We start from the raw sequence: 72,089 nt of genomic DNA, 5'->3' as shown, positions 1-72,089 counted from the left end.
ATGAAGAAGCAAAAGCAGTGAGTTATAAAACTCTCATTTTCTGGGGCAGTGGTTCTCAATTTTGGCAGCAGAGTATAATACTGTAATTTGACCAAGCACATTGTGAATGGTGACCCCTGGAACTGCAACTCGATGGTCCTGCCCAGTGCCCACTCCTAGAAATTTGAATTTAAATGGTCTGGGATGGAGCTGGGATGCAAATAAATGTGTTTACTATTAGGTGATTCTAATATGCAGCCAGAATTGAGAATTACTAGTTTTGCAGAAAAAAGTGTACCCATTGACATGGAAAGATAAACTTGTTCCCGAGCTCTAATTAAATTTGTCTTTGGCATTTTTATGTAAGAGGTATTGAGGTATGTAATGGATAATGATACAGACAGCAATTTCACAAGGGATACAGAAGACTTCCTTCTTTGCAGTTTATTATATGTACCTTAAGTGAAAACTGTTGTGATGTTAAAATTATAGTTGCATAAAATTAGCCCTCTAGAAGAAGACTGAGCGATGGAATCCAGCTATGTAGCTTTCTGGCAATTTGGCTTAGCACAGTATTAAGCTTAGGGAATCATGAAGAAGAAAGGGCTAATGTAATCCTTATGAACACCAATAGTTTCAGCAAGACTTTGTTAAGTTTGGCCAGCAAGTCACTCCGGAAGATTCCTTAGGGGGCTGAGCCTTTTGGCTGGCTCTTTCCCCCTTCACTGAGGCCTCCTTGTGGTTGGACAGGGAGTGTTTTGTGTTCTCCTTCCCTTTTCGTTTTTTCACTCTTATGCTTTCCCATGCCAAGCAGGTTTTTCCTTTGGGGGAAGACACTTAGGCAGAGAATGAAATTAAGAAATAATGTAATAATGATGGTGGCAATTCTTTGCACAGCCTAAGAGCAGTTGGCTGCTAATTGTAGAACAGTAATAAGGGGGGCCCTGGGCCATAAGGTTTGCATTTGGAACACCTGTAGTTTTCATTTAACATCATGGATCATTAAACAGCTGCTCAGAATGGCCTTATTAAAACAAACACGGTTGCACTGTTTTATGCATGTGTTATATTGCAGTGAGCAGATCAGATGCAAACAGAAGGATTCTGTAAAAAAAAAAAAAAAAAAAAAAGACACTTTAAGCATACTCTAAAGGTACTATCCCACAAAGACGAATGTAGTTGAGTATTTTTCTGCCTTTATGAAACTGAAAATGATTGAACTTGTTGGATTTTGCTTTAAGACTTCTTGCTGTGGCCGAGGGGCATGGAAAATGTGCAATGAGCATCTTCTATGGGGGAGGCGCTCATTGAAGTCACTGGCATGCTCTAAAATTGGCCTGACAGTTGTGTTCCTCTCACTGAAAAAAAAAGCAAAGTGTGCTGTCCACTGTAATGTGAATATGACCTTCTGGGATGGCGGAGAGCTTTCCAGGGATTTTTCATCACTGGGGATGTGTTTGTTCTATGTTATCCACACTGACACTGATATCCTCTTATAAGTTTTATTACACACTTGTAAGATGACTAATTAAAATTAGATACTGAGTTTGTGCCCAGGGTCAGGCTGCAAGCAAAAGTTGGGATGTAGAGTTTTCTTTTCTTTTTTAGTTTTTCTTTTCTTTTTTTTTTTAGAGACAGGGTCTCACTGTGTTGTCTAGGCTGTAGTACAGTGGCGTGATCATAGTTCACTGTAGCCTTGAGTTCCTGGATTGAAGCGATCCTCCTGCCTCTGCCTCGTGAGTAGCTAAGATTACAGGCATACGCCACCACTCTTAGCTAATATTTTTAATTTTTGTAGAGATTGGGTCTTACTGTGTTGTCCAGGCTGGTCTTGAGCTTCTGGGCTCAAAAAATCCTCCCACTTCAGCCTCCCAAAGCTCTGGGATTATAAGCATGAGCCACTGTGCCCAGCCCTAGAGTTTTTCTTGATTTTAAAATAATTGGCCTTTGGTGGAGATAATTTTCTAGTTATTTTTCAAAAGATGTTTTGGATGCTTCCAGATGCAAGATGCAGTTTGGATAGGCACATGGTGTTTTTAGGTATATTTTATGAGAATGACAGTGAGAAATGTATGGGGGGTGTGTGTGTGTGTGTGCATGTGCACACGTGAGAGAGACAGCAAGAGAGATATCCATCAACGTTACATTCCAAATATGGATTAATCCTAGAGAGAGTATGATCCATCAACATCAAGCTCCAAATGTGAATTAATCTCTTCTATAATGGCACAAATTTATGACCATAAGTGACACTTTACATCTTATAGTAATGCTATGCAGGAATCTTTTAATAGATATTATTTGTGGCCTTAATTTCATTAAAGGGCAAGCACCATACCTCATGTGCCTTCCTGCAGTCCCAAGTGGTCTTCAGACTAGAAAAGAGATCTTGGCAAGGGCAGTTTCTTGGTGGTCTGAATTACAGTTACTGTAAAGAAAATTAGGGGCAACGACCTAAATTTTGAGCAGATGAACTTGGCTTGCAGTATCCTCCAGGTGCTTTCCTGTCTTATCTCCCCTGTAGGTACCCCTTCCTTGCTCGGGTGCCTTGCCGCCCCAACCTATTTCCTGGCTCTGGACTCTATTGTCAAGTCAATCATTGGCAAAATTGTTAAAGCTAGCAGTTTGTTCTTGGTGTTTTTTACTCCCGCCAGCAGGCTTCATTCCTTTCTTTCCCTTGATGGGCCAGCCTTTCCTCCTTTTCCCACTCCCTTACATTCCCAGAGAGGTTCCCAAACCTCTTCAATTTTCTTCCATTCCACCCCTGTCAAATCTTGCTTTTGGAATGATGGGGAACTGCTGCAACATGAGGGGGAAATGACTGATGCACCTAACAGGTGCACTGCAGCAGGAAACCTGACTTTTAGCTAATGAGATGAAGTATTATCATCAGACATTGAGGCATATGCTAGTTGGAGGTGAGGTCAGGGGTAGAGGGGGGATGGAAGAGTTTAGTTCCTTCCTGTTATATTCTGAGATCAAATCACAATAAGTGAGTGGTTCTTTTCTGTGTTCTTCTCTTATTGGACTCAGCTTTGAACCTCCCAGGCAAGAGCCTAGACCAATGGTAGGCTCTCAATAAATATTTTTGAATGACTGAATGAAGGAATGGGCAGGAGGGTCTTTTGCAGATAACCTCACAGTGGTAGCTCTGTCTACGTTACAAGCTAGACCCTGAACATAAAGAGAAGCACCTCCAAGCAGAGAAATATTATGCTGCCCAGAGCATTGTCCAGGCTTCCAGCTCGCGGTCAGGGTTCACTAAAAGACACTTCTTTGCTGAGCATTATGGCCCTCAAGAAGCATCTGATTTCTATTCCATCATAGTTGAAGAAGAATGGGCAGAAGCAAGCTTTTCCTTCCATTTAGGAGAAGCAGCAGCTTCTTAAACCCACTTTCAGATTGCCTTAATCCAGCCTTGTTAATAAAGAATCTAATTTACCTGGCCTACTCCATTTTCAACAGACCTACTGGGATTCCAGAAATGATGGAAGGAAAAAATCATGTTAGTTTTTGTTCTGATTTTTATTTGCATGGAGACTAACTACTTTCAGGTTTTGCCTGTTTCTTTCAGGTCTTGAGTCTTTGGCTTCAAGCTAATTTGTATAAACGAAAATTCAAAGTACACACACACACACACACACACACGCACACACACATACCCCTACACCTTTCAGGCAAGCCAGGCCCAGGTCCGTGATTCTCCTCCGGGTTTCTAATCTGCAAGGCATGACTTGACCGCAAGGACAAATGTACAAAGACTCAAACCACTGGTGTTCCCTTCCCGGTATGTTTCTCATCACTTCTGCCTTAAAAGTTCTAGGGCATTTGGGAAATGCAAGATTGACCACTGAGAAAACTCCTGCTTCTGGGAGTTACTGATGAACTCCCAGAGAGACATGTAAATAAGATGTGTTTGTCCATAAGGAGATTCTTTGATTCTTAAAGTATTATAAGCAAGATTGTATTTAGATAATGTTCTATAAGGAAAATTAGCTATTAGCTTATTCATTTTTTTCACTCTTTTACTCACTCCTACCAGACTCTTAGTTGAGCACCTATGCTGCAACGGAGAACCTTGTAAACACGAGTTATACCCTCTGGCCTCTGGAAGTCCTCTTCATTATCTTCTGCCTTGGCAGAAAAGTTTGAAAAGCAATGCCATCAGATACATGAATTCCCTCTAAACAAGTGTGCTGGCTTCAAGTTGTTCCTTTAAGGAAATAAATGGCTGGGGGAGAAAAATTCAGATGTAATACCCCATTCTTATTTGGGATAATTAAAATAGAAGACAGTTGCCATTGGTGACAAGCCTGATTTAGTGTATAATTTTTAGAGAACTAAGTTTTATTTCTTCCAGGTGTATGTAATGAATTAACTGTTAAAAGAATATGGGCAGGTAGATGTCTTGGCATATCTGTGATTAATAGGTAATTATTTTATTAAGATATTTTTATAATTAAAAAAATAATGTATGCACTATATAGAAAGTATTGAAAATATGAAACAGTTTAAAGAAACGAAGTGTGGCTGGGCACAGTGTCTTATGCCTATAATCCCAGTGCTTTGGGAAGCCGAAGTAGGAAGATCACTTGAGCCCAGGAGTTCAAGACCAGCCTGGGCAACATAGTAAGACCCCATTTCTATAACAATAACAAAAAAAGAAATGAAGTGTATGATTCCAGCCCTCAGAAGCAACTGCTTTTAACATAGGTCCACATCCCTCATCTGGTCCTTGGAGCCAATTGTGTTTTGGAATTCAGATTTTTTCAGATTTTAGTAAGGTAATCCAATATGTGTACTGTAGATCTTATCTTCAGTGGAGCGTGGGGCAGTGCTTCATAATCAAACACGATAATATTTTTGCAGTAAAATGTATAAATGTTCATTCTAAGCCAGATAAATAAAGACCATAAATAACCTCACAATTTTTCATTATCAAATTTTGATACCAAATGAGTTATAAAAATCTTTCCATTTCAGATCCGTTTGTATTTTGGAATTGCATAGAAAGGATTGTGGACTTGTATTTTAGCATAACATTTAGACAATTTCTAAGCATTCATGCATGGTTGGGGCATCAGGGCCCTTGAGCAAGGGGTACCTACAGAGGAGAGGAGGCAAAGTACATGCAGGATACTGTAAGCCAACTTCATCTGCTCAGAATTTGCATTGATTGCTCCTACTTTTCTTTATTGTGACTGTGATTCAAACCACCAAGAAACTGTCCTTGTGAGGCATAAGAAGAGTTTAATGTACACAGAGATTTGTGTTTTTCATACTGATAGAAGTATATTTAAGGGATTGGGGTCCTGTGCCTTCAAAAGGTGCCTGATAACAAGGAAATGTTGCTCAAAAGGATTTGCCTGTATACACTCTTGTTATCAGGCCCTTGATAGCTTTGGCCTCAGTTTTGCCCATAGATGTTGACTCACACATTCGTCCACTTGGATCTGTCATCTCCTGCTGGGGGTGACCCTACATGTGATCCTACCTCTGCTCCCAATTATCTTTAGCTTGAAGGCCAGATTGTGACAGCCCGCCCGTGCTCTCCAAGCAAACAAATCCCATCCTATCTCTGGTTTTGTTTTTGCGAATCTATTTTGGCACTGACATTTCACAGCGACCCTGCCCTGCTCTACTTGGTCAAGTTAAGACAAGCATGACCTGAAAAATGGTTGAGAAAAAAATAGAGGTGAAGGTTAAGTGCATGCAGCATCCGTTCAAATCGAAGAGATGGCTTGAGAGGCAAGTGTCAGAAATTAAGCAAGTAAACAACAGAACACTGTGAGCCATTGGTTGGTAACGTGACAGCTGCCTGTCTGTGCCTCTTACTGTGTCTGTGCTCTAGATTTCAGCATTCTACCAGATAACGAACATTTTGCAGAAGCAAATGTCAGAACTCTTCTATGCAAGCAAAGACAGGAAATCTGGTGAAATGATAACTAATGGATGAAAAAGTATTGAAAACCTATAATTACCTGTGATAAACAATATGTGTTGCTTTCTTTTCTCTGTTCTAAATCTGCCACTGCAGTTTTTCTTGTCTAATGCAGTATTTCAGGCAGGCATTGCTTTTCAATTATATATCTCAAGCTAAAGTTCCTGCTGACGGGGAGAACGCAAGCACATTTTGGTTATTATGTTTTTCCTTCCCTTCCTCATAGACTCCAAGTGCCTATATGCTAATAGAAACCCAAATGACAGGAAGTCCAAATGGAAATGTTATTAGAAAGCTATGGGTATGTAGTTAATGAAATATGTATGATTGCAATAATGCAGGACATGTGTAATATTGATGGGAACTCAACTGATCTCAATGTTTAATAAAGGCTTAATTTAAAATATGGATATTTGGGGGAGTGGGTTGTTTTATCCTTTTTGCGAACATGGCATATGTTAATTTCTTGCTGAGAATTTGTCTGGTGGATTCAATTTCCTTCTGTAATTTCTCGTTTTGAATATTCCTTTTTTTTTTTTTGAAAGCACACTTCCGTATGCTGATCTAGACTGTTATTCCTGAATGTCCTTGGATGAGAGAAGGACTAATAATATGTTTTGAGGCAGACTGGAGCAGCTAAATGAACCACTAATGATTCCCTATGGTCTATTATAATTGGCATTTGAACCTACTCTTTGAAAATTTGGGCCAAGAATTAGCCTTAGACACTGTTCTTAAAGAAGCCTGAGGGTGTTGTTGTTGTTGTGGTGGTGGTGGTGGTGGTGGTGGTGGTGCTTTGAGACAGGGTCTGGCTCTGTGGCCCTGGCTGGGGTGCAGCGGTGCCATCTCGGCTCACTGCAAACCTCCACCTCCCAGGGTCAAGCCATTCTCCTACCTCAGCCTCCCCTGTAGCTGGGACTACAGGTATGCACCACTGTGCCCTGATAATTTTGTATTTTTTGTAGAGATGAGGTTTCGCCATGTTGCCCAGGCTGTCCTCCAACTCCCAAAGTGCTGGGATTACAGGCATGAACCACCTCGGCCAGCCAGAAGCCTGAGTTTCTAGTTTAGGCATTCGTTAAGGTGGTGGATCCTAGGAAATGAATTTATGCCGGCTGAAATTGCCTGTGTAGTTACTGGATAATGTACTTGCAGATTGGTTGAGCTCCAGTCTTTTTTGAATGCCAAGAAAATTATAAGCTATAGAGATTATTAATATTGAACAGCAAAGGGGGATAGATAGACAATTGGAAACTGTAATCCACCAAAACTACTGTCTTCTTGGATTTATGAAATTATTTTAGTGTCATGTCTTTTTCAACTCTTTGCCCTTCTGATAATTTACACAATTTAAACAAAATGTTAATATATTATTTTGCATCTTTTTTGCCCAACATTTTTACATACATGCTAATTTTTTTCTTACTAAGACCCCTGTGAAGAGAGATCTGTGTATCCATTTGAGAGCTCAGAAAACTGAGTCACAGAAAGGTGAAGTAACTTGCCCAAGGTCACCTATGAAGCTAGAAATGGTAGGGCTGGGATACTAAGTTAGTTCTGTCTGTATGAAACAGAAAATGGAAAATGATTAGATCCTCAGGTGTGCAATATAAAATGATATGAAGCAAGATAAATAGAAGAAACAATTTAAGAATTGGCTAAAATTTGTCTTCAAGACTTATTTACCCTTTATGGCCTACTTCTTTGTGAGACCGAGCCTTGGACTAGAGTAGAGAATGTGGATGACTTGGCAACAGCCATCTCTATGCTAAAGAACCAACTTAAAATGAATGTCCTACTAATACTCAGTCATGGGGATCATATCCAGCTGTGGGACATAGCACCTTTTTTTTACCTATGAGCCAGACTAAGTACCTTACACTGGTGCTGGAAGAATGATTATGCTGCCTATTCATTTGCTTAGGGTGAAGGAGCATGTACTTCCAATCAAACAATCTATTTATTTGCCCATTGAGAGAGTGGGATGGAAGGAAGAATGATTATGCTGCCCATTTGTTTGCTTAGGGTGAAGGAGCATGTATTTCCAATCAAACAATCTACTTATTTCCCTATTGAGATAGTGGGATGGAAAACAAGTTCATGAACAGATGCATTTTGTGTAGCCTATTTTCCGTGTTGTATAAGGATTACCTATCAGGGCATAGGCTATGGTGAAATACCACTCTGAGAGACTCTGGGGAGCAAGAGGTGGGATAGTAGCTTTAAGTGTGTATGAAAGCACTCAAAGTTAAGAGCTTTATCTTTGATGTCAGGTTTCCTGAATTGGAATACCAGCTTTACCATTCAATAGGTAAAATTCCTGACTGTAAATTTGCTCAATTACAAAATATGGATAAGAAGTACTTTCCTAATAGAGATTTGGGGAGGATTGAATATGTTATTACATGTAAATACTTAGAATGGTATCTGGCTCATAGTAAGCCCTTAATAAATGTTAAATGTTGGCCATTATTCCTTTTAGCTCCTGTATGCTGATCTGGACTCTGGTATTCCTGAAGTATGGCTCAAAGTGGAATGCAGTTGTCTCTTGATATCCTTGGGGGATTGGTTCCACAACCTCCTGTGAAGACCAAAATCTGTGGGTGCTTAAGTCTTTGACATAAAATGACATAGTATTTGCATATAACCTATGCACATCCTCCCATATGCTTTAAGTCATCGCTAGATCACTTATATTACCTAATAGAATATAAATGTTGTGCAAATAGTTGTTATAATGTATTGTCTGGGAAATAATGACAAGAAAGAAAAGTGTGTACATGTTTAGTACAGATGCAATTCTTTTTCTTGAATATTTTCCACCTGTAGTTGGTTGAATCCAGGGATGTGGAACCACAGATGTGGAAGGCTGACTGTATATGGGTCTTTAGAAAAAATGGCATTGATCTAATTACATCAAAAGCATTTTGGGGAGTGTTTTTCTGTCTCTAAGAACCCAGCCAATGAGATGACTGACATCTCCTATGACATCTAGTTGGGTTCTGTATTTATCCCATTTTTAATATTCCTTTTCCTTGGGTTTGTGCGTGGTTTTAGGACCCCTGTTGCAATGTGTCATTTCTGTCCTGGAATTGATAATGAACATGTTCACTAAATATGCCCAAGTGGAAGCAGATTTTCTAGAAGTGCAGTAACATGCATTGAGAAGGAAATTGATTAGCCAAAGACTTTAATTGACTTGTCTATGTGAGTTTGTCATTTTAATTATTAGGTTTTTAATACTAGCAAGTCAGTTAATAGTACCAAGAGAACAACTGCTATTGTCAGGGAGTAAAGAATGGTAGTATAGTCACTGTAGTGTGAAGGTTATTTTTGTATCATGTTTCACTGTGCTAGCCTGTCTGATTTATGGCTGTAACTAGCTGGCCCTGGCTCTGGCCCTATCTGCTCACGCAGTGATTTTAAGCATGTCTTTCTCAAAAAGACCCTGCCAAAGTATTTATGGGAGTCTCTAGGGGTTATCTTATATGAGCCATGAATTAGCCCGACCACCATCACTGCTGCTGCTACTATGCCCCAGACTCTCTGTGCTGCTGCCTTGCCAGCCTGTTGTGCCCTGCTGATTGTCCTGGATATTGATGCTCTCAATCCTTATGGAGCAATGAGACCTTGGTAGTCAACTGCAAGGTCAGAAGGGGCATCAGTTCCTCCTTCCTGCATTATGCTTCCTTAGGGAAGTGTCATAGCATGGCCATTTGGGTCCTGGGGTGTTACAAAGTTTAGTCAGCATATTTGCCTTTTACTCACAGTCTTTATATCCCAGAGCACACATTTGCCCAGTCAGAGGAGTTGGGCTGAGATGTCCGAGAGTTTTTTGAAGGACAATTTTGTTGAATACAGAATTCTAGATGGTGTTTTGTTTTTCTTTTAACACTTTAAATATTTCACTCCATGCTTTTCTTGCTTGCATGGTTTCTGATGAGAAGTCCAATGTAATTCCTATCTTTGTTCCTCTATAGATAGGTAAGTTGAGTTTTCTCCTCTGCTTTCTTTCAAAAAATTTCCCTTGTCTTTGGTTTTCTTCAGTTTGAATATGATATGCTAAGTTGTAAATTTTATATTTATCCTGCTTGATATTTTCTGAATTTCTTGGATCTGTAGTTTGGTGTCTGCCATTAATTTTGGAAGTCTCAGCCCCTATTATGTCAACTATTTCTTCTGCTCCTTTCTATTATAGTTGTCTAGATATTTACAATTACTTTGCTTTTCCTTTATTCCTGAGGTTCCAAGTTTCTTTTTGGTATTATTTACCTTTTTTTCTGAAGAAATTCCTTTAACAATTAACAGCAGGTCAGATGTTTATGAATGTATTTTCCCTTGAGATTCTTTTTTAAACTTTACCTTCATTCCTGAAGGATATTTTCACTGGACACAGAATCTGGGATGACAATTATTTTCTTTCAGCAATTTAAAAGTGCCATACCACTGGCTTCTAGTCTCCATCGTTTCTAATGAGAAATCTACAGTTCTTCATAACACTGTTCCCCTATAGGTAATGCATTGTTTTTCTGTTTTCAAGATTTTTTTTTCTTCGTATCTAGTTTTTAGAAGTTGAATATGTTGTCTCTAGGCATGCATTTCATTGGATTTATCCAAACTGGCTTTTCCTCCTTCTTGAATCTATAGGTTTATGTCTTTTGCCAAACTTGAGAAGTTTTCGCCCATTATTTCTTCAAAAATGTTTTTTATCACTCCACTATTTTTCTTGTTAAATCTTTCGTTGCTATCCCACAGGTCTCTGAAACTCTATTCATTTTAACAAGCCTTTCTTTAGTCTCTGCATTTCAGAGTAGGTATTTCTTTAGAACTATCTTCAAGTTCACAGAATCTTTCGTCTTTTTGAGTTTAGTGAAGCTTTACTTGTTATCGTATTTTTAGTTCTAAAGTTTCCATTTGGTTCTTTTTAAAATATCTTTTATTTCTTTGCAGGTATCTTTGTATTTTTTGTTTGTTTCAAGTATTCATAATGGTTCATTTGAGCTTATAATAGCTTCTTCAAAATCTGTATCAAATAATTTCAAAATCTGTGTCTTCCTCTCATTACTGACCTCTTGATTGTCTTTTCCCGTGGGTCAAGATTCATGTGGTCCTTCATATGCCTAGTAATTTTGAACTGTATCATGGACATTTTGAATATTACCTTATGAGACTCTGGGTCTTATTTAAATCCTATGAAGCATGCTGATATTTTTGTTTTATCAGGCAATTAATGTGGTTCAGTTCAAACCAAAGTTCCAACACATCTGTATGCTGAGGTTTCTATGTCAGTTTAATTTCAAAACTTTTGCCGTGCTATTTGAATCTGTCCTGCATGTGTGCTACCCACTGGCCAGACTGGCATCTGGGTAGTGGTATATCTGTTAGTTTAGTTCTCAAAGTCATTGGTATGCTCATTTGGATCAGAGCCACACATGCACAGTCTGGGGGTGAACCTGAGTGTTCATAAGCAACTTTTTAGGGTTGCTTTCCTGAGCTCCTCCTTCTCTTCAATCTCCTCAGTACTTTGTGGTTTCCTGGGGCTCTCTTTTTTTGTCTTCTGGCCAGAAAATATCTACTTTCATGATTGTGCTATTGCCAGAGCCAAGCAGCAAGAAGGCAGAGAGAGAATACAAAGTAATGGGACTTGGCCCTACTCTCTTGGAGCTGCAGCTTAACCAAATGGAGAGAAAGGTTCCCCTCTTTTAGAGTTTGGCCCCAGCAGTTTTCCAATACCTGCTGCTGCCACTGTCATTGCTACAGCTGCAGGATTGCCTAGAGGATGGGACACAATAAAAATAAGAAAGAAGGCTAGTTTTCTTCCACCTTATGAGTGTTAGGAGTTTCCTTTCCTGTTCTTGAGCCAGTATTAGAGAGCTGCTTCTGGGGCTATCTCTATCTGTACCACGATACTCACTTTTGGGTTTCTGGTTGGCTTGATTTCTGACCAGAGGATACATGAGGGGAAATGTGGTAAACTCACCACAGGGTTGGTGGTATATTAAATTCTAGTGTTCTTCCTTATGTTCCCTGCAGTTATTTACTTTTCAGAGTCCTTACGTAGATGTTTCATGCATTCCGTCCAGGTTTTATGGTTAATTTCAGTGAGAGAAAAAAGTCTAGCATGTGCTTATTCCAAATTACCTGGGTCCAAAACTAAATTCTGCTCTTTAGAGTAATTTTAATTGTCATAGGAAATGATTCATTTTTGTTTTGGAAGAAAGAAAAAAGTAAAAACTTAATTAACTGGAACTCTTCAGTCCATAAAATTGTTGTTTCTTCTTGGCTACAGCAAGTTTAAGATTTTTGGGGGGTGATGCCTTAGGTTCTGCAAACATTCTGCTTAATTTTGAGTATATCCTCACACATAATTCCCAAGTTTGGCACATAAAAGATGGTGATTGGGCATATAAAGCCAGTACACTTACTGGAAATACTGGGATATGAACTCAGATATGACTAATGTCATCGCCTAAGCTTTTTTACCACCATAGTATGCTGCCTTCTTAATTTAAATACATGCTGCCCCAAACACACATTTTTTTTTACTGACTGGTACATTATTATTCATTCCCTTGACCCTTCCCCTCCACCTCTGTGGGAGGAGTATACTTTCCTACCCCATTGATGATGGAGTTGGCCATGTGATTTGCTTTGACCTAGTGGTGGTGGAGTGTGGTCCCCCACTCTGGGCTTAACCATGTGACTAGGTGGAACTGGCAAAAGCAGAGGCTTGGAATATGCTTTTGTGGTTGGCCTTGCCTGCCCTCTTGCCCTTCGTCCATCACCATGAGAGAAACATGCCTATGGATCCTGCCATTTCAAAGAGGGTAAAAGAAATGTGTGACATATCTGGATCCAACCAACAGCTTGCAGCCAAGCCCAGCTGGAGCCAACCTAGATGAGTGACATGTGAGTAAAAAAAAAAAGTGATGTTTCAAGCTTCTGAGTTTAGAGGTGGTTTGCTATGCAGAATTATTGTGGCAACTGATAGACTAATTATGACCATGTAAGTATTTAATCGAGGACTTCTCATGTTTCCATATGAAATTTAAATGAACACAGGATTTTGACTTAAATCTCAATACCTAGGAATAGATACATTTCTGATCTCTTCTATTTTGACTTCTTATTCTATTTTCACCTAAAGAGAGCTCTTACTAAGGAATGAGCTCCCCCTTCCCTTCCCCCTCCCTTTAACTCCATCTCTGGTGGTTCTTCCAAATTCCACCAAGTTTATTTGGGGCTTCAGAACATAAGTAATGACTTAATGAATGAGAAACCACAGTTTATACTTCCTTAAACTGGGCTTGTTTCCCTCAGTCCCCTTTATAAATGCAGCATCAGCATCCCCATAGGTCTCTCTGCATGATTTATGCTGATAAGAAACTGCAGATCACAGGTCTGTGCACTGGTGGACTTCTCATGACTCTGTCTCTTCCCAAGTGGTGTAATGAAGTCTAGGATTTAGACAGACTTAGGCTTGAATATTACTTCTATGCTTTAATGTTTGCAGGACTGAGGGCAAGCTACATACCATCTTGAGTCTTAGATTCCTCAAATGTGAAATGGATGATAATCTCTGTCTAGCCTCCCTCATGGCATTGTTGTAAGTTCCAGGAGCTCACTATTAAGGAGATCTTACGATTTTTGTTATCTACCTTGGGTATGTTCAGCTATTAGCTCACAGCAGTCACCATGAGTGTTCCCTTATTTGTCTTCCTTAGGAAAGGGAGTTTTCAGCGAGCTGGAGCTTGGCAGTTCCATCTCACCACCTCTGGCTCTGACACAGCCTGGGCTAGGCAGTCTCACTCTCCATCTGCACCCTTCTTCTACTACCTGAGTAGGAGGATCCTAACCACACTCGCCTTATGCCTAGGATCCAGAGAATTCTGTTTCCTTGACAATAGGAATGCAGGTGTCAAAGCAAGCCAGCTTTGAAGAGCCACAACAGTAGCAGGGATGCTTCCCTTGTCTCTCCATTGCTTTTGGCTTCTTGTGTTTGTTCCCACTAGTTGTTCAAATGCACAGTGCGTATGTGACCAATCGACTAAAGAAAAAAACAAAAAACAAAAAACAAAACTATGTAGCCTAGCTGCTTTCTTCCAGTGGCAAAGGCCCTAATGTTGTTTTGCAAAAATAAAGTAGTTCTTCTACCTCACTCTTTTTAGAATCAGCCAACCTGTGGAGCCTGGTTATAACTACTATAATTATGATTGCATTTACCCTTTGGTTCACGGGCTTAATTGGTAGGGCTTTACAGTGGAAGGGAACTCTTTTGTTATTGAATATTTACCAAGTGTCAGGTGCTTTACATTCTTTATATCATTTATTCTTATTTAGTCCTTACGTCAGTCCTTTTATACCCATTTTACAGATCAGGAAACTTAGAGTTAATGATCAACACATTCAGAAGTTACACTTACATTTTTCTGAATCCAACATTTGTACTTTTCATGACATCACATGGTCACTATTTGCATATTGCTTGTTTTTGGTCATTCTAGGAGTATGGTAATATATGCTCTACCATCATTTTGATGAACAGTGGTCAGAGCCAGGATGTGGAACCAGACAGCCCTGGCTTTGTGTTTTGGCCCTATCATTTATTATCTGTGTGATCTTAGAAAACTCATTTCATCTCTCCAAGTCTCAATTTCCTTATGGGAATAATAGTTTTTTGGGGGCATTAAATGAGATGATACATGTGAAGGAACTTGTGTAGCACCTGCCATAGTGTCTGACCCATAGAAAACACTCAATACATATTGGCTAAAAAGTCATCTCTCTCAAAGCAGAAGTACCATTGGAGCAAAAAATCTCTTCTGTTTGTTTTTACAGGACATTAGCAGGTTCTTCAGAACTTAGTTACAGGAGTTTAGAACTAGAAGGGATCTAGGGTTGGTTAGTGTATACTTCTCGTTTTTCATGTAGTGAAACTGAGGTTCAGAGTATGAGAGTGACTTGGATTTGTGTTGTCCTCCACTACTTCCAATTGCAACACACAAGGTCTCATGATAAAGTCACTGACTTTGGGTAAAGAATTTCACCTTTCTTGGCTTTGCTTTATCCATTTGAAAACTGGCAATGATCTCTATCTTTCTACTTATCAGGCCTGGGATTTATAAGGAGAAAATGAGATTTTAGGTATTTGTGGTTAGAAAAACATACATTTCCTCTTGTCTTCTCCCTTCTCCCACACTCCGCATACCCTGGTGCTTCCCAGGCCAGGCCTGCAATTCAAGGAGAGTCTGCCTTCTCTGGAAATCTCCTTACCCTCTTTGCAATCATTACTGTCAAAACTTCCTTGCCCTCTGTTCTGTTCCTGTTGGGACCTGTTGTCTGTCAAACTCACTTGATAAAGTAAAATATAGACTGATGTCTATAAGGTGTTAATAGTCTAATGTAGTAGCTTTTCCCACATATCATATGCATATTAACAGAAGCCTTCCCTTATAGGAATGATATTCAGAGGGGTTTCATGCATAAAGATGTAGGCTTATAGAAGAGAGTAATTTGAGTAGGTGGACTCTCTTCTCACACCACCTGGATAAGTCACTTGGAAAATATCTATCTTTTGGAGCCCCCTTAGAAAAAAGTGGAATGCCTTCTTAGGGCTACAGTGAAGTTTGGCCTTGCCTTGGTAGCCTTTTGTAGCAGTGAGTGGCAGAAGTAGAATTTGTCTCAGGTCTTAGTGATGGGGCGTATCCTGCTTGGGTTCTGGGGCTGGAGGTTGGTATTTGAAACCTTTTAAAGAGTATTTAATGGGATGGGTATTGAGATGTGTCTCAATCTGGATAAAATCAGCAGGGGTAATCCTGTTAGTATCAAGGACAAGGGCATCTCCGGCCATTCCTTTGAAGGCAACAGAATCCAGTGGTCACAAAGTAGCTGGTGCTCATTTTCATCATTCCCTCCATTCTTATCAGTGGAGAAACCAGCATACTGCCTGATCACAGAGGGTGGGCCAGTCTTGGTAATTGGCATAGGAACCAATTCTTTTCAACCAGTATTTACAGTGAGGCATTGAGACAAGAACTCTTCCTGCCTTGTCATTGGTGCTGTGTTTTTTCCTAGTATTAGTCTCAGCATATAACAGCAAGTGTTTGTAGGTATCTTCTAGTTCACTACTGGTGGGGGTGACTTGCCCACAGTTGTAGAGTGAGTTCATGGCTTAATGAGGGCTGTAGCCCAGAGCTCCTGATGCCCTGCTTTGTGTTCTTTCTAGTGTACCACACTGTCTGTCTTGTATAGGTTAATACAGCATGGGTAGAAGGTATGGTTTCCAGAAGCCCCCTGTTTTATATGTATGTATATATGTATGTGGGTATACATGTACACACATGATGTGTGTGTGTATGTGTAGTGCTTAGGACAGTGGCTGGCACTCCTACTGTTGAGTTATCCCTCGAACATTTTAGCTATCATTATTATTATTGATAATATTTTCTATGCATACACAGCAAATATGAAGGCCTTGAGATTCTGTAGCCCACTCTTCTTAGTTCATTGATGAGAGTTTTTGGGATTCCCTCACATATCTTAAATCATCATAACAATCTCATGGAGTTAGCATTTGTATTGCTATTATTGTTGTTGTGGTTACTGTTATTATCTCCAATTGGTTCAGAAAAGTTGAATAGCTGGACCAACAGATACAGAAAATCAGTGATGGAGCTGAGTGATTATGCTCCTACACCAGAGCCTCCTTCCTAAGAGCTGTAGAGTGAACCTGGATAGCTCAGCTTCTAGGCCCTTTGACTTGTAATCTGAGGGCCGAGCTGTAGAATAGGTATCACAGCAGGCTGAAGTCCTGAACACAGAGCAGGTCAGCACTAGATATGCAAGAGCAGGTCCAGGGAGGAAGGGGAGCTGTTGTGTGTAAGGAGCAGATGCCTGAGAGTAGGAGCTGAGGGGCAGTGGCACCTAAGATAGACTTCACTTATCAACCAATTCTGTTAAGACCAGCCATACTCATGAGAGTACCTCTCCTCGTCTCAACTCCCCTTTACCTCTCCTCATCTCAACTTCCTTTTCCAAGTATTCTTAAGAAATGTCACCTAATTGGGATGCAGCTGACAAAAATAATGGACTAAGATCAATTTAAAAGGCCCAGCTCCACTATAAGAATATAACACAGCAATATATTTGAGAAACAGAAGGTGGAGGAAAAGAAAGAGAGAGAGAACACGAGAGAGGGAGGGATAGAGACATGAAAGCACTTCACAGGCAAAATCTAAACATATAAAATATAGAGGTAAAAAGCAAGGAGCTGTGTAAGAACAAAAGAATATTCTGCTGCTCCTTATGCTGCGTGCTGCCCAGACTCTTCAATTGCAGCTCCTTCTAAATAATAATATAGGCTCTCTCTTTGCTCCAGCTCAAAGAGAATAGTAAAGCAGCAAAACATTCAAAGTTACAGTAGGGCAACAGATAAAAGTTGATGACATGGATTCCCTCCTCCTACTCCCACTTTGGCAACACCTACTAGAGAAGCACAATGATAGAGAATATACTGAACAAAGAAGGAAAAGACGTTTGAGCCCATGTGGGGGAAGAGAGCCTTTCTTTGCTTCCCCAGTGAGATATTTTGATGATTGCTAATGGCTATAGTGCTCAATTTTGTGAAATAAAGTGGGAGTGGAAGGAGAGGCTAGTTATTCCGGTGTCCCAGTTCTCAATGGGACACACCTATCTTACATATGAAACTCACATGTCAGATACAATCATAAACATTAATTTCTAGATTCTTCTGCAGATTCAAAAAGTCAAAGAAGTTGGACTCTGAATTTTACCCATTTACAGGAAGACATGAAATGGTGGAATGATATTCCAGGTTTTAGAAAGGAAGTAATGATGGTTTGCATGAACCATAGACTGGCAAGCTTGATGTCAAGCTTAGACAATGATTCTAGAAATTGCTATTAAATGATAGCTTATAATCCAAAGAAGAGTTACTAGCAATAAGTGGGAGTTTACATGGGTTTACTGAGAAGAAGTCATGTAATACAAACATCATTCACTTATTTAATAGGGTTAGTTGAGTGATAAGCCCTGGGGAATGTAGCATACACTATGTATGTCAGTGCTATTCTATTATTTCACAAGATTTTTTATGACATCTTTGTGGAATGTATGAAGATATGTGGCCTCACTTATACAATTATGTCAAGTAGTAGTTTGTTGAAGTAACACACCCAAAAGGTATGGGAACAAATCTGGACAGTGTTACTATGACAGTTTCTCCTCATAACTCACAGGGTTCTATCTTCAAGCCTGTCCTGTAAAACATTTTTATTAATCACTTGGTTGAAGTTATTTAAAAAACAGGCTCATCAGATTTATAGAGGGATAGTAAGCAGAATAGAAACCAGAATTAGGATTCTATAGATTTTGACATGTTTGGTGAATGGGCTGAATCTGCAAGATAAAATTTAATAGACATAGGAATAAAATACTATCGGGGGTGGAAATAATCAAGAAATATTAACAAAGGCCGGGCGCGGTGGCTCACGCTTGTAATCCCAGCACTTTGGGAGGCCGAGGCGGGCGGATCACGAGGTCAGGAGATCGAGACCATGGTGAAACCCCGTCTCTACTAAAAATACAAAAAATTAGCCGGGCGTAGTGGCGGGCGCCTGTAGTCCCAGCTACTCGGAGAGGCTGAGGCAGGAGAATGGCGTGAACCCGGGAGGCGGAGCTTGCAGTGAGCAGAGATCGCGCCACCGCACTCCAGCCTGGGTGAAAGAGCGAGACTCCGTCTCAAAAAAAAAAAAAAAAAAGAAATATTAACAAAATACAGAGTATGGATAAGCAGGGCTTGTGTAAGAAAGGTTTAAGGGTTTCAGTGCACAATGAGCTCAAATGTAAGTTAGCTATGAGATGTGGTTGTGCAATTTTAAGATACATTAAGATAGTGGTTCACACACTTGGTTTCCCAAGCTTCAACCCTGAAACGCTCAGGCTGAGGCCCAGGAATCAGTATTTTTAAAGCTCCTCAGGTGTGCAATAACAAACCGAGATTGAGAACCACTGTGATAATAGAATCTGAGGAAGTTGATAATCCCATTGTAATGTTTATTGATGGAACTATCCCTGGAATATTTCAATTAATCTTACACAACACCTTTTACAAACGAGCCCATTTAGAGCAGAGTGACAAGAATGGTGAGGGGACTTAAAATCATGCAAATCATGCCATGTGAGAAACGTTAAATGCTTAATCTCAGGGAAGAAATAAAAGCTGCTCTCAAATGAATGTGCCAGGGAGATTACCCTTATCCTTTCTGGCTCCAGAGATGAGAACTACAACCAAGAAAAGGAAGTGACATGGACATACATTTTAACTCAATTACAAAAAATCATTCTATAGGGGCTGTTAATGATATAATGGGCAGCCTCAGAAATAAATGATTACCCTATAATTTGGGGACTCCAAGCCATTTGACTGGTTGACCAGTTGGTGAGGAGAATGTGGAGAAGGCTTATGTTATTCAAGAGTCTTTTGGTGGCACATGAAAGAAACCTAATTCAAATAGCTTAAAAATGCAGTTGATTGTCTCATATAACAGGGAAGTCACTTCAGGAAGGGCTGATTCAGTGGATCAATTTACATCATTAGACTCTGTCTCTCCATTTTTTTGGGCTCTGTTTGCCTTTGCTTTATTCTGCATGCAGGCCCTCTCCATGTGGTGTCCTAACAACCCCAACAGAGAGAACTTTTTTTTCTGACACTTCCCAAAAAGGTTCTGGGAGAAACACTGATTAGCACAATTTTAAATGGGTCAATGTGGTCAGAGAGAGAGAGAGAGAGAGTGTGTGTGTGTCTTTTGGGAGAAGGGCAAGGGAACTAGATGCACAAAACAATAGAGGTCTCAGGCATTGGATTGGATAGGATTGAGTAAATGAACATTTCTGCCATTTCTGGAATTTTAATATTATTTGATAATATGGCCAGGATACAGCAATAAGTATAGAGCACAATGCCTTCCTTGGCTCATCAAATGTATTCTTTTCTCTAGAGAGGCCCATCTGTTCTTCATGTCCTTCCCTGTCTTCACACCTTTGCTTGTGCTGCTTAATCTTTGCAAAAAGACCTCCAATTACTACAGCAAAACCCACAGTTCAAAACTTATCTTAAGCCCTGCCTCTTTCTTTGTTACAACTGTGCTAGCCTACACTGATCTGCACCTCCTTTGAATTGCTTTGAAGCTCCTTTGCACCTGCTTTGAATTTGTACTCTGCACAGTTATTAAATATTTCCTTATATCATGTCTTGAATTTTATTCTATCGCTCAGTGATATGGTTTGGCTCTGTGTCCTTTGTAACTTGTGTCAAGGCAGGACCAGGGGAATTGGATCATAAGGGATTCCATGATGTTCTCATGACATGAGATCTCAGGAGACATTTCCCCTGCTTGCCCTTCTCCTTCCTGCTGCCCTGTGAAGAAGGTGCTTTTCTTCCCCTTCGCCTTCTGCCATGATTGTAAGTTTCCTGAAGCCTTTCCAGCCATGCAGAACTGCGAGTCAATTAAACCTCTTTTCTTTATAAATTACCCAGTCTTGAGTATTCTTCATAGCAGCATGAGAATGAATTAATATACTCAGTATAAGTGAGTCATATAAATTGTAACTGTATTGTAACTGTGGGTTCCTTGAGAATAGGGGCAGTTGCAGCATCCTTTTCTGTTCTCTGTGCCTAGCATAAAGGACATTGCATAAGCTTGTTCATTAAAATGTTTTGATTGATGGTAGTTTTTATATATACCTCTCCTTTTATTACTATGTCTAAAGTCTCTGCTATGCAACTAATAATGGATTAAATTGCAAAGATGGGGCCATTGCCATCAAAGGGCCTCTGTGGAAGAAAGTGACTCTATTGAAGAGGACATTGGAACCCTTTCCCACTGGTATAAGTTCTGTTCCAGTCATGCTGTATAACTCATGCTGCCACATTGGTTTCCTTGATTTTGGACTCTATGAATGGGTAGGTTTCCCTGGTTAGTCTTTCATTCATGCACTCATTGCAGAATAATTTACTAATTACCAATGTTATTCCAAGCTCTGTTCTAGGTGTGAGGGATATACAAAACCCCTGTTCTCAAGGAGCTCCCAGGAGGAAATAAAAAAGCAAAATTAGATAATTTTAATATAGCATCAACCATGGGGTTCCAGTTATGGATTAGATGGAGTAAGCACATCCTACCCTGTCTCCCCCCTGTATATAGCTATAAAACCTGATCAGAATGAATGGAGCATGGAGGAGTCTGAGAAGCAAATGTTAGCATATTGAGAAAGAACCAGAATTCAGAAGTGTCACTGAACTGGCGGCGAGTATGCCATGTTTTCCCCTCTGGTATATCCTGGCCTGAACTCAGTACACCAGCAACTTGGGAGTGGGCACCAGGGATTAGACAGAGAGAGCTATAGGAGAAGCAATGTAATTCTGGCTCAAGGAATGGAAAAGTGAACTCCCAACACTTAGTGTGGGAATCTCCCATTTTTTTTCCTCCTTTTCTATGATTCCTTGTACTCTACCTCCTGAGAAATCCCATGCAACAGTGGCAGCTAATGACAGTTGGCGCTTGCAGGAGTTTATACTCTGAGGGTGGAGAATTTTCTTCTCTTTTCGGTGGATCTGTGATCCAAAGAGGGTTGGACCAAATCCCATTGCTTTTTTTCTTGTCTCTGTCTCCCACCACTTGGCCTAAACAAGGGCACAGTTGTAAAATTGTGTAGCAAAGCAGGGTAATTAAAGCCCACTTTTCAGGCCTGAGAACTAAAAAGAAGATCTCAGGGAACCAGAAAGTTCTAAAGAGATCATAGAAATTGATAAGTTTTAAAAGTGACCTCATATAAATTGTTTATGAACTCCTGAGCTCACTCCTCAGTAAATATGTATGGATTAGACTCTGTATAGCAGACTGAAGGCTTTGAGAACTGAAAAAATAGACCACTCGGGTCCCAGACCATCTAATGAGTGGTGGGCATGTGGGGCATAGCTGGATAGTGCTGTAAAGGTCTTGAAAATGGAATGGCCTTTGGAACTACAACCCACAGAAGGTGGATTGGAACTTGTGACTGCTAAAACAAAACATCAACATTCTCAATAGGATTTAAACAATTTCTGAGATCCATACAGTACTAGTCAAAGCATCCAGGATACAATCCAAAATTATTAGGCACTTGAAGAATCAGGAAAATCTCAATTTGCATGAGAAAAGACAGTCAACAGATGCCAATCCAACATGACAGGTGTTGGACTTATCTGAAAAGATTTTAAATCAGCTATTTTAAAAAATATGCCAGCAAGTAAGAACACAACCCTGGAAAGGCGGGGAAAACTAGAACGCCTCAGCAAAGAAGTAAAAAAATATAAACAAAAACCAAATGGAAGTTTAAGAACTGAAAACATACAATAACCAAAAGTAAAGAACAAAAATCACTACATGGGCTCAATAGCAGAACATGGTCAGGATGATTTCATGGACTAGGTTACACTTCAGGGGCTTGTTTAAGAACAAATAGAAGGGAATCTAGTGGGGAAGAGTTGTATTAGTGACCTATTGCTGCATAACATACAACCTCAAAATGTGTCAGGATAAAACAACAAATGTTTATTATGTCATGCAGGCAGTGTCTGAGGGTCAAGAATCAAAAAGTGGCTTAACAGAGTGGATCTGGCTCAGGGTCTCTCATGAGATTGCAGTCAAATCTGTCAGAGGGAGTTTAGTCATCTCAAGGCCCAGCTGGGACTGGAGACTCTTCTTCCAAGCTCACTCATGGTTGTCTGCAGACCTCAGCTCCTTGCCACGTGGGCCTCTCCCTAGGGCACCTTGCAGCATGGCAGCTGGCTTTCCTCAGAGCAGGTGATCCAAGTGAGAGAGACAGAAAACCGAACTGGAAGCCACAGTCTTTTTCATAACCTAATCTTGGAAGTAATAGCTCAGTGAGTTGCTAAGTCCAGGCCAAGGGGAAGGGAATTAGATTCCACCTCTTGATGTGGAGGGATATCTAAGAATTTGTGGTTGTATTTTTAAAACCACCACAAGTGGGGAGAGATTATCCTAGGTGGAGTGAATCAGTTATGCAAAAGTACAAAATCAAGGGAAAGCACTAAAAATGGACATTTGAGTCTGTTTCTGTCTATCCAGTTCTGTTGGGCTACTCTTTAAGCACTGGTTGATGGGAAATTTCTCTAAGTGTCAAATGGCCATTGGAGCCTCCTCCTTTATTTGTCCTGTCTGGGGAATGCAGCAGGTCCTGGACAGTACTCTCACAGTAGGAGATGAAAATGACCTACAGCCCCCACAGTATTTTGTTTTAGAATCTTGGAACAAAAGGAAAATATAAAAAAATAATTTTTATTAGTTGTAGGTGTATGCCTTCACAGTAGCATGGGAAGGTGGCCTGGAGATTTCATTAGAGGCTGATCGTCCTTGATAATCCTCCATTCTGCCACTGTCTTCCATCTTCTTACTAGCGAAGGCACTGTAAGTCAGTTCTGCTATAATGTCTGTTTTGAAAATGTGAATTTGTTCCAATGCGATTGATGTATTAGGGAACAATTTGAGCATGACATGAATTTCGTGTTTGCTTGAGCATGATTCCATCAGCAAGAAACACCAGGTGAATGCAGAAAATTACACCTAGTTCAGCTGAGTTGTGTGGTAATACATAAAACACACACCTCAAACATCTATCAACCACACCCATCCACATTTAGTGTTATAACTTTCCCTCTGATTTCAGACAACCCTCTTTCCATCACTTCGCAATAACCCACAAACTGCAACGCCCATGTCCACAAACAAACTTTAGGTCTTTCCAAGGCAAAGTGCCATACTTATTGTATAGTTTATATATTTCTTAACCATCACCACATGTAAAACTGTCCTGCCATTACTGTCTGGTTTTAAATGTGTCACTGATGTTTTTACTGTTATTCCCCTAACCCCATTTTCCTCATAAGCCATGCACTTTTTAATGTATAATTTTCCAAATTAGAGTAATTTTTAAAGAATATGTCATGTTATAGGAAAACTGACTATTTTTTTTTCTTACCTAGCATAGTGAACTTTGGTGGATTTGGCAAGCAATGAAAATAAAGTCATCAAAGATTCTGTATTGCAGAATCAAAAAGAATAAGGAAGAGAAACCTACAAGTATTCACTATTCAGTGGAGATGCTTCTGTTTGGTGGAGGACCATTCAGAGTTTCTATCTAAAGACTAACCTTGGGTGGATTTTCTCACTAATAGTTTATTATTCTGGCTTCTGGGTTTCCTGCTCTTCTGAACCTGAGCATCCTCTTCCTCAGCAAGTGGTTTTGTTTCTTTGGCACATAGGGCCGTGAATGGATAGTGCAATACTGTTAAAGAATTTGGACTTTATTCTCTTGCGTCTCTGACCTTGAACAAGGCTATTAGTTCTTACTGACTTCATACCCCCTCTGGGAACACAACTTTATGACCCACCAGTGGCACTTGACCTTGGGTCTGTGGCACCTGGTGCTGAGGGGTCAGAATCAAGTTCCAAAATGGTTTGGGGCATTTCCAATAGGGAACAACTTTCTCATGCTGCTGGGACCACATTTGACTTAATTGGGAGAGGCAGGAGACAAGCTTAATCACTTATTTCCCTTCCTCTTCCTCATAATTCTTTCTCTTCATTGAAGCAGTGCTGTGTAGTCGTTGAGGATTTGGGCTCTGGGTCCACCACTAAATGGTGTGTGATCTTGGGCCACTTACTTAACCTTTCCACATCTCAGTTTCCTCATCTTTAAAACTGAGATTGTAACAGCCCCTACCTCAGAGCCTTGTTATAAAGAATGAATAATTCTTGAAAAGCACTTAGAACTGGGCTAGTTGCTTTATACACAAAATATTAATCAATACCTAAAGTATGAGGAGCTTGTATCTATTTAGAATCAGATAGAGATGAAAATAAAATGATTCTGAGCTATTAAATTCTGTCAGTAGGGAAATGTACCTGCATTTATCCACATTTCCTTAACACGCGGCCATTGCATTAAAAAGCTGCAATTGTGATTTCTTTTCTATTTATGAAGCTTATAAACATTGACCTATTTTTTCATTACCAGCATTTCTTACTCTTAGGGCCAAGATTATTAAGTTAAAGATGCTTCTATATGACATTGGGTGAAGATCGAATACTTAACTTAACATACTTAGAGTTATACAACTCTAACAACAAAAACATATTAGGCTACCTGACCAGTATATTAAATGAAATGTTAAGTGAGACTGTAATCTCACCAAGGGCAGAGATCTTGTCTTTTTCTCTTGTATTGCCTTAACATCTAATATGGTGGCTCTCAACCAGGAGGAATTTTTGTGTTTCCCCCTCACCACCCCACCCCCTGTGGGGGACACTTGGCAATGTCTGAAGTCATTTTGGTTGTCATCATGATGTCATGACTTGGAGGGATGCTATTGGTATGAATATTAACCTCTCCATACCTCAGTCCTCTTATCTTTAAAGCTGAGATTATAACAGCCCCTACCTCAGAGGCTTGTTATGATGAATGAATGACATAATCCTTGAAGAGCACTTAGACCTGGGCTAGTTGCTTTATACACAAAATATTAATCAATACCTAAAGTATGAAGATCCTGTATCTATATAGAATCAGATAGAGATGAAAATAAAATAATTCTGAGGTATTAAATTCCTTCAGTGGGGAAATGTACATGCATGAAGGACATGAAGGACACGAATAGGCACTTCTCAAAAGAACACATACAAGCAGCCAGGAACCATGTGAAAAAATGCTCATCAGAATAACAGGTTCAGGATTATGGCAGACAGGAGACAGAACTAGATTGCAGCTCTGATTCTGACAGACAGAGCAGCATATGGAGGCTTGCATTGTGAATTTTTGCCCCAGAACGACTGCAGGAATAAATCAGGAAACCTGAGAGGACCCACAGACCCTCTGAAGAAAGCAGATTGTTCCTGCAGGACCCGAGAGACACCCCAAATACTATGAGTGCCCAAATTGTGGAAGTGGGAAAAAGACCGTCTGCCCCCGAACACACACCCTCACTGGGAAAACTGAAGGTCTAGATTACTGAAGATTCTGATCTTACCTGGAGCTGAGTCAACTTAGAGAAATAAGTGAAATACAGGGGTAAAGGAAGCAGCAGAAAAAGCCTTGTGAGCTCACTGGATTCCCTAACAAGCCATCTCTGCCCGGCCTCACACGGGTCCTTCAGGAGGGCGGCCAGAGGCACTGGGAAAAGACCACAGGGAGAAGGGTATCTCCAGCTGAATTTTGTAATGATTTCAACTGATCAAGAAATCTCCTGGTCAGAACTTGGGGAAGGGCATGAATCCAGTGAGCAGAGTCCACAGGTGGGGCAAGAAGGAAAGCCATACTTGCTTTCACAACTGGGAGGCAGGTATGCTGGGGCAAGTTCTCAGCCCTGCTCGCCCACTGCCTGGAAACAGACTCAGTGCTGTTGGGCGGGGGGCACAGTGGGAGTGAGACCAGCCCCTTTGGATTGTGTGGGAGCTGGGTGATGCCTATGATTGCTGACTTTCCTCCACTTCCTTGACAGCCTGCATGACACAGCAGAGACAGCCATAATCCTCCTAGGAATATAACTCCATTGACCTGGGAATCTCACCCCCATCTTCCACAGCAGCCACAACAAGACCTGCCCAAGGAAAATCTGAGCTCAGACATGCCTAGCCCTACCCTGACCCAAGAGTCCTTTCCTACCCACCCTGGTAACTGAAGACAAAGGGCATATATTCTTGGAAGTTCTAGGGCCACACTCACCACCTATTCCTCCCCATACTACCACAGCTGATGCTCTCTGGAAAGTCCCACTTCCCAGTAGGAGGCCAACCAGCACAAAAATAGGGCATTAAACCGTCAAAGCTAAGAACCATCACAGAATCCATTTCACCCCCCAACACCTCTACCAGAACAGGTGCTGGTATCCACGGCTGAGAGAACCACAGATGGTGCACATCACAGGACTCTGTGTAGACAACCTTCAGTACCAGCCCAGAGCCTGGTAGACTTGCTGGGTGGGTAGATCCAGAAGAAAGATAACAACCACTACAGCTTGGCTCTCAAGAAGCCACATGCATAGGAAAAAGGGGAGAGTACTATGTCAAGAGAACACCCCATGGGACATAAGAATCTGAACAACAGCCTTCAGCCCTAGACCTTCCCTCTGACAGAGCCTACCCAAATGAGAAGGAACCAGAAAACCAACTCTGGTAATATGACAAAACAAGGTTATTTAACAGCCCCCCAAAATCACACTAGCTTACCAGCAATGGATCCAAACCAAGAAGGAATCCCTGACTTACCTGAAAAAGAATTCAGGAAGTGAGTTATTAAGCTAACCTGGGAGGCACCAGAGAAAGGTGAAGCCAAATGTAAGGAAATTAAAAAAAAAAAAAAGGGCACAAGAATTGAAAGGAGAAATATTCAAGGAAATAGACAGCATAAATAAAAAACAATAAAAACTTCAGGAAACAATGGACACACTTATAGAAATGCAAAATGCTCAGGAAAGTGTCAACAATAGAATCAAACAAGTAGAAGAAAGGGATTCAGAGCTCAAAGTCAAGGTCTTTGAGCTAATCCAATCCAATAAAGACAAAGAAAAAAGAATAAGAAAATATCAACAAACCTGCCAAGAAGTCTGGAATTATGTTGAACAACCAAACCTAAGAATAATCAGCATTCCTGAGGAGAAGAGAAATCTAAAAGTTTGGAAAACATATTTCAGGGAGTAATCGAGAAAAACTTCCCTGGCCTTACTAGAGACCTAGATATCCAAATATGAGAAGCACAAAGAACGCTTCAGAAATTCATTGCAAAAAGATCATCACCTAGGCACATTGTCATCAGGTTATCTAAAGTTAAGACAAAGGAAAGAATCTTAAGAGCTGTGAGACAAAAGCACCAGGTAACCTATAAAGGAAAACCTATCAGATTAACAGCAGGTTTCTCAGCAGAAACCCTACAAGCTAGAAGGGATTGGGGCCCTATCTTCAGCCTCCTCAAAACAATTATCAGCCAATAATTTTGTATTAACAAAACTAAGCATAATATATGAAGGAAAGATAGTCTTTTTCAGACAAACAAATGCAGAGAGAATTCGCCAGTACCAAGCCACCACTACAAGAACTGCTAAAAAGGGCTCCAAATCTTGAAACAAATCCTGGAAATACATCAAAACAGAACCTCTTTAAAGCATAAATCACAAAGGATATATAAAACAAAAATACAAGTTAAAAAGCAAAAACAAACAACAACAACAAAAAAAAAACAAGGTACACAGGCAACGAATAGCATGATGAATGCAATGGTACCTCATATCTCAATACTAACATTGAAGGTAAATGGCCTAAATGCTCCACTTAAAAGATACAGAATTGCAGAATGGATAAGAATTCGCCAACCAAATATCTGCTGCCTTCAAGGGACTCAACTAACACATAAGTACTCACATAAGGTGAAGGGGTGGGAAACGACATGTTCATGCAAATGGACATCAAAAGCAAGCAGGAGCAGCTATTCCTGTATCACACAAAACAAAATTTAAAGCAACAGCAGTTAAAAAAAAAACAAAGAGGGACATCATATAATGATAAAAGGTCTTGTCTAACAAGAAAATATCACAATTCTAAACATATATGCATTTAACACTGGAGCTCTCAAATGTGTAAAACAATTACTAATAGACCTAAGAAATGAGATGGACAGCAACACAATAACAGTGGGGGACTTCAATACTCCGCTGATAGTACTAAACAGGTCATTAAGTCAAAAAGTCAACAAAGAAACAATGGATTTAAACTATACCCTGGAACAAATGGACTGAACAGATATATTCAGAACATTCCATCAAACAACCACAGAATATATATGTTCTATTCAATAGCACATGGAACTGTCTCCAACATAGATATATGACAGGCCAAAAAACGAGCCTCAACAAATTAAAAAAAAATTATATCAAGCCCTCTCTAAGACCACAGTTGAATAAAACTGGAAATCAACTCCAAAAGAAACCTTTAAAATCGTGCAAATACATGGAAATTAAATAACCTGCTCCTGAATGATCATAAGATCAAAAATGAAATCACGATAGAAATTAAAAAATTATTTGAACTATATGACAATTGTGACACAGCCTATCAAAACCTCTGAAATACAGCAAAGGTGGTACTAAGAAAAAAGTTCATAGCGCTAAACACCTACATCATAAAGTCTGAAAGAGCACAAACATACAATCTAAGGTCACACCTCAAGGAACTAGAGAAACAAGAACAAACCAAACCCAAACCCAGCAGAAGAAAGGAAATAACCAAGATCAGAGCAGAACTAAATGAAATTGAAACAAAAAAAAATACAAAAGATAGATGAAACAAAAAGCTGGTTCTTTGAAAAGATAAATAAAATTGATAGACCACTGGCAAGATTAACCAAGAAAAGAAGAGAGAAAATCCAAATAGGCTCAATAAGAAATGAAACATGAGATATTACAACTGACACCACAAAAATGCAAAAGATCATTCAAGACTACTATGAAACACCTATGTGCATAAACTAGAAAACCTAGAAGAGCTGGATAAATTCCTGGAAAGATACAACCCTCCTAGATTAAATCAGGAAGAATTAGATACCCTGAACAGACCAATAACAAGCAGCAAGATTGAAATGGTACTTAAAAAACTACCAACAAAAAAAGTTCAGAGGCTGGGTGCGGTGGCTCACGCCTGTAATCCCAGCACTTTGGGAGGCCGAGGCGGGCGGATCACGAGGTCAGGAGATCGAGACCATCCTGGCTAACAAGGTGAAACCCTGTCTCTACTAAAAATGCAGAAAATTAGCCGGGCGTGGTAGCAGGTGCCTGTAGTCCCAGCTACTCGGGAGGCTGAGGCAGGAGAATGGCATGAACCTGGGAGGCGGAGCTTGCAATGAGCCAAGATTGGGCCACTGCACTCCAGCCTGGGCGACAGACCGAGACTCCGTCCCAAAAAAAAAAAAAAAAAGTTCAGGACCCGGGCAGATTCACCACAGAATTCTAGCAGACATCCAAACAACGGGTACAAATCATATTGACACTATTCCACAAGGTAATGAGAAAGGGAACCCTCTCTAAATCATTCTATGAAGCCAGTATCACCCTAATATCCAAATCAGGACAGGACACAATAAAAAAGAAAACTACAGACCAATATCCTTGACAAACATAGATGTTAAAATACTTAACAAATATTAGCTAACCAAATCCAACAACATATTAAAAAGATAATCCACCATGATCAACTGGGTTTCATACCAGGGATGCAGGGATGGTTTAATATATGCAAGTCAATAAATGAGATAAACCACGTAAACAGAATTAAAAATAAATATCACATGATCATTTCAATGGATGCAGAAAAAGTATTCAACAAAATCCAGCATCCCTTTATGATTAAAACTCTCAGCAAAATTGGCATACAAGGGACATATCTCAGTGTAATAAAAGCCATATATGACTAACTCACTGAATGGGGAAAAGTTGAAGGCATTCCCTCTGAGAACTGGAATAAGACAGGGATGCCCACTCTCACCACTCCTCTTCAACATAGTACTGAAAGTCCTAGTCAGACCAACAGACAAGAGAAAGAAATAAAGGGCATCCAAATTGGTAAAGAGGAAGTCAAACTGTTGCTGTTTGCTGATGATATGATTGTATACCTAGAAAACCCTAAAGGTTCCTCCAGAAAGCTCCTATAACTGATAAAAGAATTCAGCAATGTTTCTGGATACAAAATTAATGTACACAAATCAGTAGCTCTCCTGTACACCAATAGCGACTAAGCTGAGAATCAAATCAAGAACTCAACCCCCTTTACAATAGCTGCAATAAAAAACAAAACAAAACAAAAAACAAACCTTAGGCATATACCTAACCAAAGAGGTGAAATACCTCTACAAGGACAACTACAAAACACTGTTGAAAGAAATCATAGATGACACAAATGGAAACACATCCCATGCTCATGGATGGGTAGAAACAATATTGTGAAAATGACCATACTGCCAAAAGCAATCTACAAATTCAATGTAATTCCCATCAAAATACCACCATCATTCTTCACAGAATTAGGAAAAACAATTCTAAAATTCATATGGAACAAAAAAAGAGCCCGCATAGCCAAAGCAAGACTAAGCAAAAAGAACAAATATAGAGGTATCATGTTACCTGATTTCAAACCATACTATGTGGACATAGCCACCAAAACAGCATGACATGATACTGTATAAAAATAGGCACATAAAGCCGGGCGCGGTGGCTCATGCCTGTAATCCCAGCACTTTGGGAGGCTGAGGCGGGCGGATCACAAGGTCAGGAGATCAAGACCATCCTGGCTAACACGGTGAAACCCCGTCTCTCCTAAAAATACAAAAAAATTAGCTGGGTGTGGTGGAGGGCGCCTGTAGTCCCAGCTACTCGGGAGGCTGAGGCAGGAGAATAGCGTGAACCCAGGAGGTGGAGCTTACAGTGAGCCGAGATCACGCCACTGCACTCCAGCCTGGGTGACAGAGCGAGACTCCATCTCAAAAAAAAAAAAAAAAAAAAAAAAAAAAAAAAAAAAAAAAATAGGCACAGAGACCAATGGACCAGAATGGAGAACCTAGAAATAAACCCAAATACTTACAGCCAGCAGAGCAAACAAAAACATAAAATGGGGAAATGACGCTTTTTAACAAGTGGTGCTGGGATAATTGGCTAGCCACCTCTAGGAGAATGAACCTGGATCCTCATCTCTCACCTTATACAAAAATCAACTCAAGATAGATTAAGGACTTAAATCTAAGACCTGAAACTATAACTATAAAAATTCTAGAAGATAACATTGGAAAGACCTTTTTAGACATTGGCTTAGGCAAGGATTTCATGACCAAGAACCTGAAAGCAAATGCATTAGAAACAAAGATAAATAGCTGGGACTTAAATAATCTAAGAGCTTTTGCACAGCAAAAGGAACAGTCAGTAGAGTAAACAGACAACCCACAGAGTGGGAGAAAATCTTCATAATCTATACATCTGACAAAGGACTAATATCTAGGATCTGCAATGAATTCAAACAAATCGGCAAGAAAGAAAAACAATCCCATCAAAAAGTGGGCTAAGGACATGAATAGACAATTTTCAAAAGAGGATATACAATGGTCAACAAACATATGAAAAAAAACTTCAACATCACTAATGATCAGGGAAATGCAAATCAAAACCACAAGGCAATACCAACTTACTCCTGCAAGAATGGCCATAATAAAAAAAATTTAAAAAGCAGTAGATTTTGGCATGGATGCAGTGAACAGAGAACACTTCTACACTGCTGGCGAGAATGTAAAGTAGTATAACCACTATGGAAAACAGCGTGGAGATTCCTTAAAGAACTAAGAGTAGAACTATCATTTGATCCAACAATCCCACTACTGGGTATCTACCCAGAGGAAAAGAAGTCTTTTTTTTTTTTTTTTAATTATACTTTAGGTTTTAGGGTACATGTGCACAATGTGCAGGTTTGTTACATATGTATCCATGTGCCATGTTGATTTCCTGCACCCATTAACTCGTCATTTAGCATTAGGTATATCTCCTAATGCTGTCCCTCCCCCCTCCCCCCACTCCACAACAGTCCCCGGAGTGTGATGTTCTCCTCCGTGTGTCCATGAGTTCTCATTGTTCAATTCCCACCTATGAGTGAGAACATGCGGTGTTTGGTTTTTTGTCCTTGCGATAGTTTACTGAGAATGATGTTTTCCAGTTTCATCCATGTCCCTACAAAGGACACGAACTCATCATTTTTTATGGCTGCATAGTATTCCATGGTGTATATGTGCCACATTTTCTTAATCATTTTATGAAAAAGATACTTGCACACGCATGTATATAGCAGCATAATTCACAATTGCAAAATCATGGAACCAACCCAAATGCCCATCAGTCAACGAGTGGATAAAGAAACATGTATATGATGGAATAGTACTCAGCCATAAAAAGGAATGAATTTATGGCATCTGCAGCGGCCTGGATGAGATTGGAGGCTATTATTCTAAGTGAAGTAACTCAGGAATGGAAGACCAAACACTGTATGTTCTCACTCATAAGTGGGAACTAAGCTATGAGGATGCAAAGGCATAAGAATGACATAATGGACTTTGGGGACTCAGGAGGAAAGGGTGGGAGGTGGGTGAGGGATAAAAGACTACAAACAGGGTGCAGCATATACCGCTCGGGTGATGGGTGCACCAAAATCTCACAAATCACTGCTAAAGAACTTACTCATGTAACCAAACACCACCTGTTCCCCCAAAACCTATGGAAATAAAAAAAATTTTTTAAAAGCAATTGGATTAAAAAACAATAAAAAATTAAAACTTAAAAAAATGCTCATCATGACTAATTATAATGATGCTGATAGAGGCCAGGGTTGCTGCTAAAAATCCTACAATGCAAAGGAATGTCCCTCCCTCCAACGAAGAATTATCCTGCTCCAAATTTCAGTGGCACTGAGGTCAAGAAGGTCTGCTCTAACACAACGTCTTAATATAAGGAATTTTGGAGCCTCTTGATAAATGTGTATTGAATGAATGAATAAAGTTTTGGGGACAAAGGTGATTTGATAGCAGAGACAGTGCTTGGCAGACAAAGTCATGGAGAAGCAATTGCAAGAAAGAGTGGTGTTTAGCCAATTGATGTTAGCATGATGTTAAGACCAGTATTTGCCCTGTTCAGACATCCAGTCATACTGGTCTGTGTCTTGGCCATATGGTTCTTAAATATTTTGAATAATATCCCTGAGAAGTGGTGCATTTTCTGGAGGCTATGAATGATTGCTTCTTTAAATAAGTAGTCTTAGAAACCACAGGGAAAGGAAATAAACTGACTCTGGCTTTGAGACATAAACAGGAAAGGATACAGAGAGTGGTTGTGGATAAGTCACATTGGTGTGGCAGCTGTAGAAAAATGAAGTTGAAAATTCTGGTGAAAGAGGGAAAATCAGAACAGTATATCCCATAGTCCCTCAGTTCTACTCCAGGCAACTGTCCCCAAAATGGGAAATTAGTAGGGAAAAATTAGAAAGTAGTGTAAAGCATGTTAACCACCCATAGGAAACCCAAAGTCTGTTTAAAAGCATATTATTGAGCAATGGGGAAAGAACTCCCTGTTCAATAAATGGTGTTGGTATATATAGCTTGCTTTCCATATGCAGAAGAATGAAATTGGACCTCCACTTTTCACCATCTACAAAAATTAACTGGAGATGGGCTAAAGATTTAAATGTGAGATTTGAAACTATTAAAAATCCTAGAAGAAAATCTCAGAAACACCATTCTGGACATGGACCATGGGAAAGAATTTATGACTAAGTCCTCAAAAGCAATTGCCACAAAAACAAAAGTTGACAAGTGGGACCAAGTTTAAGTAAAGAGCTTATGTACAGCTAAAGAAGCTATCAATGGGGTAAACAGACAACCTACATAATTGGAGAATATATTCACAAACTATGCATCCAACAAAGGTCTAATATCCAGGATCTATATGGAACTTAGACAAATCAACAAGCAAAAACCAAATGACCCCATTGAAAAATGGGGAAAGGATGTGAACATATGCTTCTCAAAAGAAGACATACAAGCAGCCAATAACTACATGTAAAAATGCTTATCATCACTCATCATCATAGAAATGTAAATCAAAAGCACAATGAGATACCATCTCACACCAGTCAGAATAGTGATTATTACGAAGTCAAAAAACAACAGATGTTGATGAAGCTGTGGAGAAAAGGGAATGCTTACACACTGTTGGTAAGCATGTAAATTTGTCCAGCCACTGTGGAAAGTAGTTTTGCAGTTTCTCAAAGTACTTAAACAGAGCTATCATTCAACTCAGCAATCCCATTATTAGGTATGTACCTAACAGAAAACAAATTGTTCTACCAAAAAGATACATGAACTCTCATGTTCATCACAGCACTATTCACAATAGCAAAGACATGGAATCAATCCCAGTGCCCATCAACGGTGGATTGGATAAAATATGTTTTACGATAATAAACCAAAACTGAACCCCTGAGTGGTTAACCTGACAAACGAAAAGATGTTATTGTGTATACGGGCAAGTGGACAAGTTAAGACTAGACAGTTCAAAGCTCACTAGGCTTTTGAAAATATACTTCAGTAGTAATCATGGAATTGCAAATTGACGCTGGGCATGGTGGCTCACGCCTGTAATTCCAGCAATTTGGGAGGCCAAAGTGGGTGGATCACTTAAGGTCAGGAGTGTGAGACCAGCCTGGCCAACATGGTGAAACCCCATCTCTACTAAAAATGCAAAAAAATTAGCTGGGCGTGGTGGCGCACACCTGTAATCTCAGCTACTCGGGTGGCTGAGGCATGAGAATCGCTTGAACCTGAGAGACGGAGGTTGCAGTCAGCCAAGATCGCGCCACTGCACTCCAGACTGGGTGATAGTGCAAGACTCTGTCTCAAAAAAACAAAGAAACAAACAAAAACAAACAAACAAACAAAACCCAGCAAATTGAAAAGGTGAGATTATTTTACCCATCAGATTGGCAAAATGGAAAAAGATGGTGAATATCCAGAGTTAATAAGAGTGAAGAGAAATGGAAACTCTAGTTTACTGTTGGGAAGTATAAATTGGCACGGTGTTTTTGGAATGTACTTTGGCTATATCTGTTAAAATCTAACATGTGTGCTTTCTCTTCATTATGTCAATTCTACTTCTACATATATAGCCTAGGGAAATGTTTGAAAATACAAGTTGAGCATCCCTAGTCCAAAAATTTGAAATCAAAATGCTCCAAAATCGGAAACTTTTTGAGTTCCAACGTGGTGCTCAAAGGAAATACTTATTGGAGTGTTTCAGATTTCAGGTTAGGGATGCTGAACTGGTAATAATGCAAATATTCCAAAAAACTGACAAAAAATCCGAAATCCGAAACACTTCTGGTCCCAAGCATTTCAGCTAAGGGATACTCAACCTGTATGCACAACAAGGTATGACAAGAATGCTCTTTGCTGCCTCAAATTGACCTAATTCACCACCTCTCCCTGAACCAAAGGTAACTGAATAAGAAGGGTTCAGCCCTATTAGGGAATATTACGTATCTGTTTAAAAAGAATAAAATAGCACTGTATCTACTGACATGAAAAATCTCTAAGACACATTGTTAAGAAGAAAATGCAAGTGGAAAATATGCTATATGTAGCTTGACACTATTTCTATAAAAGAAAAATCCTACCCAACAACTTCATAAATTTAGATATATACATACACAAGAATGGAAGCAAGAATAAGAAACAAGAATAGGAAAAGGCATTGGGGGATATAGAGCAAACTGATCTTAGTGGTCGTCTCTGGGGAGGGGAGCAGAATGAGAAGGCAGTGGTCAAGAAAGTCTTTTCACATTATATGTACCAATTGTGTTATTATAGGAGTATATCCATATAGTACTTATATAGTTAAAAATATACAGGGAGAAAATAGAAAACTGATACAGTGCAGATGTGCAGAATTATAGGGTATTTTTTACTTCAAAGAAGGATTTACTACCAGATTCCTGGAAACAACAAGTTCCATTCAGAAACAACTTAACTGCCTGTCGCCTTAGGCAGGCAGTAGCCAGCTAGGCCCAGTGTTAAATGAGGATGGAGAGGGGAGTAGGGCTTGTTAGTGGTGAGCTAACTGTCCAACTTTTTGTTTAAGCCCCAGAGCCCTCAGGCTGCTTCTGAAGCCTGTATCTCACATTTGCAGGCCCCCAAAACCAAAAGTCTTGAGGAAGTGTCCTCATTTTGCCTTATCATTCTGCTCGTTGGCTAATCATTGCTGCAATGGGGCTTCTGTATATGAGGGCTGTGAAGTGTCTAGGAGAGGCCATCCGGGGCCTAGGCCAAGGGTGCCTTAGGCTCCTGTTAGACTGGCCCAGAAATCTATGTTCCTGGTCACCTTTTAGAAAAGAAAAAGATGTCTTGAAACTCGGAAGTTAGTTCAGTAATGGGCTGAAAAAGCAATGTAGATTTTTCCCTTTCTGTCTACATTAACAAACAAATTTATTATCAATTTCTCAATAATTCAGTCATGTGTTTAAAAACAATCTCCTAAATTGCTCCTTCTGCTGTGACTTATTGGCTCATGCTATACTTATTGGGTTATCAAAATATGTCATTTTCTCACAATGTGGAGTGGAAGCCCTTCAATGTATCTGTTGGGGACATGAATGTAATTAATTTTCTGTTCACAGGCCTTGCCCAGGGAAGATGGGACTGGCTGATTTGAAAGACTGGTGCAGCTCTGGACTGAGAGGACTTCAAGCTAAGTGATGGGTCCTGAGGTCTAGGGACTGTTTGATAAACCACCTCATTTATGGAAACCTGACACACATATGGGAAACTAGATCTTTCACTTGCCTTTCACTCTTCTCTCTTGCCTCTGTCTGGCCCCACATATCAATGTGTACTTGTAGTAAACCATCATGGAAGCTACTGGCAACACAGGTCAACAATTTTGACCCCAATGGGTGAAGCTAGGTACCACCCAGCCCTCAAAGCTGTAGGCCTTTCTCCATACTCAAACATATTTTGTGTCCTATTTTCTGAGCTCTCCCCTAGGATTAATTTGATCCTTGAATGTGTGCTGAGGTCCCAGTGTGTTTCTGTGTGGTTCATGCCAAGCAAAGTGTTTACACTTAGAAAATAAAAAAATCGGCCGGGCACAGTGGCTCACGCCTGTAATCCCAGCACTTTGGGAGGTCAAGGCAGGAGGATCACTTGAGGTCAGGAGTTCGAGACCAGCCTGATCAACGTGGAGAAACCCTGTCTCTACTAAAAATACAAAATTAGCCAGGGGTGGTGGCACATGCCTGTAATCCCAGCTACTTGGGAGGCTGAGGCAGGAGAATCTCTTGAACCTGGGAGGCAGAGGTTGCGGTGAGCCGAGATCACGCCATTGCACTCCAGCCTGGGCAACAAGAGCGAAACTCCATCTCAAAATTAATTAATTAATTTAAACAAATTTTTAAATCATAAATTTTTGACCCTAAAAGGCATATTGGAACCATTTCATGAAGGGTGTCCTGCCTCATAAATTGCAAAGGATTTCTTCTCATTATTAACAAAGCTGTAAGGTCTCATAGAACATGTCTTCAAAGTTTTAAAAATTGTGATAAAATTTACCATTTGAACTATTTTTAACTGTACTATTCGGTGGCATTAAGTACATTCACACTGTTGTGCAACCATCACTACAATCCATCCATCCCCAGAAATTTTTCGTCTTCCCAACTAAAACTCTGTACACATTGAACAATAATGCCCCATTACTCCCTCCCCATAGACCCTCCAATCCCCCATTCTTCTTTCTGTCTGTATGAATTTGGCTACTCTAAGTACCTCATATAAGTAGAATCATACAGTGTTTATCTTTTGGTGACTGGCTTATTTTACTTAGCTTAATATCCTGAAGGTTCATCCATGTAGCAGCATGTGTCAGAATTTCCTTCCATTTTAGGGCTGAATAACATTTCATTGTGTGTATATACCACAGTTTGTTTATCCATTCATCATTGGCTATTGTGAACAATGTTGTTATGGGCATGGGTGTACAAATACCTGTTCAAGTCCCTACTTTCAATTCTTTCATGTATGTACCTGGAAGTGGAATTGTTAGATCACGTGATAATTCTATTTTTCAATTTTTCAAGGAGCTAGCATACCATTTTACATAGCAGCTGTACCGTTTTACATTCTCTCCAGTAATGTATAAGGTTTAGGTTTTTGTGTGTGTTGTTTTAAATAATAGCCATGCTAATGGGTGTGTAGCAGTATCTCATTGTGGCTTTGATTTGCATTTCCCTAATGATTAATAAGTTGAACATCTTTTTATGTGCTTATGGGCCATTTCTATATCTTTTTTGGAGAAATTTCTATTCAACTCCTTTTCCCATTTTTTGCCTGGGCTGCTTGTCTTTTGTTGTTTGATTTGCAGACTTTTTAAATCCTTGGACCTGTTATTCAAATGATGTATTTCAGAAAATTCTGATGTATAAAACAGATTAAAACCGAAATCCTTCAAGTATAGGTGGGGAGGAGATGGAGCCTACCTGTTCATTCTTTACTTCCATGGCAGCCTCTAACAGGACTCCTTTATAAGTCTAGCACTGTTTCTTAGCTCTTTGGAAAAACTACCGTGCCCTTGGCATTTAGATGGGGATCCATGCTTCAGAATATTTGAAGGGACATAGATGTGCACAAAGAAGCACTCACCTCTGTGTTTTGCCACCTTCAAATATTGACCATGGCTAGAGAAATGTGGTGCTTTTCACTGGAGTATGTTAGTGTTGTTTTGTCACTTAGTTCCCAAAGACACACTCAGCTATTGATCCTTCCACCTATCAAGGGAAGCTCATAAATTATTGGGGAAATGTCAAGAAGAATGAAGAAAATGACAGAAAGTCTTCCAAACCCAGAGAAAGACATTATTTACAAATTCATATCCCCCACTATCAGGTAGATCCCCACAAGCAGTAGGAATTTGTAAGAACAAATAAACCACTGATCACATTGCTATTTATCACAGTCACTCAATCCTGCTTCAGCCTTCAGAACTTGTTGAATCAGGAGAATTTTTTAAAGTGGGGGTTTGTAGGGTTTAAAGCATTTTTTTTTTTAGTTTGAAAGTAAAGTTCTGAGAAGAGTCTTATTATTTGGGGGGCTAAAAACTGACCCTCAGCCCATTGGTTAAGATTAATCTCCCTTTTGGGAGTCTTACTCCTTGTTTCGGGTAACGAACCCTCAAGATTTTCATGTTTTCTTTGGTCTGTGCAGGTCCCTCCACTTCTTCCTCATTGGAATTCTGTACCCACCTGTCATCTTGAGAACCAAATTTCTTTTCATATCCAGACCACTTCTGTTTGTGACAAGTGGGAAGGCAACCAATAGCACACCACTTTTACTTGCTTGAATTCTGAACAATTGAGAAATTCAAAGGAATCTGAAGGTGGAGTCTTATCACCTTTAGGCCAGGCGTAGTGGCTCACTCCTGTAATCCCAGCACTTTGGAAGGCCAAGGTGAGAAGATCACTTGAGCCCAGGAGTTTGAGACCAGCCTGAGCAATATAGTGAGACTCTGTCTCTACAAAATTTTTTAAAAATCAAAAAATAGCTGGGCGTTGTGGTGTGTACCTGTAAGTTCCAGATACTTGAGAGGCTGAGGCGGGAGGATTGTCTGAACCTGGGAGGTTGAGGCTGTAGTGAGCCATGATTATGCCACTGCACTCCAGACTGGGCAACAGAGCAAGACCCTGTCTCAATAAAGTAAAATATCACCTTTAATATTGGATAAAGGTTAGAGTGGGGACACAGTTTATATCTATGAGCAAACGGGCTTCCCAATTTAGTGGCCCTGTGTTAGAGAGACTTACCTCCTCTGTCACAAACTATGCTGTACCACCACAGGACCCTCTTACAGGGCCAGGCCCCTCTCACTGTTTGGCAGAAATCAGAACAGAACACAACTCCTCTGTAGTCAGCCATATCCCATGAAGAAGCAGTATGGTCAGAGCTATGCATGCCCCAGTTCCTTGTTCTAAGCTCATCAACCAGGTAAATCACCCCAATCCCCCTCCTCTTCATAAGACTATCACAGCCCCCACACGGAAAGAAACATGTAGAGTTGGGAAGAATAATCTACTCTAGAATTTCCCAGTTTGTTTTTCTCTTAACCCACTGAGTTTAACCATTGAGCCATCTCCATGAAGGGGGAAGATTAGCAGTTTATGAGGACAGTCTGACTCCCACCTTCGTGAAGCTAACCTCCCAGTAGAAACCACTGGGATTGCTGATGGGCAATGTAGATGGTGATATTTGCAGAAGGCTCTGAAATGTGCCTGAAGACTATATTAATTAAATTAATATCAAGACTGTGCCTTGTGTAAGGATGCAAATTTATCACCTACTCTATTTCCTTTCTCAAATAATGATCAGCTGAATTGTCATAAGTATGGTATCAGAGGATGTGCAGTGAGATCAAAGGATAACGTTAAGACACTATGAAAATAATGTGCATCAATAAGATGCTACTCATTTGAATATAATCTTCTTTTATCACATTTGCAGGAGGACATTTAAATTCAAACTCCCTCATGCTTTTTAGTTAAACTCTAGAGAAATGAAAGTCCAAATTTTTTACCTCCAAAGATTTTAAAGTTCAAAATAAAGTTTTCTTTCTCTTGGGAGTAAAAGTTCCAAAAATTAAGGACCAAAATGTATCCTCCCTAGCTTCTTACTATGTTCAACCTTAATGAGAAAAGTTCTCAAGGCCTGTGCAGAGTTGGGGTTCTTCAGCAGTTTTAGTCTGTACTGTCTCTTACTGGAATGGATGCAGTTCTTTCAGAGCCTCTGAGTGTGTATTGGTTCAATGCCAAATCTCTGATGTTTCCTACAGTTCAAGGAATTAATAGAACCTACAAGATAATTGCATCACTGGCCCCACAAATTCCCAATTAGAAAACAAACAAATAGGTGGTGGTAGTCCCTTCATGGCCCACATTGATCTCTGCCTCCTAGAATTCACTCCTTGTGAAATCCCCTCCCCTGACTTTGGGCTGGACCTACTATCTTGCTTTTAACAAATAGAATATGATGAAATGGTGGTGTGTCACTTCTAGAATTAGTTTACCAAAGACTGTGACTTCCATGTTTGTAGCATTCTCTTCTTCTCTGGCTGTTCTCAGTTGTTTGTGCTGATGAAGCCATCTGCTGTGTTGTGAGCTGCCCGTTGGAGAGGCCCATGTGACAAGGAACTTGCCAGCAAGGGATTAGACTCAGTCTAACAGTCTTTGAGGAACTAAATTCTTCCAACAGCCATGTGAGTGAACTTGGAAGCAGGTCCTCTCCTAATTGAGCCTTGAGATAACCATAGTCATGGCCAACATCTTGACTGCAGCCTGTGAAGGATTCTGAGACAGAGGATCCAACTAAGCTTCACCTAGATTCCTGACCCATAGAAACTGGGAGATAATAAATGTTTTCCATTTTATGCCACTGTATTTTGGGATAGTTTGTTATGCAGCAACAGACAGCTAATATGCAGACCAATCCATAGTCCCTAGGGACTTTATCCCAGGTAAAATTTCATTATCCATATTCAGTACTCAGAATTGCTAAAGACTCAATATTATCTGAAGGAAAAATGACAGACAGAAGGAATCTTGATTTTAGCTGTACCAGGGATGCCAGTCTACCCAAATGGCTGGAGTCCACGATCTGTGAACTTCAATTCAATCTGGAGAAATGTCTTACCAAGAAGTTAATTTTGGCCTTGTTAGGCCTAATTTTGGCCTAATAAAAGCCAATTGCATAATTATATAAAACAGACTCTTGGCCCAATGTAAGCTTCTATAGACTGCCAAGTTCAAAATATCCTGTTTATATATTGAAGTCCAAGACCTATAGCCCCTAGCCCCACCCAGAGATATTTCTGTTGTTATTTGAGTCTGCTAATTCTAGTTCTTGTCTATTTCCCTGTACTCTTGGACCAATCCATCAGGTGTTTGGATTGGAGGAAGTCCAATAAATAACACCTTGAATTCTAAACCAACAGATATTGAAGAAAAATGAGCAAGACAAAGGGGAGATGAAAATAGCCCCTTTATTCCCAACTAAACTGATAAGAATGTAGTTTATATCTGTGGATAAGTGAGCTTCCTAATACTGAAACCACCTTTGTAAAGATTTTGACAGTCAGAGAAATCTAGCATGGCTGACTCTATCTTGCTTCTAGCCTCACAGGCTGGCTATATTTACTCATTCCTGAGCGTTGGCCAAGCTAACCATGGGAGGAATTTAGTTTGTAGTTTAACCTTAAAGCAAGGATGATAATAAGCCCTTCCAAAAACTAAATCACCTTTGTAAAACTAATGAAATGCCACAAGGTTAGGATTAGGAGAGAGGCCTAAATTCTTCTAAGTGTAGGCATAGTTAACCAATAATCAGCCATTGTTCCAGAGGTTTCAAGATTTGTAACTTCCCCCATTTACTCCTGTAAATAACATCACTGTTATAGAACCTAAGATTGGCCTTTTGAGATGCCTTTTCAGACTTTTGCATTTCGGCGTGACCCAGAGGCAGTCCTATGGCCCCGTCCCAGAGGCAGACTCAGCACATGAGGACCATTCTCTACACCCCTATGATGGCATACCCAATCAATCAGCAGCACCCATTTCCCAGTCCCCTGCCCATCAAACTCTCCTTGAAAAACCCTAATATCCAAGCCATCAGCAAGGTTGATTTGTGTAATAACTGTCTTTCATGTGGCATTGCTGGCCTCACATCAATTAAATTCTTTCTTTACTGCAATGTCTTAGTCTTGGTGAATTGGTTTTGTCTGTGCAGTGGGCAGGAAGAACCCATCAGGCGATTATAACACTGTATCTCAGACTTGTTCACCCACTCAGAGGTAGCACTAGACCATCACATTGCCCTTCCTATCCCCATGCATATTTATATATGTCCTGTAAAAACTCTCTGCATGGAAGAGCAGAGCAAGACACACACTCTGACAACAGCCTTAGTCTCAAGAATAAGAGGAGATAAGGAGCTGTGACCAATGGACAGGGACAGGTTTTTTGACCAGACTCACCACTCAGATAAATCTCACCTCCCTTGGAAGAAATAAGTGAGGAGATAGAATCATGGAAAGCAACATCAGGAGCGAGGAAAAAGTGTTCTCTCCTGTCCCCATACCTTTCTTACGTTCCCATCTCCTCCTGTGTCTCTCTCTCTCTGCTTTTCACAATTATGAGAAAAGGCTGATTAAAACCCTATCAAGGTAATAATGCCTGGTGATCGTTCAGAGTCCTTCAGGGTCGAGTATAAAATAAGAAGGAATTGTGTGACACTTAGAAATGGGGAAAGCCCAGAGGACTGGCTCTTGGCAAAACTGTTTAGTGATTATGTGATTTTGTGCCCTCTCACAAGTTCTTCCAGGGCCTGCTCCAACCCCCACTCCACCTCCAACTCCAGAAGTCACTGCCTTCTTCACACCTACTCTCCATCAGTATGGTAACACCCAAATGCTCTGGCTCCATCAGGGTACACACCCAGCTCTCCTTCCTGATAAACCAGTATATGCATAATCTTCTTTTGGGAGAAATACCTTTTAACCAGTAACTTTGGTGTCTTATTCCAAAGGAATTAATTTTTGTTGCAGGACTTTTCCTTGGTTCAGCTAAAGGGAGGGTCTTTGTCACATGGCCCTGAAAATTTAGGCTCGCAGGTGATTTGATGGGTGAGTAAGTCACAGTTTTATTGGGTGAAAAGGGAATAAAAGGAAAACAGGGACCCTCCGCAAAGCTGGAGGCCCTGCTGTTGTGCTTCCCACCTCCCAGTTTGAATCCCAGGTTCCACCCAGGAAGAGGAGGGGCCAGGCTCCTCCCCACTGCAAACGGGGTGAACTTCTGTGGCTCCACCCCAGTGCACATTCCTCCCAGTGTGCAGGCCAGTTGGATTTTTGCCAGGGAGCCCTTTCCACCTGGCTGTCTCATTATGATACTATCTGGCAAGCTGATGAGAAATTATACATGTAAACAATGACCTTCTGGTGAGGCTGGCCTTAGTTTATACTTAAAAATTTCTGAATTGTCTTATTGTCTGACTTAGTATCTTTGACTTGTAAAGCAGACCTCAGCCAGGATCCATGGAAAATTCCAATTTTTTTTAAGGGAAAAACATTTCTTGTTGGGAAGGCTTGCAGTATCTCACAGCCAAGAGGATTCAGATTTTGGTTCTCTGGGAAATTAACAAGGATGACAAACACTCCTGGAAGAGATGATAAATTGAGGAAGAGGGTGGCATTCTGTGTTGTGAATTTCATTTGGATGAATATATAATAAGCCCTTTGTGTTACACAAAAAGATTTACTGCTATTTGATTGAAATTTAAAAATCTACAGCAGCTAGGTCCCCTAGCCAGGATCTTCTGCTCCTCTAGAAAAGATCAACTCATATCTAAAAGATTTTATCACTTCTTATGGGCCATGAGGGTGTTCACAAATAGCCATAGCAAATCCAATATTCTCAGGAAGAGACGGTTCTGACTGGATTTGCTCTGTGTTCAGCCTTTTAATGTTTACCAATTCTGAGAACACAGAGGTATTTTGCACATTTCCAACAACACCTGGGCTCTGCTTTTCATGCATTATTTCTTACCAAATGCATTTGACTACAATACAACACAATGTTTACCCTTGGCCCCACTGTGACAGAATGTTATGATCTTCAATACAGCTTACCTGGTGCCTGGAGATATTTGTTTTATGTGTGTGTTTGTGTTAAGGGATGGAGAACTGGGGTACAGGGAGTCAGGGAACTAGGGAGGTTGAAGTGACAAAAACTTTTTTGCTGCTTTTTTTTTTTAAATAATATGTTCAATAGCTTGGCCTGACAGTCAATTTCTGAAATACCTGGCAAAACCCATCCTCTCTCTTTTGCTTTTACATTTGGAGCAAAATATAACCAGTCAGGCCTGGCTCCATACCAGAAAAATAAAGATCTGCCTACAGAATGTGGGAGTAGCCCCCAAATCTCCTTGTTTTGGAGGTGTAGCTCTTTTGTTTTTATTATTCTTTGAAATATGTAGTTTAAGTATCTTGTCAAAATGTATATATATTATCTAGTGGTGGGGTGAGTAATGCATTAAACTGCCATCAGCAGGTTAGGAGATGGTTCAGGAGATTAAGCAAGCATATAAGACCTTAAGGAGAAATGTGATACATGCTTTGGTGGAAAGTGGCAAGAGAATGGTCTGGAAGCTGTAATTATAATGAATACTACCATTCCCATTACTACTATCTCTATTGCACCATCACTCCCTATTGAATGATTAATATGTGTTTGGTGTTCTACAGACATTATTTCATTCCCTACAATAGCCCTGTGGAGTGGATACCACCATTATCTCAATTTTACAGGTGAGAAAACTGAGGCTCAGAGAAAGCAAAGTAATTTACACAGTGTTTCTCAAATAGAAGGTATGAATTCTAGCCCAAGTCAAGTAGGAGGTAAGTACTCCTGTGGGGAAGCAATCTGATCAGTAGGCATGGAACAAACATTCCCTTCTAGATTATTTTGTTCATGCATGGCTCAGCTTCCAGTCTTGGTTGAGAAAACGTGAACAAACTGAAAAATTCAAGTGCTACAAGTCTTGTCAATTTGGGGAGTGGGCTCAGGATTCACAGAGCCCAGGTTGGGTTGGGCACTTACACCAGGAAACCTTGTAAATTGTGGGAAAAAAACAAATATGATGATGCAAATGCAGAATTTCACTGTAAATATCTTAAATCCAAGCTGTAAGAGCTCCCTACTCTGTTACAGATGAATTAAGATCGTTTGCTAATTGCATGACTGAGGGTAAACCACTTTATTTCTTAACTCTTAGTTTCTTCTTCTGTAAAATGAAGTTAATAATACCTCTTAGAATTGTTGAAAGCATCAGTGTATGTGAAAGTGCTTTGTAAACTGTGCAGGAAGATATATAGATATGCAGATTATAACAGATGGGTCATAATAGAAATCCCATTTCTTTATCAGGTATATACTTTGTTGCTTGAATTCAATGAGTGACACGAATGACCGAAAAGGAAAAGGATACTAGTAGCTCACACAGGTCTTCCTGCTCTGTTTGGTTTATGCAGGTAGTCTTTTTTTTTTTTTGAGACAGCTTCTCCCTCTGTCACACAGGCTGGAGTACAGTGGTGCAATCACAGCTCACTGCAGCCTTGACCTCCCAGCTCAAGCAATCCGCCCACACCAGCCTCACAAGTAGCTGGGACCACAGGCATGAGCCACCCCACCCAGCTAATTTATTTTTATTTTTTGTAGAGACAGGGTCTCCCTATGTTGCTCAGGCTGGTCTCGAAATCCTAGGTTCAAGCAATCCTCCTGCCTCAGCCTCCCAAAGTGCCGGGACTATAGGCATGAGCCACCGCGCCTAGCCTATGCAAGTCTTTATATACTCTCAAGTGCAGACACTTATGTAAACTGGCTTGAGTTTGGTTTCTGATGGAAGCTTTGTTTCTCTGGAACATGCAAACATTATGAGTGGCTAAGGAAACTGCAGCAGTGCTATAGTTTGAATTGCTGGGGATCAGAAAATGATGCCCCAGAATATGACGCTTTGACATGCTGAACTAAAGAAGCAGCCTCGAGGTCTCTCTCTGACCTTTCCCTGCCTCCCTGTCTCTCTGTCCTCTTTCCCAAAGCATTGGGAAGGACTCTGTCTGGAATTTCCTTAGCTGATTAAGAAAACTTATTTCCAAAAGAAGTGCAATTGTCTTAAGTCACCCTCCCTAGAAATCTGATCAAATAACTGGGAAAGATTAACCAAGTGAGAACAGAAGAGACTAGAGGTCATTATCCCACCCAGGTAGACTTTTCATCTATTCTTTTGAGGGCAGCTCTAAGAGATTAATCTGAGGTTCCTTATAAAAATATTCCAGCAAAGCCAGCTAAAAAAAGCCTATATGATCCATCACTATTCTTGCTGTACTTTGTGCAAATAATCAGCCTAAGTTTATGAAACTAATTTTATTTTTACAAACAAATTGGTCTTACTGTGATTATAGTTGTCAGAAATAGGGGGACTGGACAGATAAAATTATGTTTCAGAAGAAAACTATAGTGCACCTGTTATTAGATTCTATTCCTGTCCATTATTTTTGAGTTTTTATTATCTGGACTGAATTCTGAATTCTTAGTTTGTTCTAATAATCTCACCATAAGTCCCCAAAGTAACATTTTCAATTTTTCTCTCACCCTTCTGCTTTGAAATCACTAGAAATTAAACACTGCCTTTTGTTCCCTGAGGCCCACAAGCCATAGCTGGTCAATTTGGCTTTAAAGAAAAATCACCACGACAGCTTCTATTTGGACAAACTTTGTGACAGGGAAACTATAAACCAGAAAAATCTGTCAAATTGCCACCACCTGATTTTACTCCAACTATAGATGCTTGAATCCCAAATCTAGTAATCTTCTCCACTGACTGCCCTCCACATTCTAAATAAACTAGCTTATAGACTGCTCTAGACATTAACTTTTGTTTTTCTTCTGTTTCCATAAAAGTGTGTCTTATTTAAAAAGCCTCTTTGCCTACACTATATAGAGATAAAACTTTTATGGGATCCTGGAAAACACCACCTCCTGAATTGAGACACAACTGTTTAATTAGATTGACCTATCAATCTAATTAAATCAATGGGAGATTGGTTTAAGGGACCCTTTGCCATTTAGCTACAAACTCGATTTTTCTCTCTACAGCCACCAACTCAGCTTTAAATGTATGAAACTTCTAGGGAAGTTTCAGTCAGGAGAATGTTGGTGTTCGGAAAATGATACCCCAAAATATGGCACTTTCACATGCGAACCAAAGAAGCAGCCTCAAGGTCTCTCTCTGGCCTTTCCCTGTCTCCCTGTCTCTTTGATCCTCTTTCCCTATTCTTCAGAGGGTGGTTCTGAGAGATTACCTGGGGGACTTCATCTGCATAATGAGACAAACTTTGTTTATAGTGAAGTTTTGCCCCTCATCTTTCCATTGTCTCAGGCCATTGTTCTTTGGGCTTATTCATTTCCCCTGAAAATCATTTCCTTCTACATCTCCCTCTCCCCTTGCCCTATGAAGAAGGGTATATAAGCATGTGGACCTCCTTGGGTTATTGAGTAATCATTCTCCTGTGATTCCTCCATGCTATGCACTTTAAATAAATTTTGTATGCGTTTCTCTCCTATTAATCTGCTTTTTGTCAGTTCATTTTCAACAAACCTTCAGTGAGTGAAGAAGAAGCTTTCCTGCCACCCCTACAGAATGCAGATCATTTATATTCCTCTCTGACACTAGTAGATGGAGGATGTCAGGGTCCTGTACATCAGAGATAGGGAGAAACTATGACTGATACTTATAAGCTGAGGGTCTCAGAGAAATATTTCTAACAGTCCAACAACTCTATAGGCACATTCATTTAGTTTCTGCATTGTGGCGAGATGACATACTCTTCCCAGTGCTGTCTCTGAGATAATTTGGGAAGTGACTACATTTATCTTTGGTAACTCTAGCCCTCCCTTTTAAAAATAATAAATACCACATACTGAGCATTTTCCATGTGCGGAGAAGTGTGTTATTTGTTTTACCCAGGCATATATAATCACATGTAATGTTTATCACAAGTCTGATGGGCCATTTTCATTGAGTGCCTCCTGTGCTATGTACTTTCTGTACCTTACCTTATTTAATCTTCACAGAACTTTATGAGATTGGTGTTACTATTGTTTCTATTTTATAGATAAGGTTACTAAGAGTCAGTGGTATTGTTGTAAGAGTTATTAAGAAATTATTTTAGGCAGATAGGAAAAGGGGTCCTTGGAAAGTTTTCGTTTTTTAAAGCATCTTTCTTGTAAAGGGCTGGCTCTTAGAGCCCAGCTGGCAACCTTTGATATGCAAATGTAGGCTATTAGAAACTGAGTCTACCCAAACATGGCGATTCCCGCAGCCTTCTTGCCCTTGCTGACAAGTGCCTGGCAACATGGCTGCCCCCACATATCCCCACGTGTGTAGAACATCATGGCGCCCTACATTTGCATATTAATAGGCTGGGGTGGGAGGGCCAGTTTTTTCATGGGCTATGTGAATGACATACCTGGTCAAACCAATCCCCTGAGCCCTGTGCAAATCAGATACCACCTCCTCCAGCCTCTACATATGCCTGGCTGGTTTCTGCCCCACTTGGGGTCTCCTCTCTTGGCTTTGGAGCCCCCCTCCCTCTGTCTCTGTACGGGGAGCTTCTTCTTTCTTTCTCTTCCGTTATTTCTTGCCTGTTAAATTCTCTGCTCCTTGAAACCACTCCACATATGTCCATGTCGTTTTATCTATACCAGCATGAGGACCAAGAACCCTGGTGTTCCTCTACTCATTGGAGCCATATCAGAATGAAATGATTTGCTTAAGGTCACACATGTAGAAAGTAGTAGAACTGAAATTTGAAATCTGGCTTTCGAGGAAGAAGTTGAGTCTTATTCATGCTAAGATATAGTATTGGGTTTAGGAAGATGGGGAGAAGAGAGAAATATCTGGCTCAAGTGGAATTTTTTTTTATTCAATCATTCATTCAACTCCTTTCTTCAAGTCATTCAGGCCAAAACTCTTGGAGTAATCATCGTCATCACATCCATATCTAGTATATCAGTGAATCTTTCAAAATAGATCGTATACAAAAGCCAACACTCCTCCACATGTTCACTGCCACCACCTTGGTCTATGCTACTATCATCTCTTATCTGGATGATGGCAACATCTGCCTTCTTTTGCTCTAGTCCTCTATGGCAGACATTGCTAGCTGTCTATAAAAACTCATTTGGCCCTTCTTCAAATAAATACACCTGAATGAACATCTGTCTGGCTGGACTTCATTCCCTAGCCTTGATTGTTGTTAGATATGCCCATGCGACTAAGTTTTCATCAATAGAAGTGAGCAGAAATGACGTGTGCCATTTCTGAGTCAGTGACTTGTGATATTTGGGCTTGCTTTCTCTATACCCTGTTCTTATTCTCTCTGCTAGAACCTGGATATTTTGACAATATGGCTTTGACTTTGCAGACCGTGACAAGGCCCTAGGTGATGGTCTTGGAAACAACTTGGAAATAATATGTGCTCATGAATCACCATGAGCAAGGGACCTTATCTATAGATTAGAACAGTTCACATCAGGGCTGTTAAGTAAGAGAGAAAACAAACTCCTTTATTCTTAAGCTACCATAAGGTTGGGTCCTTTTGTGATAACACCCTAACTTTACCCTAATTAGTATACTTCATACAGTCTGTTCTCTACACAGTATCCAGAATAAACTATTTAAAAACATGTCATATCATGTTGCTTCTTTACTTAAACCCCTCTAGTGGCTCCCTGTTCCTCACAATGTAAAAACCAAAGTCCATAGAATGACATGTCCAAGCTCCTACCAAGCTCGTATATTATCTCTCTGACTCTTCCCCAATCACTTTCCTCTTTTCTATTTTTGACCCTGTCAAACACATTCTCATCAAAGGGACTATGCCTGTATTGTTCCTTCTGCCTGGGAAAACCTTCCACAGATAGCTGCATGGCTCATTCCCTCACTTCGTTCAAGTCTTGCCTCAGTTACTGCCTTTGTAGAGAGGCTTTTCTGGACCATCCTATATGAAATAGGACCCCCATCACTAACTAGCCATTTACCAGCCTTAGTTTTTCTCATAGCAATTATCACTAGTTGACATATGTGTTCGTTTGTTACCTGCCTCCTCCATTTGGAATGTGTACTCCATGAAAATACAGAATTTCGTTCACTGCTATTTCCCTAGTGCCTAAAAGAATGCCTAGCATGGCTGGGCGCAGTGGCTCATGCCTGTAATCCCAGCTACTCAGGAGGCTGAGGCAGGAGAATCACTGGAACCCAGGAGGCAGAGGTTGCAGTGAGCCGAGACCATGCCACTGCACTCCAGCCTGGACGACAGAGCGGGACTCCATCTAAAAAAAAAAAAATGCCTAGCACATAGGTGGAGTTTGATAAATATTTGTTGAATGAATGACTTCATTTATTAATATTCCATAATCCTTGAAGTCCGTGATTCTCAAACTTCATTGTGCCTAATAATCACCTGAATGCTGTGAATGCTGTTTCCTGGAAATGTATCCATTCAGATTCTGACTCAACTAATCTTGGGTGGGTCCAAGGAATTTACTTTTTTAAAACATGCACCCATCCATTGTAAACTTGATACAAATGGTAAGGTGAGAAACACTGCACTAGACTGTAAGCTTCATGAGGGTTTTCTCAATGATGTAGTTGCAATGCCTTGCTTAGTGCTTCATCCATAGTAGATACTCATCAACAATTTTTTAAATGGATCAATGAACAAATAGTAATTGCAATTTCTTAGTTTCCAGGCACCCTGAGAGATGACGAGGTCACCCTAGTGGAAGCACCTTAAACTTTACACTTATTTGTCCAACAATAGTCCCTGAGGCCTGGGAGTCTACTCAGTGCTGCTATAATGTGAACTAAGTTATCCTTTAAGACATTGCTTCTCAAATTTTAATAGGTACTGGAATCACCTGGGTATCTTGTTAAAATACAAATTCTGATTCACTGGCCTGGGATATGCTTGGGATTCTGCATTGCTTACAAAATCCTAGGTGATGCCATTGCTGCTGGCCCATCAACTGCACTTTGAATAGCAAGGATTTAAGCTAAAAAAGGATAGTGGGCTTAGCTAGCCAGATGATTACTGCTTTCCTGGGGCTACCTGCTCCTCTGCTGCAGAGGAATTTTTTTTGCCTGAGGCTCAATGGAAGCTGCCTAATTTTCAAGCTCTACCGACAACTATACATGTTTTAATTAAAAAGACCCTCAAACAATTAAGATAGAGCATCTAGGGCAACTGTAACATTCATGGATGTAAATTGTGTTGTTTTTCTGAGGGAGACGGAATAATGTTTGTGTCTTAGTTTAATTAAAAAATGAAAGAAAGGGGGCTTCATAGGTGACAGACAGATGCCTGAAAGTGCTACAGAGACCTTGGATGAAATAATTTTTGTTAATTGAGCAAGACTTAGGCACAGTATAACTCTTAATTTAGGCTAACTGTGTGGGATAATTTGATTGGGAGGATAATGCCTTCTTCACCTTTTCCAGCCTTTCAGGAATCCTAAATTTCCCACTGTCTTCTGCTTATTTTGGCAAGACAAAAATAATTTTCACTGTCACTTAATTCTTTCGCCTTAATGCATTTAGATTCCAGAAGTTCACTCAGGCAATGTAAATGGCCCCAAATTAGGAAAACATCAATTACTTTATAGTCATGAACACCTTAGGGCAGGGGCTTTTACCTCTAGGGCTTCTTGTTCAGGCTTCAGGGAAACTTTGAACTCCCCCAAATTTCATAAAAGTTGTGTGTGTGTGTGCGTGTGTGTGTGTTGTCTTTTTTTTTTTTTTTCCAGGGAGGGAGTCCATAGCTTTTAGAAGATTCTCAGAGGGGGTCTGTGATTCCCCATAGGTTAAAAATCTTCTTAGATATGCAGATAACAGAGATTAGGACAGGGGGTTTTGAATGGTAGGGTAGAGAAATATACAACACTTTATTTCAGTTTGTTTTGTTTTGCGTTAGATTTCTTTCTGTCCATTAGATTATGTCCTCCTTGAGAGAAAGCCATACTCATCTGTTAATCTCTGATGCCCAGAATGGTGTCTAGCACAGAAGTATTCAATACGTGGTTTCAAAATAAGCAATGAAACTAGGTCAGGAAGGGACCTGGGAAATAGGATGAAAAGGGAACTCAAGAAGGAGGGATCATTGAAACACTGGGCTCTGGATAGCTAAGTGAGGGTGAGATGAACATGGACAGAGAAGACAGGACTGGAAAGGTACCCAGAAAATACTTCAGTGGGTTGATACTTTTTATAGGGCTCAACTGCATATACACATATTCTTTTTTGGGGATCGTTCTCAATGGGAGGTAAAATCCAAGTCTAACATCTCAGCTTTTTCCTTCTTGTTTCCTAGTTAAGATGTGCTATTCAATCAATAAAACTGAATAATTTAAATTCAATATCACTCTGTCACTATCAATAATACTTTTGTGAGTGATGTAGTACTATGGTAATTCAATTTGTTAGTCACTGCCACACTTTCACATGACAGTCTGCTGAAGTTGTAAACTTAATTTACTCTAGGCACTTGACACAAGTAACATTGATGGGTTTTATCTTTAAAAATATTGATTTCCTCCCGAAAAGATCTCCTCTATATTTGTGCTTATTGAATAAACAAGCACCTGTCTGGTTAAGAAGAACTTTTTTTAAGCTAAGGAAGCTTCCTTCTTGGTTTTAAGCAGCTCTTTGCTGAACAACTTAAAACTCAGAAACCTAGGGCTAGGAGAGACCTGGAATTTTGTGTTGCCTTGTCTGTTTGACCATTTCCAGGGGCAGCTTTTTATCATCTAGGGTAGCAGAGTCCACTGCTGGATAGCTCTCATGGTTAGAAAGTTCTCCACAGTGAGAGAAAACCTACTCTTCTGCAACTTTGACTCATTATTGGTTTTCCTGAGTGACATATTGTAAATCTGTTCACCAGCTGCTTGCTGGGCTTTTCATATATTTAAATGCTGTTTGCATGTATATCCAAGATTTTTCTGGTCCAGGTTAAACATTCCTAGTACTTTCAACTTGTTTTCATTTGACAGGATTTCTAGATCACCTCACAGTCATGGCCATTCTCCTCTGGCTGTACCACAGTAGTTGACCAGTCTTTTAAAATGTACAATCCAGGCCAAACACAGTACTCCTGATAAGTTCTAAATGAATTGATTTTCACATAGACTTTTTTTTTAATGATGCTATCAAACCACTGTTCAACTCCCTAAAAGTAAAATTAATGAACTATATATTGTCATTACTTGTCTGTCTTTGTTATTTGACTCCCTTTATTACATTAAATTATACATTTGACTCATTTTTCCATAACGAATTGTTTGCATGTGAATAAAATGACCAACTTAAAATAAACAAATAAGGAGTATGTATTCACTAACAGTTATATTATAAATAAGTACATTTATAATCAATCTCTCATTATACCTGTTCCTCTCTTTCACAGAAAGCACTTATACTATAAGTGTAATCGATTATATCTTTAAGCATCTTGGCATTCTCAGGTTTATAGATTAATTAGGGAAAACTGTCCATTTTAATAAGCTTTGGTTTTTTGTCCCATTCTTTAAAATGTTTTCTATTATGGAAAACTTCAAACATTTACCGAAGTAGAAAACATGAACCCCCATGAACTCATCACCTAGGTTCAACAAATATCAGTTCATGGCCAATCTTGTTTCATTTATATAACCTCACTCCCATACCCAGAATTACTTTGAAGCAAGTCCAAGACATAATTTCATCTTAAATATTTCAGTATATATTTCTAAAAGATATAAGCTCATTACAAAAATAATATTCACAATATCATTATCATGCCTTAAAAAATTAACAGTTATCATCAAATAATATAGGCAGCATGTACATTATCTTGACTTTCTCATAAATTTTCTTTTAAATTTGTTGAATAAAGATCCAAATAAGGTTCCTACACTGCAATATTGCAATTGGAGAAGAGAGAGGAACCTAAAAATTAAATGAGACTTAAGAGGCATATAAACTCTCTCTCTCTCTTCTATCTCTCTATCTCTCTATCTCTAGCTTTCTCTATCATCTATCATCTATCTATCTATCTATCATCTATCTATCTATCTATCTCTCTATTCTATCTTTATCTCTGTCTCTCTCAGTCTGGATTTTGCTGATTGCATCCCAGTAGAATCACTTAAAATATTCCTTTACCCTCTATTTGCTAGAAATTGGTAGTTAGACATTTGAATTCAGCTTTCATCTTTTCACGAGAATACTTGATAGGTGAGGTTATGTGCTTCTATCAGAAAGCATGTAATGTCTATTTGTCGCTCTTTTTGTGATGTCAGCAGCCACTGAGGCTCATTGCCTAGATCCATAGGGATTATGAGACGGTGATATCCTAGTACCATCAAAACTTCTTCAATTATTAGTTGGAATACTTTTATAAATACAAACTTGCCCTTATCAGCTGTTTGGTTTTAGTGGAGTACACATCATACAAGAATGGCAGGATGAATTCTTCATTCTTTCTCTTTATTTACTAGTTTTTAAAAGAACAAGTTGGTACACTAGCATTCTCCAACAGTGACCAGTGAGTTTTGTTTCACTGTCATCAGTAACTCATGCCTTTAATGAACTTTATGTGTTTCAATCCATTGCAGTTATTATTTCTACTGATGATAAAATTGTTTCAACTTTGGTCACTTAGAGCCCCTTCATGTTGACTCTTGAGTCCTTTTACATGACTCTGTTTTTGATAGCTTCCTTGCTATCTGATATGACAAGGTGATCCAGTTTCAACTTGAACATGACAAGGTGATCCAATTTCAACTTGAACATTTGTCCCAGACCTCTACTTTCTCCAAGGAGCCCTGATTCCTTTTAGTGATAAAGGATATTTAGAGATGACAATCTTGGTGCTAGGGTTGCTCATTGCTATTGGGCTAGTCAGTGTTTCTAGGGCTTTTTCAGTGGACGGAACTAGGATTTTTTTTTGACGGGATCCTACTCCCATTGCCCAGGCTGGAGTATAGTGACTGGATCACAGCTCACTGAAGCCTCAACTTCCCGGCTCAGGTGATCCTCCCACCTCAGCCTCCTGAGTAGCTGGCACTACAGCTGTGTGCCACCATGCCCAGCTAATTTTTTGTACTTTTAGTAGAGACAGAGGGAAATTTTTTTGGTTTGTTTTGTTTTTTGAGATGGAGTCTTGCTCTGTCACCTAGGCTGGAGTGCAGTGGTGCAATCTTGGCTCACTGCAACGTCCGCCTCCCGGGTTCAAGCAATTCTCCTGCCTTAGCTTCTGGAGTATCTGGGATTACAGGTACCCACCACAATGCCCGGCTAATTTTTGTATTTTTAGTAGAGGTGGGGTTTCATCATGTTGGCAAGGCTGGTCTTGAACTCCTGACCTCAAGTGATATGCCTACCTCGGCCTCTCAAATTGCTGGGATTACAGGTGTGAGTCACCATGCCCAGCCGGAAATATTTTTAAAATGTAAAACACATCATGGGTTTTTAGGATAGTTCTAACTCAAATTTAGGACTTCAGGGTTTTTACTTGATGCCATCGATCCGATGTCTGTATATCCCTTTTTCTATGCTAAAAATCAATTAGAAGGCTAGTGAAAACAGTTTAAGATTTTTAAAATTAATCCTGTCCTTAAGATGTATCCCACTAGGAATGGAGAGTCAAATAGCTGCATTTAAAAATCACTAGAAATAGTTGCTCTCTGGGTTGTTATGGCATCAATTCTGTAAGCAGGTTCATTTCTTTTAATTTAATTTTGTTTTATAGTGATTATTTTTAAAAATTTAATTTACTCTTATACCTGTATAAAATATTACAAAGAAGCAGACTCACAATTCTAAAAAATAAGGTATATTTAGAGAAATCTAACTTCTATACTTGTCCCCTCTGCTATGTTCCCTCCCTTCCCTATAGATAACCATTTCAAAAGTATTTTAAAAAAATAAACATTTCCTACAGTCTAATATACATGTATGAAAGAGAACACATCATAGACATATAGTGCAATGAGTTATCACGAAGTGAAAACATCACAATATCACCACATACTCGCTTAAGAACTAAAACATCACTAGAACACCCAGAAGTTCCCCTCACGTATTCTCGATCACCATTCCTTTCTTCCTCCCCAAAGCAAATACTGTCCTTACTTCTAAAGTTATTGATTTGTTTGCCTTACTATTTGTCCTTCATATAAGTGGAATCATATGGTATACATTCTTTAGGGTCTAGTTTTTTTCATTCAATATTATGCTTGTGAGATTAATCCACACTGTTTCATGGAACAGTCAGGTATTCATTTTTATCATTGTAATGTCCATAATTTATCCTTAATAATGTTGATAGACATTTGGGTTGTTTGCAGGTTTTGCCTATTAAAATTTATGCTTCTATGAACATTCTTGTAAATATATTTTGTTTCTGTTAGGTATACACATAAGAGTGGAATTGCTAAGTGATAAGAATATGTATATATTCAAATTTAGCACATACTGTCAGTTTTCCAAATAAATCATACCAATTTAAAGTCCCACTAGTAGGTATGAGCATTCTCTTGCTTTGCATCCCATTTAGGAACAAAGTATATCTCTCAAATTATTTGGGTATCACAATTAAGTTCCTAGTCATTATTTCTTGTGTTTTGTAATTACATGGGCTCATAATTTGCAAATAATAATGATTTAAGTTTCCTTTTAGGAAGGATGTGGAGCAAGATGCAATAGAAAGCTCCACTGATCATCTTCCCACAAGGACACCAATTTAACAACTATCTACACACAAAAAGCAACTTTGTAAGAACCAAAAATGAGGTGAACAGTCATAATACCTGGTTTTTACATCATATTGCTTCATATTGCTGAAAGAGGCACTGAAGAGGTAGAAAAAAAACAGCCTTGAATTGCAAACGCCACCCCTCCCACATCCCTCTGGCTGTGATAGTGTGGTGCAGAGAGTGTTTCTCTGCTCTGTAAAGAGGGAGAGCCAGCAGTTGTGAGGTATGAAACTCAGTGTTGCCCTTATTGTACCAGAAAGCAAAACTGGACCAAACACCACTGACACCTGCCCACAGAGGATGCATTAAACCAGCCCTAGCCAGAGGAGAATCACTGATTCCAGCAGTTGGAAATTGAGTTCTTGCAAGCCTTGCCACCGTGGGTTAAAGTGCTCTGGGGCCCCAAATAAACTTGAAAGGCAGTCTAGGCCACAAGGACTGCAATACCTAGGCAAGTCCTAGGGCTGCACTGGACCCAGAGACAGTGGACTGCGGGGAGGCACACAACCAGCCAGGGTGGCTAAGGGGATTCTGGCATCGTCTGTTTCCTCCCTTAACCCCAGGCTGCACAGCTCACAGATCCAAAAGGGAGCCCCTCCTTCTGCTGGAAGAGAGGAGACAGAAGAGTGGGGAAGACTTTGTCTTACATGGTAGATACTGGCCCAGCCACAGCAGGATAGGGTACTGGTCAGAGTTGTGAGACCCCCTTTCTAGGCCTCAGCTTCCAGATATTTCTAGATACACCCTGGGATGGAAAGGAACCTGCTCCCTTGAAGCAAAGTACCCAGTCATGGCAGGATTCATCACCTGCTAACTGAAGAGCCCTTGGATCCTGAATAACCAGCAGTTATCACTGCTGTAGTACCACTGGTGTAGTACCCAGGTACTACACCAAGGGCCTTGGGTGAGACATTGAGATTTGCTGACTTAAGGTGAGACTCAACACATTCCCAGCTATGGTGGCTACAAGGCGAGACTACTTCTGCTTGAGAAAAGCAGAGAAAAAGTAAGGAAGACTTAGTTTTGCATTTTTGGTACAAGCTCAGCCAGAGAGGGGTACAGTACCAAGTGGACTCTTGGGTTCGCCAATTCCAATACTTGGCTCTTGGACAGCATTTCTGGACCTGCCCTGGGCCAGAGGGGAGCCCACTCCCTTGAAAGCTGAGATCCAGGCCAGGCTGCATTCACCACAAGCTGACTAAAGAGTTTTTAGGCCGTAAAGGGAATATCCATGCTAATCTGATGGTGTACCCTGTGGGCCTGAAGTGGTGGTGGCCACAGGGTGAAGTTCTGCCTTTGGAAAGGGGAGGGAAGAGTGGATAGGACTGCATCTTGTGATTTGATTACAAGCTCAGCCACAGTTCAATAGAACACCAGGTGAACTTCTAAGGTTTTTGATTCTAGTCCTGAGCTCCCAGACAGCACCTCTGGACCCACGCAGGGCCTGAAGGAACTCACCTCCCTTAAGGGAAAGACATAGGCCTGGCTGTCTTTGCCACCTGCTGATTGTAAAGCCCAAGGGCTTTAAGCAAACATATGTGGTAGCTAGCAAGTCGTTATTGCAGGACTTGGGCAAGACCCAAGTGGTGTGCTGGCTTCAAGTCTGACCCAGTAATATTCTAGGGGTGGTGGCAACAGGAGTACTTGTTGCTCCCCACCCCCAGCTCCAGGTGGCTCAGAGCAGAGAGATTCTGTTTGTTTCAAAGAAAGTAAGGAAAGCGAACAAGAGTCTCTGCCTTGCAATTCAGAGAATTTTTCCATATCTTGTCTAAGTCCATCAGGGCGGTACTTCTTTGAGTCTGCAAGAACCACAGTGCCACTGAACTTGGAGCCCCCTCTAAAGCAGATATAGATTAGATCACAACACCCAAGTCCTTTCAAATACCTGGAAAGCCTTCTTAAGAAGGACAGGTACAAACAAGCCCAGACTGCAATGACTACAATAAATACCTAACTCCTCATTGTCTAACACTGAAGAACATTTACTAGCATCAACACCCTCCAGGAAAACATGACCTCACCAAATGAACTAAATAAGGCACCAGAGACCAATGTGGGAGAAACAGAGATATGTCACCTTTCAGACAGAGAATTCACAATACCTGTTTTGAAGAAACTCAATGAAATCCAAGATAACACAGAGAAAGAATTAATAATTCTATCAGATAAATTGAACAAAGAGATTAAAATACTTAAAAAGAATCAAACAGAAATTAGAGAGTTGAAAAATGCAAGTGATATACTGAACAATGCATCAGAGTCTTTTATTAGCAGAAGTGATCAGTTGGAAGAAAGAATTAGGGAGATTGAAGATAGGCTATTTGAAAGTGCACAGAGGAGACAAAAGAAAAAATAATAAAAAACAATGAAGCATGCCTACAGGATCTAGAGAATAGCCTTGAATGGGTAAATCTAAGAGTTATTGACCTTAAAGAGGAGATAGAGAAAAAGATAAGGGTAGAAAGTTTATTCAAAAGGATACTAACAGAGAGCTTTCCAAACCTAGAGAAAGATATCAATATCGAAGTATAAGAAGGCTGTAAAACACCAAACAGATTTAACCTAAATAAGACTACCTCAATACACTAAATAATCAAACTCCCAAAGATTGAGGAAAAAAAATTCCTAGAAGCAACTAGAGAAAAGAAACAAATAACATACAATGGAGTTCCAATATGTCTGGCAGCAGAGTTTTCAGTGGAAATCTTACAGGCCAGGAGATAGTGGCATGTCAAATTTAAAGTACTGAAGGAAATAAACTTTTACCCTAGAATTGTATATCCAGCAAAATTATCATTTAGAAATGAAAGAGAAATAAAGACTTTCCCAGACAAACAAAAGATGACAAATTTCATTAATACCAGATCTGTCATACAAGAAATGCTAAAGAGAGTACATCAACCAGAAAGAACATTAATGAGCAATAAGAAATCATCTGAATATACAAAACTGACTAGTAATAGAAAGTACAGAGAAAACACAGAATATTATAACATTGTAACTGTGGTGTGTAAATTACTCTTATCTTAAATAGAAAGACTAAATGATGAAGCAATCAAAGATAATAACTACAACAACTTGTCAAGACATGGACAGTACAGTAAGATGTAAGTAGTAACAACAAGAAGTTAAAAAAGCAGGGAATGAAGTTAAGGTATAGTCTTTATTGGGTTTCTTTTTGCTTGTTTGCTTATGCAGGAAGTATTAAGTTGTTATAAGCTTAAAATAATAGATTATAGTATAATATTTGTAAGCCTCATGGTAACCTCAAACCAAAAAAACATACAACAGATACACAAAAAATAAAAAGGAAGAAACTAAATCATGTCATCAGAGAAAATCACCTTCATTAAAAGGAAGACAGGAAGGAAAGAAAGAAGATAAGGCCACAAAACAACTTGAAAACAAATAATAAGATGGCAGAGTAAGTTCTTACTTATCAAGAATAATATAAATGTAAATGGACTAAACTGTCCAACCAAAAGACATAGAGTGGCTGAATAGATGTAAAAAACCCATTGCCTTGTTGCTTACCAGAAACAAAACACACTTCACCTATAAAGACACACAGACTGAAAATAAAGAGATGGGAAAAGATATTCCATGCTAATGGAAACAAACAAACAAAAAACAAAAGCAAGAGTAGTTATACCTATATCAGAAAAAAATAGATTTCGAGACAAACTATAAGAAGAGACAAAAAAGGACGCTATATAATAATAAAGGGGTCAATTCAGCAAGAGGATACAATAGTTTTAAATTTATATTCACGCATCACTGGAGCACCTAGATATATAAAGCAAATATGATTAGAGCTATAAAGAGAAATAGGCCCCAATACAATAAAAAGCTAGACACTTTAACACCCCACTTTCAGCATTGAACAGATCTTCTAGACAGAAAACCGACAAAGAAACATCAGACTAAATCTGCACTATAAACCAAATGGATCCAATAGATATTTACAGAACATTTCATCCAACAGCTACAGAATACACATTCTTTTCCTCAGCACATGGATCATTCTCAAGGATAGACCATATGTTGATCACAAAACAAATCTTAAAACATTCAAAAAAACTGAAAAAATATCAAGCATCCTTTCTGACCACAATGGAATAAAATTAGAAATCAATACCAAGAGAATTTTTGGAAACTACACAAATACATGGAAATTAAGCAATATGCTCCTGAATGACCAGTGGGGATCAATGAAGAAATTACTAAGGAAATTGAAAAATTTCTTGAAACAAATGATAGTGGAAACACAACATACCAAAACCCATTGCATTCAACAAAAGTAGTACTAAAAGGGAAGTGTATAGCTCTGTGTCTACATTAAAAAAGACGAGGCCGGGCATGGTGGCTCACGCCTGTAATCCCAGCACTTTGGGAGGCCGAGGCAGGCGGATCACGAGGTCAAGAGATTGAGACCATCTGGCCAACATGGTGAAACCCCGTCTCTACTAAAAATACAAAAATTAGCTGGGCATGATGGTGCGCATCTGTAGTCCCAGCTACTCGGGAAGCTGAGGCAGGAGAATCACTTGAACCCAGGAGGCAGAGGTTGCAGTGAGCTGAGATCGCGCCACTGCACTCCAGCCTGGCAACAGGGCGAGACTCCGTCTCAAAAAAAAAAAAAAAAAAAAAAAGAACAGACGAAAAACTCCAAGTAAGCAACCTAACAACGCACCTTAAAGAAATAGAAAAGCAAGAACAAATTAAGTCCATAATAGTAGGAGAAAAGAAATAATAAAGATAAGAGCAGAAATGAATGCAATTGAATGAGGAAAATAATACAAAAGATCAATGAAACAAAAAGTTGTTTTTAAAAAGTTGTTTTTTAAAAGTTAAACAAAATAGACAAACTTTTAGCCAGAGTAACTAAGAAAAAAAGAGAGAAGATCCAAATAAATAAAATTAGAGATTAAAAAAAGGACATTACAACTGATATCGCAGAAATTCAAAGGATCATTAGTGGCTAGTATAAACAACTATATGCCAAAACTTAGAAGAATTGGACAAATTCCTAGACACACACAACTTACCAAGATTGAATCAGGAAGAAATCCAAAACCTGAACAGACTAATAGCAAGTAACAAGATTGAAGTCATAATAAAAATTCTCCCAGTAAAGAAAAGCCTGGGACCCGATGGCTTCACTGCTGAATTCTACCAAACATTTAAAGAAAAATTAATATCGATCCTACACAAACTGTTCCAACAAATAGAGGAGGAGGGAATACTTACAAACTCATTCTATGAGGCCAGTGTTACCCTGATACCAAAAACAGACAAAGACACTTTAAAAGAAAAGGAAACTACAGGTCAATATCCTTGATGACTATTGATGCAACAATCGTCAACAAAATATTAGCAAACTGACTTCAACAAAATATTAAAGAGATCATTCATCATGACCAAGTGGGATTTATCCCTGGGATGCAAGAATGGTTCAACATATGCAAATCAATCATATGATTTGCACATGTGATACATCATATCAACAGAATGAAGGACAAAAATCGTATGATCACTTCAGTTGATGCTGAAAAAGCATTTGGTAAAATTCAATACCCCTTCATGATAAAAACTCTCAAGCAACTGGATTTAGAAGGAACATACCTCAACATAATAAAAGCCATATCTGACAGACCCACAGGTAGTATCATACTGAATGGGGAAAAACTGAAAGCCTTTCTTCTAAGATCTGGAACATGACAAGGATGCCTAGTGTCACTACTGTTATTAAACACACTACTGGAAGTCACAGCTAGAGCAGTCAGACAAGAGAATGATATAAAGCACATCCAAATTGGAAAGGATGACATCAAATTATCCATGTTAGCAGATGATATGATCTTATATTGGGAAAAACCTAAAAACGCCACAAAAAACCTATGAGAACTAATGAACAAATTCAGAAAAGTTGCACGATACAAAATTAGCATATGAATTTCAGTAGTATTTCTATATGTCAACAGTTAACTAACTGAAACAGAAATTTAAAAAATTGTCCCATTTACAATAGCTACAAGTAAAATTAAATAACTGAGAAATAACTAAGGAAGATCTCTACAATGAAAACTATAAAATATTGAGGAAAGAAATTGAAGGTAATACAAAAAATGTAAAAATATTCCATGTTCATGAATTGGAAGAATCAATATTGTTAAATTGTCCATACTACCCAAAACAATCTACAGATTCAATGCAATCCCTGTCAAATTACCAATGGCATTCTTCACAGAAATAGAAAAAAAAAACTAAAATTTATATGGAACTACAAGATCTAAAATAGCCAAAGTTATCCTAAGCAAAAAGAACAAAACTAGACGACTCACATTACCTGACTTCAAATTATATACTACAGAGCTATAGTTACCAAAATAGCATAGTACTGGCATAAACAGACACATAGACCAATGGAATGGACTGGAGATCTCAGAAACCAATCTGGACATCTATATTGAATCCATTTTCTACAAAGGTGCCGAGAACATACCCTGGGAAAAAGACAGCCTCTTCAATAAAGGGTGCTGGGAAAACTGGGTATCTATATGAGGAAAAATGAAACTAGACTCCTATCTCTCACCATATACAAACATCAAATCAAAATGGATTGAAGACTTAAATCTAAGACCTCAAACTGTGAAACTACTACTAGAAAACATTGGGGAAAATCTCTAGGAAATTGATTTGGGCAAAGATTTCTTCAGTAATACCCCATAAGCACAGGCATCCAAAGCAAAAATGGACAAATGGGATCATATCAAGTTTAAAAGCTCTTGCAAAGAAAAGTAAACAATCCACAAAATGAAGAGACAACCCACAGAATGGGAGAAAATATTTCCAAACTACCCATCTGACAAGGGATTAATAACCAGAGTACATAAGCAGCCCAAACAATTCTGTAGGAAAAAAAATCCAATAATCTGATTAAAAAGTGGGGAAAATATTTGAATAGACATTTCTCCAAAGAAGACATACAAATGGCAAACAGACATATGAAAATGTGATCAGCATCACTGATCATCAGATAAATGCAAATCAAAACTACAGTAAGATATCATCCAGTTTAAATGGCTTATATCCAAAAGACAGACAATGAAAAATGCTGATGAGGATGTGGAGAAAAGAGAACCCTCATACACTGTTGGTGGGAATGTAAATTAGTACAACCACTATGGGGAACAGTTTGGAGGTTCCTTAAAAAACTAAAAATAGAGCTACCATGTGATCCAGCAATCCCTCTGTTGGGTATATATGCCCCAAAAAGGAAATCCATATATCAAAGAGATATCTGTACACTGTGTTTGTTGCAGCTCTGTTCATAATAGCTAAGATTTGGAAGCAACCTAGGTGTCTATCAACGGATGAATGAATAAAGAAAATGTGGTACATATACACAATGGAGTACTATTCAGCCATAAAAAAGAATGAGGTCCAGTCATTTGCAACATGGATGGAACTGGAGATCATTATGTCAAGTGAAATATAAGCCAGGTATAGAAATACAGGCATCGTATATTCTCACTTATTTGTGGGATCTAAAAATTGAAATAATTGAACTTAAGGACGTAAAAAGTAGAAAGATGGTTATCAGAGGCTGGGAAGCATAGTAGCGGGGTGGGGAGTGGTGCGAGGGGGCGGTGGAGATTGTTAATGGGTACAAAATAATAGAATGAATGAATAAGGCCTAGTATTTGATAGCACAACAGCATGAATATAGTCAATAATAATTTAGTTGTACATTTAAAAATAACTAAAAGAGTGTATTTGGATTGTTTGTAACACAAAGGACAAATGCTTGAAGGGATGAATACCCCATCTTCTATGATGTGATTATTATGCATTGCATGCCTGTATCAAAATATCTCATGTACTTCATTAATATATATACACCTGCTTTGTACCCACCAAAATTAAAAATTAAAGAATTTAAAAAGTAAAAAAAAATTAAGCATGTCAACCTTATCTTTTTCCTTTTTCTATTGTCTTAGCTAGGACTTCTAGAACAATTTGAACATTAAAGGCATTAATATGGATCCTTATCTTTGATGGGATTTTTTTAGTGTTTTAACATTAATATGTTAACTGTTGGTTTTTGATAAATAATCTTCAATTTAAGGACATTCTCTTATGTTTCTAGAATGCTTTGAGAGTTTTTGGCCATGAATTGGCACAAACTTTTAAACATGCTTCTTTGGCAACTATTGAGTATGAGTTTCTAAATAATCAGCTTGTTTAAAAACACAGCTTTATGAGGTACTGTACCATATCATAAAATACTTCACACACCATAAAATTAATCCTTTTTAAGTGTAAAATTTAGTAATTTTTAATATATTCCCAGAGTTGCACAACCATCATTACTATTTAAATTTAGAATATTTTAGTCACAGAAAAAAAATTACATGTCCATCAGCAGTCATGCCCATTCTTTCCTCTCTCCAGCCCAGAGCAACCACTAATATGCTTTCTATTTTTATGGATTTGCCTATTACGAAAATTTCATATAAATGGAATCATACAATATGTTTCTTTTTGTGACTAGCTTCTTTCACTTAACATAATGTTTTAAGGTTCATATCAATATTTCAATATTGTAGCACATATCAATATTTCATTCCTTCTTATTGCCAAATAATATTGCATTGTATGAATATACCACAATTTATTTGATAATCAGTTGATGGACATTTGTGTTGTTTCCATTTCTTGGCCATTATGAATGTTGCTGTTGTTAACATTCATGTACATCTTTTTGTGTGGACATATGTTTTTAATTTTCTTGGGTATATATCTAGGAGTAGAATTGCTAGGTCATATGGTAAGTCCATGTTTAACATTTTGAGGAAATGCCAAATTGTTTTCCAAAGTATGTTACTATTTGATATTCTAACCAGCAATTTATAAAAATCGCAATTACTCCACATCCTTGCCAATGCTTTTTATTGTCTGTCATCTTCATATTAGCGATCGCCATTTTGATTTGCATTTCCTTAATGACCAATGATGTTAAACATATTTTTATGTGCTTATTGGCCATTTGTATATCTTTTTTGGAAGTATTCATATCATTTGTCCATTTTTAATTGGGTTTTTATCTTTTTGTTACTGAGTTGTAAGAGTCATTTATATATTTTAGATATAAGTCCTTTATTAGATATATGATTTGTAAATATTTTTACCCATCTTGTGGGTTATCTTTTCACTTTCTTTGTTTTCTTCTTTGAGTCTGCTTCCTAGAGAATCTTTTCACTTTCTTGATGGTACTCTTTAAAGTGTGAAAGTGTTTAATTTTGATGAAGTCAAATTTATCTGATTTTCTTTGGTTGCTTGTGCTTTTGGTGTCATATCTAAGAAACCACTGTCTAATGCAAGGTTATGAAGATTTACTCTTATTTTTTCTCATAAGAATTTTATGGTTTTCATTATTAAATTTGGGTATTGGATCCATTTTGACTTAGTATTTGTGTATGGTATTTGGAAGAGGAATACTTTCATTCTTGTGTATGTGGATATCCAGTAGTACCAGCACCATTTGTTGAAAAGGCTATTCTGTCCCTAATGAATGATCTTGGCCCCACTGTTGAAAATGAATTGACTGCAATGTATAATTTTTTTAGACTTTAAATTCTGTTCCACTGATTTATATGCCTGTCTTTATATCAGTATCACACTGTTTCAATTACTGTAGCTTTGTAGTATGTTTTGAAACCAAGAAGTTTGAGTGGTCCAACTTATATTCTTCTTTATCAAGATTATTTTGGCTACACATAGTCCTTTGCATTTCTGTATTAATTTTATGATCAGCTTGTCAATTGCAACAAAGAAACCTGCTAGGATTTGCTAGGAATCATGTTGAATCTGTTTATCAGTTTGAGGATTATTGCCATCTTAACACTTTCCCTATCCCTTCAGTCTCGTTCTCTTTTTCTGTCTCTCATTCTTCAGTTATAGCAGTAGGAAGCTGAGACAGAAATAAACTGAACATTTCTCAAAATGCTGTTAGGAAGACAAAATAAAAAATTAACTAAAACTAAATAGGTTAAAAAAACAAAGAATGTAAGTGAACTGGTCAGTTAGCAAGTTGATCATGAAGATGATTGGCAAATTTTGGTGATTTGGCTTAGATTTGTATGGAAAAGAGTTGTATGTGTGGTAGAGGGACATGACATGTCTTTGTGCTGACATTGGGGAGTTTATCTCCTCTTTCTTGGCCTTCTCTGTCCCCCAGGTGTAAATTTCTTGCTGTTGTAATGGGCAAACCCTAAACAACTTCTCCACCCCTTCTTAACTGTGGGCTGAGAAAAATCACTAAACCATGATTGTTAAAACTATGTCTAGAATAAAAATTGTATCTGAATATCAGTTTAAGAAATTACCCTATGAGTAAATTAAATCAGATTAGAGGATAGACATTGTGACATCCAGTTTTGCTTCTTGGAAACTTGTGTTTTTTTGTTATTTTATTTAGCTTTATTTTTGCTCATTTTCCCCTTTTCCCTGTTATTGCAGTTAGGTGAAGTTTATGGAAAAGTCATCTCTGGTTGAATGAAACATGATATTATATTTCTGTGGCCTTCATTTATAGAACAATTTGTTTGACACTTATTTCAGTCTAAAGAAATCCCAAAATTTGTTATACTACTGCTAGAATCATTTACACTATTTGATCTCCAGCTATACGTTTATCTTCAAAACATATCAATAAATTTTTGAATTTGGATTTACTACCCCAGGTAATTCTGAAGGCTTGATATGTGTGAAGTATAGAGTGGGCTTTGGGAAATTTGTTTTAGACTATGGCTACGTCTTTTTTCCTGTGCTTTAGGAAGCATTCTGTAAGAGGAGTAGGGATTGAAAGGCCAAATATGTCTGAACACCTAGGCAACCTGGGTCTCCAGCTCATGAGAAAGATGTCGAGACCTGGATCCCAGTGATGGATACATGAGACAAATATTGGGGTGAGTATTACTAAGGCAGTGGACCTCAAATGTTAGGGTACATCAGAATCCCCTGGAGGGCTTGTTGAAACACAGATTGCCAGGTTCTAGCCCCAGAATTTCTGGTTGACTAAGTCAGGAGTTGTTAGCGGTGGAAGTTTTCTGAGTTACTGGTGGTGAATCCATATGAGTCTGCAGCAACCTCAGTTCTTGCCTCCTAAGAAGAAACTATTCAACAGAGGGGCATAAGGCAGAAGAAGAGACCCAGGCAAGCTTTAGAGCCACAGTGAAAGTTCATTAAAAAGCTTCACAGCAGGAATGAAAAGAAAGTAAAGTACACTTGGAAGAGGGCCAAGCAGGCATCTTGGAGGATAAGTGCCCTGTTTGACCTTGGACTTAGGGTTTTATATGCAGGCATACTTCCTGTGTCTTGTGTCCCTATTCCCTTCATTCTTCCCTTGAGGTGAGCTGCCTGCATGTGCAATGGCCTGCTAGCACTTGGGAGGTGAGTATGCACACCTACTCTAGTATGTTTACTAGAGTTTTAGGCGTGCTCACCCGAGGGATTCTTCCCTTTTCCAGTGGAATGCCCCCAGAAGGTCATATACCAGCTAAACTCTGCCAGTTTGCCTCTTAATGTGCATGCTTGAGCCCACTTGCCCAACTTCTGAGATCTTATTGAGAAGCTGCTGATCACCAGTTTCAGGTGTTTCTATCGAGAAACTTTCCCTAGTGCTGGATGCGACCAATTATTATTTTAGAGAGACAGTGTGACAATTGCCTGACCATCACGTGATGGTTGCCACATTCTCGATGGGGTTGGGGGAGCCCTCTCTTGCCCCACTCATGCCTGGCTAGCTACCTACTGTAACAGAGTGGGCTCTAAAATTTTTCATTTCTAACAAGTTCAGGTGATACAGATGCTGCTTGTTGGGAACCACGCTTTGAAGGCCTTGTACTAGATTACTATGTCCCTCACTGGCTCTAGCCAAAAATAAACAGTAAGAGAATTTTTCTTCGGAGCCATTCCTTTAGGAACTCACTTCAAGGACAATGAATCATATCTATATGTACACATACATATGTACACACACACATGTATACTCCACCAATTTGGCTGTTTGTACCTTAAAGTCGGTGATTGAGTCTTATTTGTTTTTGATTTTCAGGCCCCTAGATAAGCAAAGATTTGATAAATTATGCTGTTAATTTTTTTTCAAAGTTTTTCATCCAAATAATACTTTGAGTTTAGTGCTAGGACAGTTAGTTTTTCTGATTCTCCTTGTTATTAGATAATAAACATTGCATAATTTATTCCATATTACTCTTGCATTTGGTTGCCAGGATGCTCAGAATTGTGCACAACTACTTTACCTATTAGTAATATATATTTTCTTCTGCAAATAGCTCTATCTTCTCTTTCTTTACTATGAAACATCGGTTCCATTACTCTGGTTTTCAACAGTTCATGTTCATTCTATCTATATATCATTTTAATTATAATAGGTCTCAATATTTTACCAAATATAAAAATAGATCAGTAGAAAAAAATAATTCACTAGTACCTATAATGGGGAAAAGAGCGGTGATGAATATTTTGGCAAAGTGTCCTTCTGTATACCTGTATGCAGGTACCAATTCCACAACTCATATTCCACCTTCATTGGGGAAGAATAAATATCATCTTAGCACTGTCCATCTGCTAGAGTGGGTTTAGTGTGTCTGCTTGTAGAGTAAATGGTACTTATTATATATGACTTCTTCAGCCCTTTAGCTTAGGGAGGAAAAAGAGCATGAAATAGCTTTCCTGATTGTGAATGCTTAAAAATTCTTAGATCATAACTAGGCCTGATTATTCTAGATATATACTATTTTTTTTTCTACATATGGACCTTAGGTTTAAGAGTCCAGGCTGAGGGAGGCTAAGAAGAACAAATATTCAGAAAATATGATATCCTATTTTCCATGGAAGAGCTGTACATAATCAGGAACAATAAAAAAACTGCATTACTCAAAGAGGGCTTTCCACAATACCCTGTAAAGCATTGGATGCTCTTTAAAATTGACGTATTGATGTCAAGGGAGTGAGCATAATGAACACTGCACAGACACGATCAAGAAATGTGGCCTATCTAAAGAAAAATCTAATTGTTACTTGCTGAACCCATCAAACAAGATACGTTGTCCCACTAGGCAGCCTTATGGAAAGAGCATTGCGATAAGCCACCCTATGCTGCTTATAACAGAAGCTGAAATGAGGCTTTCAGCATCCAGTACATGATATACAGTCTCTATATGTTCACTCAAATCTCCTATAACTTTATCATCATTATCTATGTCTGCACACTGAGAGTTGGTGCTCAGGTAATGACCATTCAAGGTTCTCAATAAACAAAGGTCCATAAAGTTAGTTAGACTTGGCAAAGTATCCTAGTTTGTGCGATACTCTTCCAACTCAATTAATGTTTATTAAGCACCTATTGTGTATAAAGTACCATGCTGGCACCTCAAGGGATACAATGTCTGATGAAAGGAATAGGTCTGGTGTAAACATAACTACAGCTGTTATCAGAATATGATAAAGGCATTAAGAAGAATGGAAAATGTTACCGGATTTCAGAGGACAACAAGATCAGAATTGATAGAGGTAATCAGGAAAGGCTTTAAGAGGGAAGAACAGGCATGGCTTTAAATAAGCATAAAATGGGGTTTGATAGAGTGGAGGGGGTGGTGGCAGTGGACTTATTAATAAAAAAGTAAAAAATGAAGTAGGACTCCAGGTCTTTCCCTAAAAGGATGTTTTTGAAATTTTGATTTTGTAGATTATGTACTTTCTTCCTTCCTTATTTTCTTATGAAACCCACTTTAATACATATTATTTAATGCAGTGTTTCAAAAATGTGGTATGTGTAGTGTCACCTCAAGTATGTAGATGATATTTATATGCAGTACACAGGCCAATAGCCCAATATTTTATATTTTTAGGATTCAAAGTTGAAAAGCATTGCAACCCATGTATCAACCCATGATTTAATGGATATTATGGCTTAGGAAGTATAAAAAGTAAACAAGTGGATTGATTTAAAGAAAATATTGATTAAATAATAATACAGTTCTAGGGAACTCCTTTTC

This window comes from Hylobates moloch, unplaced genomic scaffold, assembly GCF_009828535.3.
Source record: "Hylobates moloch isolate HMO894 unplaced genomic scaffold, HMol_V3 SCAFFOLD_7, whole genome shotgun sequence".
NCBI classification, from domain to species: Eukaryota; Metazoa; Chordata; class Mammalia; order Primates; family Hylobatidae; genus Hylobates; species Hylobates moloch.
The sequence above is the reverse complement of the archived record's forward strand: the minus strand, read 5'-3'. Positions refer to the sequence as shown.